Source organism: Adiantum capillus-veneris, chromosome 15 (genome assembly GCF_014529385.1).
Source record: "Adiantum capillus-veneris isolate H3 chromosome 15, ASM1452938v2, whole genome shotgun sequence".
NCBI classification, from domain to species: domain Eukaryota; kingdom Viridiplantae; phylum Streptophyta; class Polypodiopsida; order Polypodiales; family Pteridaceae; genus Adiantum; species Adiantum capillus-veneris.
Genome location: NC_140945.1, coordinates 26,256,429 through 26,328,517, shown reverse-complemented (window position 1 = coordinate 26,328,517; position 72,089 = coordinate 26,256,429). Strand labels below are relative to the sequence as shown.

Below are 72,089 nucleotides of genomic sequence, written 5' to 3'. Positions count from 1 at the left end.
GGTGCTTGACCTGCTTGAGGTGCTTGACTTGCCGCTTGATTAAGGTGATTGAGGTGCCTTGACATGCTTGCCTGAGATGCTTGTGGGAATACCCCCTAGTCCAAGTGCTTTGTCATGCTTGATGACTAAGGTGCTTAAGCTCCTAAAGTCAAAAGCATCCCTACAAGAGGGGGGGCGAGCCCTTTTCCTAGGGATTAGAGAGAGAACACACACTCACACTCACAAGGGAAGCCCCATCTTGAAGAGGCAGCAAGGACACATGTCAGGTCCCTACCCATGTTACCTTCATGTGTTTCTTGAAGCCTATTGGCTAGGCTTCAAAGGGGTCCAATGATAAATTACTTGAATTATCTAATTGTTTTTGCATTTATCAAGTCCTCTCTCTCAAAGGGGAAAGGGGGACACTTGTCCCAAGGCTATCCCTGTTGCTTGTAATGGCTTCTGCTTGTGATTGGCTAGGCCTGGAGGGGTCCAATGAGCTTCAAGCATGAGCTACAAGGGGGGGTCGACCCAAGCAAGCTAGGGGGGTGCTTAGGGGGTATACTCACCCACACACACTCACAAGCACTCTCATTGTGTGCTATGCAAAGTGGAAGAGCTCCCTCTCCAAGCAAGTAAAGGTTGAGAGCCTACACCAACACTCTTGGCTATGGAGTGCAAATCCAACCAAGAGCCATGCTTCAATGCTTAAGCTTTCCATCTCCTTCTTCTTCATTACTATGCTATTATGTATGCTAGCAACAAGAGTATTATAAGTGAGGAACTAATTCTTTCTCCTACGAAATGTTTCTTCTTCCTCTTCCCTACCCTCATTCCCCGAGCTATATGGTAACAACTCTTTACTGAAACTTGGAAGCTTTAAAAAAGGAGAAGACACTAGGTATCCTTTTAACTAGGTAAAGGTGGCTTCATGCTCTATTTTCCAGACGATCCTCATTCCTTTCTTTAAAATCTCAGTCAAGGGTGCTACAATAAGAGCATAACCCTTGACAAATATCTTGTACCAACCGGTAATCCCTAGAAATCCCCTAACTTTGTTGATGATAGAAGGTTGAGGCCATTCCACAATGTCCATGATTTTCTCGGGGTTGACTGAAACACCTTTAGAAGATATAATGAATCCAAGATAGCTAACTTGGGAGAACAGAAAATACATCTACTTTCCTTAGCATAAAGTTGATGCTGGTGTAACTGCTCTAGAACTTTACGAAGATGCTCTTCATGCTCTACCTCATCCTTGGAGTATATCAGAATATTGTTAAAGAAAACCAATACAAAATTGTCAAGGTAAGGTATAGAAATATCATGCATCAATCGATTGAAGCTTGTAGGAGCATTTGTAAGACTGAAAGACATCACTGTGAACTCATAATGTCCATACCTAATATTGAAAGTTGTCATTGGGATGTCTGATTCTTTGATTCTTATCTGATAGTATCCTAAACAAAGATCAATCTTTGTCAAGATCTTAGCGTCGTGGAGTCTATCCAATAATTTTTCAATTCTCGGAATAGAATACTTGTTCTTAATGGTCACTTGATTAAGTCTGTAGTAGTCTATGCAAAGGTGCAAAGAACCATCCTTCTTCTTCTGAAAAAGGTGTGGTGCACCCCAAGATGAAGTACTCGGCCTGATAAATCCTTGCTCAATAAGCTGTCTAAGCTGCTCTTTGAGCTCAACAGCCTTAGGAAGTGACGTCTTATAAGGTCTACTTGAAATAGGTTCACAACCAGGGATCGTTGCAATCTCATGATCAACTTCTCGAGGTGGCAAAAGGTTCGTCAAGTCTTTAGGAAATACATTATCCACCTTGTTTAGCTTAACCACGTAGATTTGTTGACCCTTCCTTAAACCCTTCAATAGTCTACTAGCCTTAACTAAATGAGCCTTGGCCTTCCCATTTTTCCCTTGAACTAAAACTTCATTCCGGAGGTTATGAGTAAAAGTAAAATTTCCTTGTGCACAATGAATGTGGGCTTGGTTCTTTTTCAACCAATCCATTCCTAATATCCCATCATAGACCCCTAGAGATAAGGTACAAAATTTAGTAGAAGTAGAGTAACCCCCTAGCTCAAAATCTACCTGGCCTGCTGAGTGTTGAGATAGAACTTCTTTGCCGTTTGCTAACTCTACAATTCATCTCTTTTGCAGGGTACTGGTTTAATTTCAACTTCCTCATGCATCTAGGAGAAAGAAATGAGTGTGTACTCCCACAATCTATACTCGCAATCTATTAAAAATTTGACTTTTTGACCTTGGCGAGATCTTCGAGCTTGGATGACTGCATACTGTTGAGTGAAAGCATGGTTTGGTGATACAAAAAAAAGACCTATTTCACTTCTACCCATGAAAAGTGGGGACTGGTAAAATATTTGTAGTTTAGTTCAAAAAAAATTGAACCTTGTATTTTTTAGATTCTTCTGTTGAAGATCTATCCACTGATATATATTATGATATGTAGTTTTTCATGTGACTTGTAGAAATTTAACTCAACCTTTTTCAAAGGTGTTGTCAAGGACAACCCTTTTTGTACCACCAAAGTGTGGTTTTAGCGTGTTGGCGCATCGGGATTATCAATGCCAATATGTAGTACTCCTCTTTCCTCAGCTTCATCCCCTACAACCGGTTGGCTAATTGCAGCATTGGCTCTAGCAAGAGCACCAGGTCCACGTCCTCTGTTTTCTCTTCCTCATCCTCCACGATTATTAGATTGGCCTCTTCCATTTGCAGGTAAAGGAATCACATTAGCACTTGAAGCGCAAACTCTCTTAGGGCACTGGCTCATGTAATGTTCGTACCCCTGACACTCAAAACAATGCACATTAGAGAATTCAATATCTGTCGTTGTAGCTACCACCCGTCGATTTTGATAAGAGAAGTTAGCTGGTCTATTATCCCAACCATTCAATCTAGCCCTTTTTGCCAAATAGTTTCTTCTCCCTTGAGTGGCTTTTTGAATTTTGGTAGCTATAGGTTTTTCTCTCAGCAATGCATCTTGCAAGGTTGACGGTCTAAGGCTTCCAATCGATTGTTCAAGGGTTCTATGAGTTCTTGGTAGAATCAAGCCACTTGCTGTTCTAGAGACATCTTTGGAGCATACCTCTTCAAGGTAACAAACTTAGAGAAGTATTCCTTGATTGTCAAAGATAACTGGCGAAGAGAGAAGAACGCATTCATCTTGATAGCTCTATGGGCTGGCGGCAAATATCGTTTGATAAGTGTAGTTATAATATCTTCCCATGATTGGGAAGACCCTACAATACCCGTATCCCTGCAATGTTGTCTCCACTAGATTTTAGCATCTCCAATGAGACAAAACATTGTGAGCATCGTCTGGTTGTCAGGTTGAGTCCCTGTAGCTTCAAAATAATCATCCATCACCTCGATCCATACTTCTACATCACATTCAACAGTGGACTCTCTCCTTTGAAATTAGGAGGTTGGGCTTGTTTAAGGAGAAGCTTTTGCTCTTGTGCAGCAGTATACAAGGCGACAAGCGGTACCTACACGATATTACACATATCGGTGGACTAACGAAGACTTAATATAATGACATTCAATTTAAACCTTGATAACTGAAGACACGGCTCTAGACACAATGATTTACTCAACGTCAAGTAAATGCAATCTTTATTCATGATGAAGTATTTACAAGAGTTAGCCTTGTTGAGAGGCTAAATGGGCATCACTTTTTTCTAATACAGTAATTACAAAGCTTGGCTAAACCTAGAGAATCTGTTGAGCGGGATTTCCAAGAACATTATGATACAAACGGTAGGTGTTTGTAGTCATATTCTTACAATCAACTATCTCATCGGTGTAATAACTCTTATACACATCTTTAATTGGCTCATAAATTACAAGGTCCATATTCGGAGGAAAATAGGTTGGAATAGAGATGGCCTTGATTCTAGAGCTCGGATTCACTTTCACTACTTTGTCAAAGACCCATTGGTTCAATGGTATCTCAATGCCGTCTGCAAAAGGAATGGTAACATCCCAAGCTGCACCGAGAAAATAATAGAGTTGGATTACTCTCAACTCCTTGGTGCAACGACGCTTCTTCAGATCAGTGGATAAGCATCCCAGCTTCATCACATTAATGTAGAAGATACCGCCTCTACAGTCCCATGCAAGTTCCCATCCTCTCTGAATTCTTGTTAAATGAAGAGTAAAAGTTTTCATTAAAAAACTCCATCATATTGCGACGGAAGGTGAAATTCAAAGAATGACAAGCCTTCATATACATTATCTCAAAAGTCTAGAACTTGCGATACTTGATTACGAGATTACGTGATACTTGATACTTGATTACGAGATTACGTGATACTTGATACTTGATTACGTGACATGCGTGACAAGCCTTCATATACATTATCTCAAAAGTCTTTCCCCTTTTGCAAGAGTCATGTCACGCATGCTCCCCCCCTGCCCACCCACCCTTCACGCCACTACATATCCTGTCCTCCACACCTTCTTTGCACTAAACCCAGCTCCTCCACACCTTCTCTCCGCTTGGCAATCTGAAGAGCTCCATGTAGAATTTTCCCCCTCCACACTTGCTCAAGTGTTGTTGACAGCAACCATTGTACAACGCTCCATCTAGAATCCCTCTCCACACCTCCTTATCTACCTTGCAATATCCCTTTCCACATAGCTTCGGTCCTTGTGCATCCACACACACACACACACACACACACACACACACACACACACACACACACACACACACACACACACACACACACAGAGAGAGAGAGAGAGAGAGAGAGAGAGAGAGCATGGACAATATGGATTTTGGAGGCAAAAGTGAAGAGCATGTCACCACCATTCGCCTTTCCTCCCCCCCCCCCCCCCCCCCCCCCCCCCCCCCCCCCCCCCCGCGCCATCACTATGGCAAGCCGATGCACAAAAAGAGTGGATTGTTCTCGGCTACCTCTTGAGCTCCTGACTTGCAACTTCATGAGCTGAAATCTTTGCACGCAAAACAAGGCCGTACATAGTCTCCATCTATTGCCCAGTCATTGCGCAACCCTCACTACGTTGGTTGGGAGCTTAAGAGTGTCTTTGAGCAAAAGAGGTCTCCATGGCACTCAACCAAGTCATCATCCTGAGCGAGATCACATCAAGGTGTTTCACGAGGTCACCATGCTTGGCACACAAAGGGGTGGGCATGTAGAACCTAGGGTTGCATGCAAAGGGAGTTGGAGAAGGATCTCACAAGGTGCAATAGAGGGCCAAGCTCAAAGGCTGAGCTAAGTCCACTCGAAAGCTATTGAGCAAGCCATGACTAACTAGGGAGGCCAATTGGAAGCGAAGGCCAATTCCAGCATGGAGCCGAAGGTAGGCTATGAGAGCACTACAAGAGATAGTGCAGAAGAAGCTACATATAGAATGGGCCGAGGAGGTGAAGTTTGTTGGGAGCTACGTAAGAAAAGGGGCCAACTCAATGGGAATATTCTCTATCACTAGCGTTGAGAAGTAGCCCGCATGTAGTCCATGTTGTGGCTATGTTGACAATGAGCAAGACAAATCACAGGGTACACACACAGACCATGGCTACAGAAGCACAACAAAAAGAAAATCATCTATCTGTCTTCGAGGTCGTATTGATGCATCAAACCTAGGCAAAAAAATCTATGTCTTGCTCGTCCCTCATATGCATGGAATCTCTCTCTCTCTCTCTCTCTCTCTCTCTCTCTCTCTCTCTCTCTCTCTCTCCACGTGCCACCTTCCCCCCTTTTTCCCTTGAAACCGCTAAGAGCACCTTCTCAGATACGGATAAAAAAATGAACCCAAAATGGTGACTACATACTAGTCAAGTTGAAACATTGAAACTTGAGCTAGCTAGAACACTCATTACAAGATCAAACAACCCAAACCCAAAACCTCATTACCTAGAGATGCTTAATGAGATTGACCTCATTACTTGTGATTGCAAACAGACTTTTTTGAGCTAAGCCAATCCACTACAAGGCTCACGTGCAGAAAAATCCATGAGCAGTCTTTTTAAAAAATGAGAAGCCTTGCTTCGCTTGTGTCCCTACCAGGTGTGCATCGCACAAGAGCTTGGAGTCAGCCTAGCTAGCTCCAACCCTCTGTATCTCCTTCACTGCCAGTGCCCACTGCTTTTTGATCCTCGTGCCGCCATCGTTGTGCCTTTGCATTTGCAACATCTTGAAAAGAGTTGATGTCTTCGCGCTATTCCTTGAAATGTGTAGGACATACTAGCCTTGATAACTCTTTTACAACCACGGGCAACAAGTTGTCAAGGGAAATAAGGCTCGAGCTAGAGTTCGAGCGAGCCATGTAGGAAACACTAAATAATGCCATCAAAGTTGACGGATACGTCCGTCAAATTTGAAATCAAACGTTAGGTTTGATTTTCGAAACTAACGATGAAAAGCTGTGACGTGTGTCGCTGCTGTGCGACCGTGAGCTTGCCATAAACTGTGGCATGATATAGAACGTCTAAGTTCGCCATGTGACCTCGCCATAAACTGACGGTAGTGGCAGTGAAGAAGAGTTTTGCAAGCAATGATCTTGTATTCTGCACGAAAAGTGTTCACGTGTGAATGTCGACATTACCCCGAGTCCAACGCCATTGTTGATGCTGTGTAAGATGCAACTGACTGACCTGTGTAAAGGAACAGACTGATAAAAATCTCCAAGCACCAGCAGCAGCTCGAGAGTCAGATTTAGAAACAGGGAAGTTTCTCTCTCTCTCTCTCTCTCTCTCTCTCTCTCTCTCTCCATGCATCATGGGTAGAGAGAACACATCTCTGTCATTAGCACACTTTTGATTCTTCTACCTATGTCATGAGCTTGGCTTTGCTTCCTCTTCCATCAACCAGAAACGTGGACTGTTTCTGGTGCGCGCCCTCCATGAGCTGCGGCATGGACTGAGCGTCACCTTGAGGAGCCATGAATTGTTGCCTCTCTATCATGAAACTTAGCAGCCAAAAACCTGGGCTATTTTTTATGCATGCACCAAAGTAACCTGTTATGCTCCAGTTGTTTTGTGAACCTTGCCTTTTAATGCCTCTTCTGTGAACCTCTCACATTCAATGTCAAATGCGCACGCCCCATGTGCTTGCTACACATGCTCAAAGAGCCTAGAAAATCTTATCCAAGAGCTCTAGAGGCTTTGCTACCTACTATGATCGTGCACTATCAGTCGGTGTTGCTAAGTTTTATGTAAACATCTTGTTGCAAAATCCCTTCATAATAAGGAGTCCTCATGTCACCTCTCTCTCTCTCTCTCTCTCTCTCTCTCTCTCTCTATGTGTCTCTAGCTCATCAAAGGCTTGAAGACCCACAAGCTACAATCTCTATGCCTAAAGTCTCTAGCTCATGAGAGGCTCGAGCTCAATGACATAGAAACTCAATTTTCAAGCCTCCTAAGCTAGACATTAATTTTAGCAAAATTCTTTCTAGCTACAAACCATTTGCAAAATTCTCTAGCACATGAGGCGGCTCAAGGTTAAGCTCAGGAGCTTCTTGAGATGAAGATGCTTGCAATACTCTTTCTAGTTGAGCGTTCAGTCTATAGCTCTTGAGGCTCGAACTTAAGCCTCATGACCTCGATGCTTAGTTTTCAAGCCTCATGAGCACTCTAGTATGACTCATTCTAGATGAGCATTGAGTCTTTAGGTCCGGGGCTCAAACTTAAGTTCGAGCCTCATGATTTGGACACTCAATTTTCAATCCTCATGAGCTCTCTAGTAGAGTTCTTTCTACCTAGAGACTACCTGGACGAGTTTGTATCTCGCAAGGCTTGAATTAAGTCTAGTTTACCTCATGTGGCTTGAGATTAAGCTCAAGAGCTTCTTGAGACAAAGACACTTGCATTACTCTTTCTAGTTGAGCATTCAGTCTATAGCTCCTGAGGCTCGAACTTAAGTTCAAGCCTCATGACCTAGAGTACACCTAGTTTTCAAGCCTCGTGAGCACTCTGGTATGACTTGTTCTAGTTGAGCATTGTATCTCTAGATCCAAGGCTCGAACTTAAGTTCGACCCTCACAACTTGGCACTTAGTTTTCAATCCTCAAGAGCACTCTAGTAGAAATCGTTCTACCTAGAAACTATCTAGGTGAGTTTGTATCCCACAAGGCTTGAATGGAGTCTGTACCTCATGTGGCCCGAGCTTATGTTTGAGTCTTATGACCTAAAGACTCTATTTCTAAGCATCATGAATGATCTAGTATGACTCTTCCAAGCTGGAACCCATCTACAAGAATCATATCTCAATCTCTAGCTCATGAGGCTTGAACTTAATTTTGAACCCTATGATTAGGAGATTTGCTTTAAAAGCCTCATGAACACTCTAGTCGGCAGATTGTTTCTAGCTATGAATCATCTACAAGAGTGTTGATCGTGGTCTCATGATCTAGAGATTTTTGCAAAACTCTTTCAAGTTGAAAGCCATCTTCAAAAGTCTCTAGGTCATGAGGCTCTTGACCCTCATGACTTAGAGACTCAATTATTAATCCTCACGAGAGGAATCTTTCTATTTAGAAACTATTTGCAAGACTATCTATAGCACAAGCGTGAGAACCTCATTAGCTAGAGACTCTTGGAGAAGTCTTTCTACTTGAAATCCATCTTCTAAAGCCTCTACATTATAAGGCTCTTGAATCTTGAGCCTCATGACCTAGAGACTTGATATTCAAGCCTCATGACACTCTGGTAGGCTCATGAGCCTCATGACCTAGAGACTCAATATTCAAGCTCATGAGAACTCTAGTAGGACTCATGAGCATTCTAGTAGAACTCTTTCTAGCTTGGAATCATTTGCAAAAGTCTCTTCTTATACTTCATTGACGAGTGAACTTAAGCACTACAAGAGGTTGTGTGCTCTTGTGACACTGTTAGCGATGGAAATACACTGGGTTTTTATAACCCCCGGCGTCGCTAAAACCGTCGCTACGAGCGTCGCTACGAGAGCGTCGCTATGAGCGTCGCTATAGGCGTCGCTATATAGCGACGCTTATAGCGACGCATATAGCGACGCCCATAGCGACGGTTATAGCGACGTTTACACAGAAGACTATAGCGACGCTCATAGCGACGCTACAGAGCCATAAATAGCGACGCTTATAGCGACGCCCGAGAGAATTTTTTTTTGGTGGCAGGGCATTCAAAGGGCATTGAATGCCCTGCCACCCATCAACCATATTGTACTTGATTCACTTTTTAAAAAAAGTGCAAGGGTAGATAATAGACCCAAAATAGTCACACACAAGACGCATTGTTTGCAAAATTGACAATTGTACACATCATAGGCAAAATGAATTGATTGGCAAATGTAATAATGACAATTGTACAACATCATAGGCATAAAGAATTGATTGGCAAAAGGAACTGCGGTGACAAATGTAATAATATACATGGTTCAAAAAGACGTATAAAATCCGTCTCATGATACATAAGCTATGAGAAACCCTAAACTAATGCTATCTAGCTACGGCTAAACTGACGTCGTCTAGTCAGACGTCTCATCGCGTCCAAGCGGCGTATCTGTCGGATTCTGCAAAAAAAGACAATAAGACAGCTTTCAGTAAGTATAAACATATAACGACATTTATAAAACAATACAAAAAATAAAAAAGAGTAAACCCTAATACTAACCATGCCACCGCGAGAACTGAGAATGTCCATCAGGGCGTTTAAGCCCTTCCTGCCTGCGTACTCGCACTCGTACGGTGTGGGATCACGTCCTGTCATCGACCACTGTCAAAACATACAAAGATTTCATTATGTTAGAACTAAAAAACTCATAAACCCTAAACTATCGAACATAAAGGGCAATGTGAAAACACTTACAAAATCGGCCTCAAATGATGCCCATCCACCGCTCCCCAAGTGGTGCGAGCTCCCTGCCTCTACTCGCGCTCTGGCTGCATCCTTTTGTTGCTTCCACTTGTCGGGATTCTCGCGCGCTGCTTTCTTCGCATTCTTCCAATCTTCTTTGGCCAGCCAATTTGGCCTGTTCCACCCATTCTTGATTGCATTTTGCACTTCGGAACGCTTGTGTTTGCAGTATTCGCGCATTCGAATCTTCATCAGGTCTTCATTGAAGCGCTGATCCCGTGTTGGAACGGGAAACTCATCATGAAGTATGCTGATGACTCTGTTTTTTAAATCACTTGGTACTTCACTCCATTTTTTTAGTATGTAGTGTCTAAACAGCTGAGAGCAAAGACCACGCATGCGCGAGATCACCTTCTTGTCGTCATCATCCATGATGATGCCGCCGTTGATGTCGACGGAGTAAGGCAAGCCCTCTGGCCGGTGACGCGTGAACCTGGGTGTCCCGACAGGGGTCTCTAGCGGCGTGTCGATGGGGGTACGGACGTCACATGTCTCCACCGGCGTCTGGGCCCCGAAGCGAGGAGTGTCGAGTGGGGTGGCTCCTGGCGGAGTAGGTAGAGGTGTGTAGCTTCTAGGAACAGTCAGCCGTGCAAAACCTGGCGTAGATGGCGATGCTGTGGCTGGTGTGGGGGCGGGCAAAGAAGGGGAGGGTAAAGAGCCTCGTCGAACACGAGGCGGTGTGGAGGCATCGGTGGCAGAATCCCCACAACAACCGCCACCGCCACCACTAGAGCGCCGGTGTCTAGACGAGTGTGAAGCTCGTCTCGTCGACGCCGAAGCTTCGGAGCGCGCTGAATGCTCCGAAAGAGAGGGAGATGCGGATGGAGTAGGAACGCGCGATGATGCGCCAGATCGATGACGCTCCACGTACCACTGTCTCTGCTGCGGTGACAAAGAAGAAAGAAACTCCTCATCATCCATACCTGCATTAAACACACGAATATTTAAACTTAATATTGAATGAATAGAGTAGACAATGACGCAAAGACCATTAAATACAATGACGTAATGACGCATATAAATACAATGACGCAATGAATTGAGTGATAGAAGAGGCAAGTCGAAAACTCAGAATTTTCGATCAAAAGATGTGAGAGCAAGTAGAAAAGAGCGTTATACACCATGGAAGGTACTTAGAGAGCCAGAGCTTTTACAACACGGAGCAAAATTGTTCAAATACAATATTTGTGGCTTTAAGAGATCTCTCTCTCATCCTCGCATAACTCAGCATAACTTCCTATATCTATATAGAGCTCTCCGTTTAAACACATATCCTCTGTTTCATTTTGTAGCTCCTCTGCATGCACCCCATATAGAGTAGTAGCATCTTGATGCTCGTCTGGCACCACCGCAGCGGCTTCTGATTGAGCATCTTCTCTGATCTCCTCCATTGATGTCGTTGTGATTGGCACATGGTAGCCTTCATACGTCCTTGCACTACGAGGGGCTACCTCTATGACGTACCACCAGTTTGATGTAGACTTTGTAGGATGAAATATTACCTGCCAGAGCCACATAACTTACATGAGAGCTTTCAAGCACATAACTTGTAAAAGGGGGATGTTAACTATTTACATACTTACTTGTTCACAATGCTCGGGTAGTACGAAAGTGTCTCTTAGGTCAGTCCATTTCTTAGTAGAATCCACCTCAAGAAAACTAGACTCTCCTCTACGCACAGTAGCGTTGCGACCCTCCATGATTATCTTCAACCATTGCACGTCGAACAAGTCGACAAAAAATCCTCTGTAATCGATCCTCAAAATCTCTTGCAGCGTGCCGAAGTAAGTGAGTTCCGCCACCACAGGATCTGCATTAGAGGAACGTCGTCGACTAGACTGTTCAAATTTTGCCATGATTCCACAATCTTGAATAAAACGCTTTTTGTCGATTCGTTCCACCCTAAAATGTCGACCTTTACACCATGCTGCTGTGTATGACTTATACTACAACGAACAAAGATTATGAGTGGCCGTTCAAACGTTTATAAATAAAGTCACTTGCTAGTCGTACATTACAAACTTACCTTGGTCGCGCAACCCCGAGAGTACTCCCACTCTTCTTCAGCCACTTCGTCACCGCATTGTTGTGCGCTTTTCAATTGGTTGTGCAACCATCTTAAGCTCATGAAGGTTGGTAGGCTCTCCAGAACCGCTGGATAGTGCATCGGTGGTCATCTTCCCCGTGTCCACTCGATTCGTGCCCTTTGTCGCTCTTGCTTTGCATCCTCATATTGTGAAATCCACTTTTGCATCACTGGATTGTGAAGCATGCAAAATCGGTTGATTTTAGCCTCTAGATCTTCCGTCATCTTCTTCTCAACACCGAGATTGCACATGACAATCCCAGATATGCGCTCATCATCTATGGTTCGCCATAGCGTGTCCCGGGATTTATCAAATCCGTCTAGCCACTCTCCAATGTACACTAGGGACTCTGATACCAACCAACCTTCTGCCATGCTACCCTCCGGACGTGCCTTTTGACGCACATATCCCTTAAGCGTTTTCATGAAACGCTCTAAGAAGAACATCCATCTGGAATGAACTGTGCCAGCTATTTCCACCTCATCAACTATGTGAACAAGAAGATGCACCTGAATGGTTAGCATTGTAGTAGGAAAATGTTTCTCAAACATGCACACAAGCTCCGCAGCATTTAGTTTGGCGAATGGTATGGAGTCTATGTTGATCTCCTTTTGTGAGATCCATTGCACCAGCTTTGCAAGTTTGTAGATTGTGTTACGGATGTCGAGAGACAAACATCCCTCAATGGCAACCGGTAAAATAAACTGTAAAGTATGTGCAGCAATGATATTAAAGTCCACATTTTATGCAATGATATTAAAGTCCACTATGAACGTACCTGACACATTTTATGCCAATCGTGTGACTTCAAACCGGTAAGCTTTCCTTCTTTAGTAAAACACATTCGGAGCGAGTGCATTACGCCAGTGGGGGTCCGCAAAGATCGAATGGTCTCTTTTACTTTGCGTTCTTGGGCTCCTGTGAAAATCCATGGTGCTTTATGGAGTTTTATCAATCCATCAGACGCTGTTTGCGGCCAATATTGCTCCATACGATCCACATTTCTAAGGTCAACTCTGGCTCCCAAACTATCTTTCTTGCCGGTCAAATGGTCCCATAGTAGATTACCCACATTCTTGAATATGTGCATTGGATCGAGCAAGTGATTGATCATGAGTCGGGGCCAGTATGGTAACTCGTACCATAGAGATAGTCTCTTCATCCCTGGAGGCAATCCGTCATCGCACATCTCCTTCTGCTCTAACCATGCTTGTGCAGACATCCTTGGTGGCTCTCTTCCCAAAAAGCCATCGCGTAACACATGATTCTCTAGAAGATATGCTTGATGACCTTCGTAGATTTGCTTCTTCAGTGAGGGTGCCCTACGTGCATTCAGTCTAGGTCCACATGTGACACATGCTCTGTATCCGCTTGTTTGAAGCCCTGCATGTATACACATGATAATAGATCAACTATGGGAAAAAACAAGATTTACAGTGTCTGAGTGAGGAGTGTCAATAGATCACCTGAGCATTCTGTTAGCCCGGGATAGTCATGCATGGTCCACATTAGAATGCCTCTGATCAAAGCATTCCGTCGTCCTGTGTGTCGGCTCATATCCACCACCTCTATGCCAATCCACAATTGTTGTAGCTCTTCCAATAGTGGACGAAGATACACATCCATATTCCCCACTTTATATCGCCCTGGCACAATCAAGCTTAGCCATAGGTGCCCCTTCTTCGTAGTCAACCACGGGGGAATGTTGTAGTTGACGATGACAACGGGCCATACACTGTAAGATGTTGATCTTTGACCAAATGGATTTACGCCATCCATAGCCAGGCCTAAGCGCAAATTTCGAGCTTCCCTGGCAAAATCCGACCATGTTCCATCTATATGTTTCCACGCTACGCAATCTGCAGGAATTCGTAGCACACCATCCGAAGATTTATTCTCCTCATGCCATGATGCTAGGGCGGCCATGGACTTACATTCGAAGAAATGCTTGATGCGAGGAAGCAGAGGGAAATGTCGCAAAACCTTTTGTGGAATTTTTGTCCCGTGGAGATCTACTCGATATCTTTCGGAATCACATTTCGGACACTTCTCCATGTCTATGTATTCCCCTCTGAAAAGAATGCAGTCATTAGGACAAGCGTGGATAGAATTGTAATCCATCCCCAAGTTTCGCAAAATCTTTCTTGCTTCATCTCGGGAATCTGGCATCACATTGTCAGCTGGTAGTATGTGCTCTTTCAGCAATCTACACAACATAAAAATATGATACAGTCGTGTAAAAATCTATCAGATCATTATACATTTAGAGTTCTATTAAAGTAAACTAATTGTAATAGATCACCTGAAAAGCGTTGTGACGCTAGTGTCACTCCATCCAAACTTTGCCTGCATGTTGAGAAGAACCAGGAGTGCTTTCAATCTAGACATACGTGCTCCATTATACAATGGCGTATCGGCTTCACTTTTCATATCATCATAGATAAGCCTTTCTGAATCCATGATCGTCTCGATCATTTCATCAATCTCGGCCTCAAACATTGCCTCGTTGGGAATGTGCTCTGCATGATCATCCCCCGAGCTGTCAGAGGCTACATCTTGTGGCCTCACATATGCTGCTTGACCAAAGCGCCTGCGAACACGTCTATTGGGTTGCAAGATTGCTGCTTGTTGGCCAGCGTCAGAGTCCGACGAGTTATAATTGGCAACAACTCGATCTATAATAGATGGATCGAACTCGCCAAATTCGCGAACGTGCTGCAAAGAAACACGTCTTGTCCGTCGCACAGCATGCTTGCATTGATTACAAGGACATAAGACCCTCGTTGAGAGATAGGTGTTTCGGTTGGACGGTCCCACATCCTCGTCGCTACTCATAATGAGGATAAAAAACTTATAACCTGGACAACAAATTTAATATTCTATTGGCATTCTTCGTCTTATCTCTCTCTCTCTCTCTCTCTCTCTCTCTCTCTCTCTCTCTCTCTCTCTCTCTCTCTCTCTCTCTTACCTCACATTCTCTAGTCATGTCCAATCCCCGCACACCTCGGTCTAGAGGTGCACGGAGATCAGAACCACCGGGTTATAATCTCGTCTTTATTGGTCAATACCTATATTTGTGGGTACAAGAAATCTACACACCCACGTCTACATGATGCTGCATGTAGTGGACAAAACCCCTTTGCCTCTTCTCTAGCTGTAGCACTTCACAGCATCTTAACATCTTTTCACAGTAGATCTTTTCACTGTTCGTCTAACTCTAAACCCTAAACCGTAAGTAATTCTTGCGTGGACTCGATCTAACGTAAATAAGCGTAAATCTAACTAAAAATAAAGCTAAATCTAATTTAACGTAAGTCTAATGACTAGAGGTTGTCTAGATGGTTATTGTGTCGGGGATGTAGTGACTCTTGCCGCCCTGAAGATCCACCTTCTTCCCTATCTTCTGAAGACATTTCACCAGTACTTTTGGATCGACGGAGCCCACCATGAGTGAAGGCAGCAATACCCTATATTCCATTGAGGGCTTTCTTCACCCGCTTCATGCAGGCATCTCAGTCTATGGAGACCTAAATCTAATCTAATATAACGTAAATCTAAATCTAGCTTAAATAAACGTAAATCTAGTTAAAAATAAACCTAAATCTAATTTAATGTAAGTCTACATATAACCTAATCTTTAACGTCTTTTAAGATAGTTTCCTACGACGTTATAACTCTCTTCTTCTTGTGTGTGTGCGCGTGTGTGGATGTGTGTGCCAATAAAAAGAGATGAATGGTATAACCTTTCTATCACCCATGCCAAGTATGATAGATTGATTATGCCATTTCCCTCTTGAATAATAGGTCTTGAGTTCAACTCCTCGTCGGCTAGATCTTTAGGTCTTTTAATTTTAATTAGTTTCCTACGACGTTAAATTAGTTTCTCTCTCTTTCTCTCTCAATGTGTGTGCGTTTTTTTGGATCGTATGCATGTTTTCTCTCTCTTTTCCTCTCTCAATGTGTGCGTTTTTTGTTTATGCATGTTCTCTCTCTCTTTTCCTCTCTCAATGCGTGCGTTTTTTGTTTATGCATGCTCTCTCTCTCTTTTTCTCTCTCAATGTGTGTGTGCATTCTTTGTTTATGTATGTGTGTGTGCGTTTTTGTTTTTGTTTGTACTCTCTCTCTCTCTCTCTCTCTCTCTCTCTCTCTCTCTCAAAAACACTATGTGTGTGTGTGAGAGAGAGAGAGAGGGAGAGAGAAAGAGGGGAAGGGAACATGAGAATGAGGAGAGGGAAGGAGCATACCTGGCTCTCCTTCCTCTCCTCGTGTGTGTGTGTGTGTGTGTGTGTGTGTGGAGAAGAAAGAGAGAGAGAGAGAGAGAGAGAGAGAGAGAGAGAGTGAGGGAGAGCGTTACCTGCTCCTTGCTTGAGGGCGCCGAAAAACTCAGATCTGAGATCTGAGTTTTTGGGCGCGCTCGGTTATTTTTTTACCCCAGCCGGCGTCGCTATGAGCGTCGCTATAAGCGTCGCAAATTTCTTTGTAAATTTGCGACGCTCATAGCGACGCTCGTAGTGACGCCGGGATTTTTTTTTTTGAGCGTCGCTGTGTGAGCGTCGCTAATATGAATAGCCTCTTGTAGTGAAGTTCAAGTCTCGTGAGCTAGAGACCATTGCAAAACTCTTTCTAATTGATAGCAATCTTCATAAGTCCTTACGAGTGATCTAGTAGTAGGACTCTTTCTAGCTAGAAACCACTATTCAAAGTCTCTACCTCACCAGGCTAAAATTTATGTGATCCTCATCACCTAGAGACTCGTGAATTTAGCTCCAAGCTTGGTAATTTTTTCTTCATCTCGGTTTGTGGGTTGACAAGTTTGGTATAGGACAGTATAGTGAAGTTAAAAAATGCAATCTATGTATTGGCAAGTTTGATATTTGATGTTATTTGCAGATACATTTTTCATGTCTCCTCCAAAGTTTTGTTATCTCTCTTTGAAGGGACTCAATTTATTTTATGAGGATCACTAAGCACTCGCACTTGGATGGAGACTTTTTGGAATCACAGTATGTGAGACATGCTTTAAAATTCAATTTTTTTTTCTAGGAATAGAAGGTGATACTAGAATACAAGACATATTATTTGAAATTGACAATTCAAGAAATTAGCCAAAAAATAGGAATAACTCATATTAGGGCTACATATGTACTAGGTAGCCCCTTGATTATGAATTTTCTACATAATTAAAGGTACTTGTTAATATCTTTTTGTTCTTGATTTGTTATCTTGGTGTTTCTAAACACCATCCTCATTTGAGATCCCCTCAACATGAAAATTGCTTTAGTAGGGTATGTAAACAAGTCCACTTTTGTTATCCCAGTCTTTAAAAATGGCAATCTTTGACGATGCTTTTGACTCCATTGGCCTCTCTTTAGAATGTCTTGAATTTGCAAACAATATATTTTTTTGAATGGTGCAATTTGACGAAAGTGCTATTCATTAAAGCATTGTTCATACATATCAACAATGGTAAGTCATGGTTTCAATTTTTTCATTGAATATACAGAAAGCAATCTAGCTAAGTGTTGAGGCTACGGCAATGTGTTAAGGCTAAATTTATGATACCAACCTCTAGTCACATAGAATTGTCATGAACTATGTTTGAGCCTCATGCCCACATGCTAGTTTAGGTGATGTAATGGAATTTGCCTATTCAATTTGAGAGTAGCGGAATTTAATGAGAGTACTTTCAAGAAATGATTTTGTGAGCATAGCGGGTTGACATAATTGAAGATAGCAACATAATCATAGCAATTAGTTAACTTGGCATAGACAATACTTTTGCAAGAGAGAGAATTTAGAGAACATGACAACAATTGAGGACCGGATTTATGTGGAGCCGGTCCCCCCTCCAATAGGCATTTGTATTATGATTTCTCCCATAAAGAGAGACTTGTTACAATACATTCTTTGTGTTCCTTGTGACCTAGGTGAAGCAATGAAGATGGAAAGCTTCATGCATCACCATCATAGCATAACCTAAACTTGAAGAAAGCTTTAACTATACCAAGCCTCAGTCCCAAGACCTCAAACACCTTCGAAGGTGGAGAGAGCTAGCAGGGAATGAGGGTAGGGAAGAGGAAGAAGAAAAATTTCGTAGGAGAAAGAATTAGTTCCTCACTTATCATACTCTTGTTGCTAGCATACATAATAGCATAGTAATGAAGAAGAAGGAGAAGAGGGTGACCTCTTCCTAGCCCTTTTCTTCCTTTGTTTCCTCTCTTGCCTTTCAGAGTGATGAGGAGAAGAACTATAGGTTGCTCTTTTCCTCTTGGGAGGAGTAGACGATCGTTTAGACCGCCATCTTCGTGGAGCCACATCTTCAGAAGAACTTAGACTGTCATTGCTTTCTTTCTCTTTGGATTCCTCCTCTCGAATGGGAGAGAGTCTTCTTTTGGGGGTCTCTTCAAGAGGCCTCCTAAGCTCTCTCTCCTCTGGGAGAGGAAGGGAAATTCCATAAGCACGAAGTTGTTGAGTAACTTCGGCTTGCAAAACAAGGTTGCCCATAGCTTGTTGCAACCTAGTGACGAGATAATTCACAAACATGGGAGCATCATCATTAGCACCTTCATGTGCAAAATCAAAGCTATCAATGTTCATTCTACTCTCTTGATTATTGTCAGCCATGTTAACAAAATTTATGTTTATACTTAGTGTATGCTTTGGCAATACAAAACCTTAGTTGCCACTCCTCTTAGCCTTTGAAAATCGGCTCTTAAGTATCTACACCCACGGCTCAAAGTGGTTAATTATAGAGAGTAGAGGAGTAGGTCTAACATAGCACAGTTGCCAAGGGTTAGCTCCTTTCGGACTTCTTATGGCTCAATAATGGTAAAGCCGTAGGCAAGTCTAGAAAGACTCCATTGTTAAGTCCAAAGCTCCCGAGGTGTGCACCATCCCCCACATAGTGGGCTCAACAAAACCGATAATAGATCCCAATTCCACTTACCCTATTATAATTAACAACATTATCCATTTATAGGCTACTTAAGGACCTCTCTTCTTAAGCAAGAAAAGAGAAACCAAATGTTGTGATACCAATGTAATGGAATTTTCCTATTCAATTTGAGAGTAGCGGAATTTAATGAGAGTACTTTCAAGAAATGATTTTGTGAGCATAGCGGGTTGACATAATTGAAGATAGCAACATAATCATAGCAATTAGTTAACTTGGCATAGACAATACTTTTGCAAGAGAGAGAATTTAGAGAACATGACAACAGTTGAGGACCGGATTTATGTGGAGCCGGTCCCCCCTCCAATAGGCATTTGTATTATGATTTCTCCCATAAAGAGAGACTTGTTACAATACATTCTTTGTGTTCCTTGTGACCTAGGTGAAGCAATGAAGATGGAAAGCTAGTTTGACTTTCAAACTATGTGCCCGATCAACCTGCACTCTACCTACTCGTCCCCCAATTCTGACCCATACAAAGCTGGTGTAAATCAACCCTTGACCTGCTCCAAATAAACCCTTATCTATGACCGTCTTGATGCAAAATTTGATGTGTGGTAGTGATGTGTGTGAACACACTTAGGACCGTCGAGGTATTTTTTCCCTCTTTAGGAGGTTTTTTTCCCTCGTGCATTGTATATACGCCCATCATTCTAGGGCTATCCATCTTTCCATTGCACACTAATTAATACATTCCTAAGTGTGAACACACTTAGGACCGTCGAGGTATTTTTTCCCTCTTTAGGAGGTTTTTTTCCCTCGTGCATTGTATATACACCCATCATTCTAGGGCTATCCATCTTTCCATTGCACACTAATTAATACATTCTCGGTTGTGTGCCTTGAGCTTCCTTTGTCTTCTCCAAGTTGTGTGTGTTTTCCTGCAACCCTAATTCCAACAATTGGTATCAGAGCAGGTTGCGTCCTCCCGGGCTTAGTCGCCAGCATCTCCAACACACGCCTGCTCACTTTCTCCGATTTTTGTGAGCTTTGATGAGCGCTCGATCGCAGGTCGGCTAAAAGTTCGGGTGTGCTCGAAGAGCTTAGTCTGCTCAAATTTTTGATTCGGGCTCATTTCGGCCTTTGTTTCCACTACATGCAGTATTGCACATGCTATTTCGTCATTTTGTGCAAAATTTTTATCAGTGCCATTTTTTGCATAGCAGGTTCTTTATAGTCTTCTTTGGTTTGTGCTATATAGCACGTGTTGTTCTCGCTTCATTTCTCCTCTTTTCGGGTGGCTTTCACATTAGGTGCAGGCATTCGTCATGGTCGACAACAACACAGATGTGTTCAAGATGTTTGTTGCTGAGGACAGATTGGATGGGCACAATTACCCTATGTGGGCTTACATGATGAAACATGTTCTTGTGTCAAAGGGCATCTGGAATATTGTGCAGGGCATTGATGTACGCCTTGGTTTAGGATGTAGGCGATGTTGAGGATGTTGCAGGTCTTGCTTCAAGGAATGCTGCTATTAGAGTTGTTTTGACTATGGTACAATAAGCTTGTTGGGATGTAAAGGATGCGCAAGCTCATGCATTTATTCCGTTGTCTGTGTAGCGCACCATTACTCCTCACATTGGTTTAGCAAAATCTGCCAAAAAGGCTTGGGATATTCTGATTGGTCTTTATGCAAGTCGCAATGAGGCTAAAATTGCATTGCTGCGTAAAGAGCTGGAATCAAAGATTATTCATGAGGAAGATGATATGGAAACTTTCCTTGCTGGTGTCAAGATATCAATGAGCAACTTATTTCTGCAGGTGAAGTCATTTTAGACAGTTCCCTTGTGCTGACTGTTCATGATGCCTTACCAGATTCTTATCAAACGTCTATTAGTACTTGGAGATTTATGACCCAAGGAAATCCTGAAGTTGTCAAGCTTGATGCATTATGCACATTGCTCTTGCAAGAGTCACTTTCCAAACAAAAAACAGGACTAGACAACGTGAAGTTGAACAAGCCTTTATTGTCGCTCAAAGAAAAGGTGGTAACAGTAATGCAGCCACTTCTCATGGTTCTTCTACGAGTGGAAAATCACCTGTTCCTAATGCTTCTACTGGTAGCAATTTGTATGGAAATTTTGGTGATAAGGGCAAAAGGAATATGAATTGCCATTTTTTAAAAAGCTAATCATCACTTGATCAAGCAGTGTCTTAAGTTGAAGGCCAAAGAGGCAAAGAAGAAATAGGGTGGTTCCACTGTAAATGTTGGTTCCACTACAAATGTAGCTATTTTTGAGTCTTCTTTGAAAGGAGATTGTGATGTTGATGTTGATGCAGAATGGGATTTTAGCGCAGAGTGTACCTATAATCTTGATGTCCATGATGCATGCAAGTTAGTTGCTACAGATTCACATGTGTGGTGTTTTGACTGTGGTGCTTTAAAGCACATTACCTCATGTCGTGAGTTGGAAAGATTGTGCTTACTATTCCTGCAAATGGCAGTTCTTTCACTCTTGTTGATGCACTTTATGTACCTCAAATCAAGAAGAATCTTTTGTATGTATCTACACTTGCTAGACTTGGTCTTGTAGTCAAATTTGTGGATGACAAATGTACAATACGTGATCTCAATTTTGGTGATGAAATTGTTGCATCTGGCATGTTATGCCTGTTGGGGTATAGGCGCCTGTGCCTTGCCCGGCCGCCCAGAGTCTGGGCGTCCACTGACTTGTATACCTTATACATAGCATAAGTGTATAAGGGGCTGCTCACTCATTGAGTCTCCCCACACATATCTGTGTGTCGTGTGTCTCCTTCTCTCTCTCACTCTCCATCTGTGGTGCTCCCCGATCCCCTTCAATTGGTATCAGAGTGACAGGTGTGAGAGCGTAGATGGACGGCTTCGCGATGAACTCGTCGGCTATGGCGGAGAGGTCATAGATCTGAGCAAAGAAATAAAGGAGGCTTGTGGACAGCTATACAAAGGCTTGTAGGAGAGCTCTCAGGAGCTTCCTAGTGCCCACAGATCAGTTCATAGTTCCTCTACAAATCAGCCCACTGTGTACAACATCTTCCCTCTTCTCGGCAAGCTTTGCAACGGCTACATCGGCGACACATTGGAGCTTGGAGCTTCCATAGACATGGAAGCATTGCAAGATTGATACATTCAGCTCACGCATCGAGGTGGGAAGTGAATTTGAGCCTTTCTGTGAGCTCAAAGAAGCATAGAAGAAAGTCGTTCAGTTTTTGGCAGTTTGACAGCAGTCTACTGTTTTGCTCATAACTTGAGCTACAAAGCGCCGATTTGGTTCAAAACGGAGCTGGCTTCAAGCTCTACGACTTTGTAGAAGGAATCATTTTTTGATTCAGAGTGCAGGTGGGTCTAAAATTAAAAACACACAGATTGTTTTTCAGGACAGTTTTGGGCTCTTTTGTTTTCTTTGCTGTAGATAGCTTACCCGTGCACACTGAAGGTAGCAGGCACATATGAGGTGTTACAAGATCGGGTTTGACTCCCAGGTACAGGTTGAGTCTAGTACTCCCACAAGTGTTGCCAGTTGCAGTTGAGTGGTTCTTCTACAGTGTTGTGGCTTGCATACATGGTCTTTGAGCGGGTAATGCTCTATGTATGCTTATGTGGTGAGCAGTAGATCTTGTGAGCAAGTGCAGAGGTTGGTTGTGGATGACATGTATGGTCACCTGTGGTACTCTTTGTGAGCATTTTTTGGACACAGGTTTGCCGAGCTTATGCATGTATGTTGAGTGTAGTTTGATGCGCATTGATTGCTCATTGTATTGAGCTTGCAGGACAATGGTTATTTTGTGTTGATAGCCATTGTGCGTCGAAACTCTGGCAAAATTTTCCCAGGAGTTTTATGCGCATCATTTATGCGATTTAGGTAGAGATTGCGGGTTGCACTCAACATTTGCGTGCGGTGTTCTCTGCAGGTGGGAAATTTGTGCGTGTGTATGCATCGATACAGCACAATGTGGGCTTGGTGATTAGCTCACGGTTTGACAGGCGTACAATTATCTTGGCACACTCACAAGAGTGAATATTGTGATGTATGCTTGTGTGGCTACGAGCTAGGTAGCCGGATTCGAGCACTAATGGATTGAGGTTTTTCAGCAAGTTTCAGCTACAGGTTTACAAGTTTACAGGCAGGTTTGAGGGCTTATTTGTGTGCTGAATTTTCAGCCATTGTTTCCTCTTTGTAGGTGTCCATGTATGGCTCAGTTGTAGGCTGATCTGGGACACGTTTGTGACTTGTTTATGCAGCTATTGAAGAGCCGAATTTTGGGGCTGATTTGTAGCCATATTTTACAGCCATACAGGAGCTTGGTTTACTCTATAGGAGCCTCATACACTTGGCATTTGGGGCTTGCATCATTGCCATTTGTGGAGCACAGTGTGGTTACACTACTGCGAGAGATTTTATGCGTGGATTCGCATGAGCATTGTAGGTGCTGGTGAGCTCTTTCTCGGAGAGCATTTTCTCATTGCAGGTTGCTTCTTTTGGATTAGTTGAGTGCATTTCATTGCTACCGTACCTAGAGTAGAGTTACAGCTCTTGATTATTTTTGACATTCACTTATAGTAGTCAATATGTGTGAGACTTTCAAGTCTAGGACAATGACTCATGAGAGACGGCGTTCTCGTTCATGTCAACACTTGAGATGTTGGCATTGTGGTCACACATGGCACATTAGACGGCGATGCTTTCGTCGTATGAGACAACACAGGAGACAGGCTAGTCTCAAGGATGCAGTAGATGCTATAGGCTCCGTTGACATGACAGTTGCAGGATCAGATACAATGTCTGAGTACCCTAGTGACAGTGAGGTCACATTTGCTTCCTGTATTACTTCTGATTTTTTGACGTTTGAGGATAGTGCACTTCTTTTGCAGTGACTGGTTCAGTAGCTATTCTAGCAGAGTGCATGGTAGTGTGCGATTGGCAGATGGGTCACTGCATGAGATTGCCGGTTCAGGAGATGTGAGATTGTCATTACCGAGCGGTGCATTGTACGTGCTCAGAGATGTGCGTCATGTGCCAGATTTGACGATGAGTTTGATTTCCGTTGGTCAGCTCAGGGATAGTTGATGTCGGGTATCGTTGCTTGAGCAATCATCTGCGTTGCATTTGGATTCGCTAGTGATTGCGCGAGGTGCTAGAGTTGGCACATGGTACCCATTGTACGTAGTATTGGTGCGAGATGGTCGAGTCTGAATCTTGTTACAACCATGCAGAGAGTGAGAGACCTGGACAGTCTCTTTTGCTCATGGGTTGCAGGGTGCTTTGCATGGAGTGCAGAGTAGTGAGCTCGTTGTGCACACAGTTGGGGCACGACTTGAGCAGTCACATAGAGAGGTGACAGAGTCAGACATAAATGCTTTGCTAGTGACTGAGCAAAGCAAAGAGTCAGTTGTGCGAGATACTCCTATGCAGGATAGACAGGTAGAGCGGTCTTGCTCTAGTGAGTCACGACAGGAGGACGTTGTGCAAGAGTCTATGCATAAGGAGTTAGAGCATGAGAGCTCTAGTGAGTCACAGCAGATTGAGTGGTCATGTTTGCAGTGGATGATTACAGAGGAGGCTAAGATGTCAGCGATTATGCAGTCATTCCTTTCTATGATCGAGTGAGCATGGGGATATAGTTGTGCAGGATATGTCTTCCAGCAGACACCTAGAGCAGCTGGTTTGCTCTGAGGTTGCACGACAGGTTGATGCGTCTTTTGCGGACAGTCAAGAGATGCATGTGACTGACACACCTTGTTAGTCAGAGATGCATATTGCCAGGGATATATATGTTGATGCATGCTCCGTAGAGCTAGCAGGGCCCGCTAGCATTGCATCGGCATTCGGTGGTCTCATGTATGAGATGCTGATCTTGAGACCGGATATCGCAACTGCAGTGGGAGCATTTGCAGTTGGGGTTGTCAGTCGTTTGTTGACTGATGATGTCATAGTGCACGAGGAAGATATGCAGGTATTGCGTACATACTTGCAGTACGTGTGCGGTACGTCTGGTGGTGTATGGACTTACACGGGAGCAGGACAACCAGATGCACATGATCATAGCCCGCCAGTGGGCATCGGTTGATAGCGATTTTCTCCCGCCTTTTGTAGTCTTTAGACAAGGTTCCCTTGCTTAAAGGCACAGTCGCCTTTAAGTGGGAGGTTGTTGGGGTATATGCGCCTGTGCCTTGCCCGGCCACCCAGAGTCTAGGCGCCCACTGACTTGTATACCTTATACATAGCATAAGTGTATAGGGGGCTGCTCACTCATTGAGTCTCCCCACCCATATCTATGTGTCGTGTGTCTCCTTCTCTCTCTCACTCTCCGTCTGTGGTGCTCTCCGATCCCCTTCAATGTCGTGGGCTATATAAGCTCACTTTGTATGACAAGTGTGGGTAGAATTTTGCAAATGTAGTTGTGGATTCAAAGGCTATTTCAGATGCAAAACTTTGGCATGCACGTTTTGGTCATCTGAATTTTATCAGTTTGCTACATTTGCAAAAACCTGATATGGTTGCTTCTTTGCTACCTCTTGAATCACCTGTCAAACATGTTTGTGAAGGCTGTATTTTGGGTAAGATGCAGCGTTTGAAGTTTCCAAAGGATGGTTCAATTAGGACGACATGCAGGTTGCAGCTTGTGCATAGTGATGTTTTGTGGGCCCACGCAAACTCCATCCTTGGGCAATTACCTTTACTTCATGACTTTCATTGATGATTACTCCAGACATGCATGGGTGTATTCACTTAAAGAGAAGTCCGAAGTTTCTATGTGCTTCAAACTATTTTTGGCTATGGCTGAAAATGTATCGAAATGTACTATGGGCACCGCCCATTCCGATCAAGGGGGGGAGTATATGTCTCATGAATTTAATGCATTTCTGGCTAGTCTTGGGATAAAACACCAATGTACAGTGCCTTATACACCTTAGCAAAATGGTGTTGCTGAGAGAAAAAATAGGTCACTTACGGAAATGGCACGATGTATGGTCAAAAGTCAAGCTTTGCCGCATTCTTTTTGGCTTGAGGCCATCATGTGTGCCACTTATGTACTTAACAGGTTTCCTACAAAAGCTTTGCAATCTATGACCCCATATGAAGCATGGCATGATAGAAAGCCTTCTATTGAGCACATACGTGTTTTTGCCTGTTTGGCATATGCTTTGGTGCCACAAACACAACGTAGAGAATTGGATGATAAGGAAAGCAAAAGTTACATGTTGTATCATTCGCAAACAAAGCGTATTCTGGTTTCACGGGATGTAGTGTTTATGGAAGATTCTGTTTAGCCCTTGCTGTCATGTACTAGAGACAATAATGTAAGCTCACATGACATTTATGACACTTTGTTGCCTCTTTGCAGTGGTGGAAGTTCCCTTTGTGGTCTAATCATGTCCTCATGGCATGGCACTTCCCTGTACTCTATGTGCCAGCTCTTGTTCACCGCATCACTCCAAGGGGGATTTGTTACCATATACATGTGGTAGTGATGTGTGTGAACACACTTAGGACCGCTAGAGCATTTTTTCCCTCTTTAGGAGGTTTTCCCCCCCGTGCATTGTATATACGCCCATCATTCTAGCGCTATCTATCTTTCCATTCGGTTGTGTGCCTTGAGCTTCCTTCGTCTTCTCCAAGCTGTGTGTGTTTCCTGTAACCCTAATTCCAACAGGAGTTTGAAGTTGTAACCGATGCCAACAAGCTTTCCTTAGGAGGAGTCCTTACTCAAGAAGGAAGACCGGTAGCTTATACCTCTCGTAAACTCAGAGATCATGAGAAGAATTATCCTACTCACGATTTGGAACTCTTAACAGTCATCCATGCGCTAAGCTATGGAGACACTATCTTCTTGGACGCAAATTTTATCTAGTGACGGATCACAAGAGTTTAAAGTGGATCTTTACCCAACCCAATCCCAACATGAGACAGAGAAGATGGATAGAACTTCTTCAGGAATATGACTTTGATATAAAGTATAGGCCTGGAAACGACAATGTAATTGCGGATGGACTTTGCCGCAAATCTTTTCTTGGTGCTATCTCTATTCCAAATAATCCTATTTGGGAAAGAATTAAGGAGGCATCCTTGAAAGATTTGGATTATCAACACTTATCTTCTCAATTTCAACAAGGTAAGATGCCTGAAGCTAAATATTATTCTCTTCAAGGAGGATCTCTTTAGTATCGGCAACGAATTTGTGTACCCAAAGACTCAACACTGAAAAAGGCTATTTTATTGAAGGCTCATGATAGCCCTACTTCAAGTAATCCTGGGTATGCAAAAACTCTTAATGGTGCCAAAAGGAGTTACTTTTGGCCATGCATGAAGGGAGATATTCTTTGCTATGTGAGACGGTGCCTTTCTTGTCAACGGATTAAAGCAGACTGGATCAAATTTCCATGATAACTCCAATCCCTCGATATACCCCAGATGAAATGGGAGTGTATTAGTATGGATTTCATCACCACTTTACCTTCAGCAGGAGGATATGATTCAACCCTAGTGGTTGTTGACATGCTCACTAAGGTAGAACATCTGATACCTGTAAAGAAAACCTTTATCGTTTCGATATTAGCAAAATTTTCATCAAGGACTTTAGATTGCATGGGTTGACAAAGCATATTGTCAGCGATAGGGATACTAAGTTTACCTTAAAGTTTTGGACCTCTCTATTCCAGTCAATCGGATCTTAGTTGTGTTTTAGTACGGCGTATCATCCTCAAACAGATGGGAAAACTGAGAGAGTAAATCAAGTGATCGAGGATATCCTCAGAGCCTATTGCTCTCAAGAACCAAAGAAATGGATTTTGTATCTTTCTTTGGTAGAATATGCTTATAACTCTTTCGACCATAGAAGTATAGGGATGTCACCATTTAAAGCGCTTTATGGTCAAGAATGCCTAGTACTACTAAAATTTGAAGATCCTACCATCAAAGTGGAAGCCTCAAGGCAAATGCTAGAAGATATGGAAGCTCAAACCAAGGCCATTTGCAAGGTTATTCAAGCAGCTCAGGACATACAAAAGCACTATGCAGACAAGAAGCGGTCATAACGGATTTTCAAGCAAGGAGATAAGTTTTTGCTTAGGGTTGGACCTAAGAAGAGCAACCTTTCTTTGTGAAAATATAAGAAGCTAAGTCCACGATATTGTGGACCCTATGAAATTGTCAAGGTAGTCAGCGATCAAGCTTATAAGCTAAAGCTACCTTCCAATCTCAAGGTTCACGATGTATTCCATGTTAGCATGCTTAAACCTTATGTTTCAACCCCGATTAGATTTTGGACAACGAGCAAATTGTTTTACTGATGCAAAGCATCCTCAAACTTCAGCTTGATTATATCTTGGAGACTAGATAAAGAAAGCTAAGAAACAGGTCAATCACTGAGCATTTGGTCAAGTGGAAAGACTATCTTGAAGCATACGCTACTTGAGAAGATGAGGCCACTCTTCGCAACGACTATCCTAACGTATTCTTGAGATGAGGACATCTCAAATGCTTCACGTTGGGGAGGATGTAAAGTCTCTACCTACCCTAGAAGGGGGGTTCCTATGCAAAATTTTGAGCCCAGACTTTCTTTTGTAAAAAGATGCTATTTTTGGAAAGTTTTTCTACCCTGATCATGCTAAAGTGTTGAGAATATTGTAAAGTTTTTAATTCTGATCCAATTCAAGTTTTGTGAAAATTTTCCAAAAAATAGAAAGTTTTTGACCCTTAGATTGACCTAGAGTTTCACGGTTCGTCGAATTGTACCCCGTCCCAGATTTCCAAAAAAATAGGGTTCGAACGTCGAGGACTGCTATTTATGGCAAGAAGTCGAGTGTGATATGCCTGCGAGTCTATCTCGTGATAGAAACTTTTAGAACGAAATTCTGACTTGTCTAGATTTAGTCTATTATAAATTGATTCTAAGGTATGGGTATGAGCATGGGTATGCATGTGCATGTGCATGAGCAAGCATGACCATGGATGTGTCATGGATCCTCATGTTGTGTTGGCATGGACATGGTCACGAAGCAAAGGCATGATCTTGCCAAGTGTCAAGTGAAGGGAGCATGACATGACACTCAAGTGGTGAGGTTGTGAGGGCAAGTGACACCTCACTCCTAGCCCTCTTTGGCAAGCATGGACCTAGAGAGAGAGAGAGAGAGAGGATTTATGTGGGAGGGAGTTTGAGGGTGAGTAGAGGTGGCAAGGCAAGTGCCCACACCCCCACCTAGCTTCGTCATCACTCAACTCCATTGTGGGCAAGTTACCTCTCTTGAGTTAGCATGAGAGGTGTGGCACACTAGTGCATGGCTCCATGCACTCCTCCAATCAATTATAGTAGAAGAATTCCATGGAAGGGGGGCGTGCCGAAGCTATCAAAGTGAAGGTGACGTCAAGGAGACTAGCACACAAGGAGACCGCAACGTTTTGGTAATGTATTTTTATTGCTTACATATTTATTAAGCATCCATATTCTTTGTTCTCTTGGAGAGCTATGTGATCGCTTATCTCTTGCTAGCTGGTTACATCATTACTTTATTCATAATCCATAAACTTTCCTACCTGTGTGATCCTTGATGGTCTCTCTCCATTGGATCGTCACCCTCTTGTCGTATTAAGGTATGCTGATACACTTCTTAATCTCTCAATTAGGGTTATTCTCTTTTCCATGTGCCTACGAGGGGATGGGAATGGAGAGAGCTTGTCATAATAATCAATATCTAATTCTGCTAAATGATTTTCTCATGTTAAACTGATCATTTAATATGGGGAAGTGCCTGGGAAGAAAAATCTAGAATATTGGTTGAGCTAGCATACCGGCCACATTAGGGATCCAAAGGAGGGAAAATAGGGATCCAAAGGGGAGGCCATCTGCAAAAGAGCAATGTGCAACAATGGGCTTAAAAGACACTAATGTTCAGCCCATTAAGACTTCCAAAATGCTAAGGTTCCAAAATTCAAAGGTTGTGTCCAAAGGTCAAAAGCCTAGGGAAATTGGATGCTTTGTGTGTCCCCCAAAATTCTTTCTCAAGGCCTACAAAGGAGTGGGCGAGCCCAAGAATTAGGGGATGAGAGAGAAACTCTCTCACACACACACAAGCGTCCTTTGTACACAAGGGGAAAGAGGGACACATGTCAGCTCCCTAGCCCAGATACCCACAAGGTGTACTCAAATCCTATTGGATGGCCTTGGAGGTGGACCAATGAGAATTAGGCTAGAGTAATTCTAGTTTAATTACCTTAAAAACACTTAATAAAAGAACTAATAGGAATTGAGCTCTCTAGAAGACTATTGGACAATCTCCGAGGGGGTCCAATGAGCATTCAGCAGCCCAATGGCTTGCCTGATTCCTATTGGCCAGGAGACAAAGGGGTCCAATGAGAGTTTAGTTGCATTAATTAATTAGCAAAAGCTCTCACAAAAGGGGAAAGGGAGACACATGTCAGAAGGCTATCACTTATGCTGCTTAATTTCCATTGGCTAGGCCTAGGGAGGTCCAATAGGGCTGTAGCATGAGCAATTAGCAAGGGGGGTCGACCAAGAGAGAGAGGGGGACTGATTTTCTCAAGGCATTATTCAATTACACACTCACACAATCAATGTGTGAAGCAAGAAGACTCTCTCTCTCTCTCTCTCTCTCTCTCTCTCTCTCTCTCTCTCTCTCTCTCTCTCTCTCTCTCTCTCTCCTTCTCAAGCTTTAATGGAAAGCTTACCACCTACTCCAAGCTTGTGAGAAGGGAGGTCTACACCAACAACACTTGGATTTGTGATGCAAATCCAACCAAGAGCCAAGCTTCAATGAATGCTCATCTCCTCTACCATGCTAATTACTAATCTAAGCTATGCTAATATGAGTGATTATGTGAGGAGATGTATATCTTTCTCGTAAGACTACTCCTTCTTCCTCTCAATATACTCTCATACCCCGCTAGCTCTCACCATCTTCGAAGGTATGTGAGGTCTTGGGTCTGAGACCGTGAGGGAATTGATGTTGTGTTTGATAAGTGTTGTGCTTAGTGCTTGAAGTTTCCATCTTCATGCACTAGCTAGTATTGAAGAAACACAAAGAATTTTATTGTAAAATGTCTCTCTTGATGGGAGAAACCATAATACAAAGCCTTTTGGAGGGGGGACCGACCGGCTCCATGCAAATCCGGTCCTCAACTGTTGTCAATTGATTAATTTCTCTCTTTTGAAGTATTGTTCATGCTATCTAACTAGGTGTTATGCTTTTTGTTGCTCTCTCCACCCAAGCACTCTTGTTATTCTAATCAGGAATCTATTCCAATGAAATGCTCACTATGTTCATGCTATTTTCCGCTACACACAAGTTACTAGGCCAATAAATGTTACATTGGTATCAGAGCACAAGGTTTCTCTTTTCTTGCTCAAGAAGGGAGGTCCTCAAGCTAGCTATAAATGGCTGGTATTATTAATTGCATGTGAGTAAGTAGAATAGGGATTTTTCAGCCTTACAGTGCGCCCGCCTTTGTGTAGTTAACGGGGCATCATCGTCGAGAGCTATGGTCTTAATAGTGGAGTCCTACGGGGATTGCCTACAGTTTAACCACTATTGAGCTATTAGAAGCTTGACAGGAGCTGGTGTTGTTTTGATGTTGAATGACCCTCTCTTCTATTCCTTGCAATTAATTGTATTCGAGCCACGGGTACAATAGCTTGAGTGCTTTTTCTAGAGGGATAGAGAGGAGTAGCAACTAGGGCTTGAGGTGCCAAAGTACACCTAAAAAGTTTACACCTAAAAGTTGTTAGAATGGTTGACAATAGTAAAGAGAGTGAAATAAATGTTGATAACTTTGATTTTTCTAATGAGCAGGCTACTAATGATGCCCCAATGCTTGTTAACTATCTTGTTTCTAGGCTTCAACAAGCCATGTGCAATCCATCCCTCCAAAGTGAAGTGCAACGGCATCTTCGTGCTCATGGGATTCTCCAAGCTCCCCACCATGATGAGAGAGCACCTAGGAAGCCTCCTTGCGAGACTTCCAAAAGAGGCCTCCCTCCAATTCGGGATGAAGAAGAGGATCCATATGAAGGGCTCAGAAATTTTTCTCCTTGATGACGCATCTCCTTCTCAAAGGAGAATTCAAGATCCCCCACCGAAGGAACGAGAAATAAATGAGTCTCCTGCCACCTCAACGGAGATGGCTCCACGAAGATGGCGGGCTAAACGTTCTCCATCACCTCCAAAACGGAGAAAACCATCACATACTTCTCCACACCCTACTTCAAAGAGGGATGACAAAAGGCAAGAGAAGAAAAAGGCGAGAAATAGGACACCCTCTTCTCCATCTTCTTCATCCTCTTCCTCTTATGAAAGTGATGGTGAAGACAAAGAAGATCAAGGCAAGAAAAAGGCGAGAAAGAGGTCACCCTCTTCTCCATCTTCCTCAAATTCTTCACCTTCTGAAGAAAGTGATGGTGCAACCTTTGAACCATCAAAAGAAGAGGCCATAGGAAATCCTATGCCGCGTGGAAGAAGTCATCCAAGCTCAAGAAGTTCAAACAGGGAGGGAAGAGCATCTCTTTCCTTACCTATGATGGCACCTTTGGTGCTATGAACAAAGTCTTGGCCTTTATCCAACAATTTGATGCAACATTTGGAGATGAGGGCTTCACGGAGTCCTCTAAGCTACGACATGTAGCTATGCACTTTCAAAATTCCGCCAGGCAATGGTGGTCTAGCCTACGAGCCAACGGTGAAGCTCCACGAACATGGAAAGCTTTAAGAGCTTCCATTATGAAGCAATTTTTGGCCACCGATGCCAAAGACAAAGTACTCACCAAATGGCGAAGCTTGAAGCTCTCTCCCTACGAATCCATTCACAAATATGTACAGGACTTACAACTCAAAGCCATTGTCTTTAAGAAGTTGGATTTTGGAGAGCAAAAGCAACAATTTTGTGTGGGCTTAACTGAAGAAATGGCGGAGTATGTCAACTCCCAAAGGCCACGCACCATATCGGCGGTTATACAGCATACTATGGTGGCTTCTCAAATCAATTTCCAAACGGGGGACTAAAAGAAATTTTAAGCCCATGGAAAACAAGGGTTCCAATGAGCCTAAGGGAAAGAACAATGTCCAAAAGTTTCCTAAGGGCAACTCCAACAAAGCTAAAGAGAAGGGAGTTTACAAAGGCAAAAACAAACTCTCTGCTCAAGAGCTTGAGCGTTATCGCAAGGATAACCGCTATTTCAAGTGCGGAGAGCAAGGGCATGCGTACCGCACTTGTCCCCAAAAGATCACCCGTCATGAGCCTCCTAGAGCTACCTTGGTCGAAATCCAAGAGGAGGAAACTCACCACAAAGGATCTCCTCTCTGCCACACTTGGGGAAAGGTAAGAGAACATGATGCTTTTATTCTCTTTGACCCTGGTTCTACTCACAATTTCATATCCACAGAATTGGGCACCAAGCTAGGCATACAAGCTTACGAGATGGGAGATGTCCTACCCGCAGACGGTGCTTTCAAGGGGCAAGAAGCTTCAGTCACTCCCTTAATTGAGAAATTGAGGCTCCATGTCCAAAGCTATGTGGACAAAAAGGACTTCTTTATCTCTCCTCTCAAGCATGAGGATGTAATCCTAGGGGCACCATGGTTTGATCGCATGGCTACCAATGTTAAATTCCCTGAAAGGAGAATCTCCTTTAGGTTCAGGGAAAAAGATATGTACATAGATGCCAAGTAAATGGGTAACACCATACCCATTGTACATACTCAAGCTTTCAAGAAGTCAATAAAGAGCTCTATTTCCGTGTACATGATTTTTGTTAAAGACTCTCAAAATGAACCTAATGTTTTAGTAAAAGAAAATATACACAATCAAAAGGAATTAGAGTTATCCAATTTTCTCAAGGGGTTTCAAGATGTCTTTATTGACGACATCCCTTGTGAGCTACCTCCTAAACAAGGCAATGATGACCATAAAATTGAACTTCTTCCAGGAAGTTCACCGCCTAACAAACCTCCTTATAGAGTTTCTCAAGCTCAACAAGAGGAGATTATGCGGCAAGTGCACGAGTTAGTTGAGAAGGGAATGGTTAGGCCTAGCTCATCTCCATTTTGTTCTCATGTTCTTCTAGTGCAAAAGAAAGATGGCACATCTTGTATGTGTGTCGACTATAGAGCAATAAATAGGATCACTATCAAAAATAGGTTTCCCGTTCCACAAGTAGAAGAACTATTTGATAAGATACAAGGGTCCACCTACTTTAGTAGGATTGACCTAAAAGTGGCTATCATCAAATAAGGATAGTTGATCAAGACATTGTAAAGACCGCATTTCACACTACGTTTGGTCTTTACGAATACATTTCATGCCTTTTGGCTTGACTAATGCACCAACCACATTCAACCGCTTGATGGAGAAGCTATTCAGGCCTCACCGAACCTTTATTGGAGTGTTCTTTGATGATATCGTCATCTAGTCTAATTCATTAGACGAACACAAGCAACACCTCCAAGTAATATTTCAAGTTCTAAGAGAGAAAAAAATTTATGTTAATCGAAAGAAAAGTGAATTTTTCTTACAAGAGATCCAATATTTAGGTCACATTATCTCTCAAGATGGCATCCAGATGGATCCATCAAAGTTAGAGGTAATAAAAGGATGGCCTAAACCAAGGAATCTTCATGAACTAAGAAGCTTTATATGTGTGCATACTATAGACGCTTCATAGAAAAGTTCTCACTAATAGCAGGACCATTAAATGACCTAATAAAGAAAAACGTTAGGTACACATGGTCTGCCAAGGAGAACAATGCTTTCAAAAAGCTTAAAGAAAAGCTTATCTCTCAACCTGTGCTTACACTTCCGGATCTCTCAAAGCCATTTGAGGTCCAATGTGATGCTTGTGGTGATTGCCTTGGAGCTGTTTTGCTCCAAGAAGGACACGCCATAGGCTATGAAAGTTGAAGGCTCGACCCTGTTGAGCAAGCTCTAGGCATATATGAAAAGGAACTCCTCGCAGTTCTACATGCCTTAGACACATGGAAGCACTATTTATTGGGGATTCCTTTCATTCTGCGAATGGATCACCAAAGTCTTAAGTACTTCATGACGCAGACCAAGCTCCCGGACAAACAAATGTGGTGGGCAAACTTTCTTTCGCAATTTCATTTTCATATTGCTCACATTGCTGGCAAGAATAATCAAGTAGCCCATGCACTCTCAAGACGGACGAGAGTGAATGCGGTTTCTATAGCAACTCACAATGATCTATCTTCTATGATATATAAGTATGCTATTGATCCCGATTTTAGAGATGTGATTTCAGCCCTTGCACTAGGGAAGAAAGAGGAACCATTTACTTTACAAGATGGTTATCTTCTCTATAGCAATAGACTATGCATTACTAGCTCACTATGTGAAAAAGTAATGTATGAATCTCATGCTCCTCCTTATGCAGGGCATAAAGGGATTCAGCCTACCCTAAAGGGGATTGAAACATATTTCTATTGGCCTACCATGAAAGCAAACATACAAGAGTATGTTTCTAAATGTGTGGTATGACAAAAGACGAAGTTTGATAGAGGGTAGCAACCTGGATTGCTTCAACCTTTGCCAATCCCTAACTCACCATGGGAGAGCATATCCATGGATTTTATCTTTGGATTGCCTAAGTCTATCCATGGGAATATGGGAATATGGACAATAGTAGACAGGTTCAGTAAACAAGCTCATTTTATACCTGTCAAAAAGACTATCAAAGCCCATCAAATGGCAACCCTCTTCATTTCACAAATCTTCAAGTACCATGGCTTGCCAATGTCCATAGTGTCGGATAGAGATCCTCGAATGACCAGTAATTTTTGGAAGGGTCTCTTTGAGAATTTAGGAACAAGGCTAAACTTCTCTTCGGCCTATCACTCGCAAACGGATGGCCAAAGTGAAATAGCTAACCTAACAATTCTCGATCTACTAAAAGCCTATGTAACGGAAGTAGATCAAAGATCTCAATGGGAGAAGTACTTACCCTTAGTGGAGTATGCCTACAATAACACTGCACATACTTTCACGAAAAAAACACCTTTCGAGGTAATTGAGGGAAGATAAAAAAAAGTCCCCTGCTACACAGGAAGATCTTCGTTGCAAATCAGTATAGCCGAGACCTACAAGAATCTTTCCAAAAGATTAAGGATGCTATCTCTATCTCACAGCAAAGGCAAAAGGCTGTTGTTGCTGACAAGCACATAAGAGCCCAAGCCTTTAAAGAAAATGATTGGGTCTTATTAAAATTTTCTAAGGCTCAATTAAGGCACACGACAGGCAAGAATCCTATGGGACACCAAAAGTACTATGCTAAGTTAGCAAAAAGGTACTATGGTCCCTTCCAGATTCTTAGGCCAATCAATGAGATGGCCTATCAACTCAAAATGCCCAGCCATTGGCTCATACATAATTCTTTTCATGTGAGCCTATTAAAGCCTTACAAAGGAGAGCCACCTCAAGAACCTACTATTGAAGATCCACCGGAGATCGAGGACCAAGAAGAGGTGCTGCAGCCGGAGTCCATTTTCCGACATGAAGACAAGGTACTAAGAGGCGGTAAGACTATCTGACGATATCTTATTAAGTTTAAGAATTATCCTTTTGAAGATGCTAGATGGATGCAAGGCATACAACTAAAGGATAACCTAAACCTTGTCAATGCTTACAATGCTTCCCAAGAGTAAGCAAATGTACAAATGTTAAAAATAAACAAAGTTTTTTTTTTGTCTTATAAGACTCTTTTTCTTTATTGTGCACAAAAATGAAATAGTATGCATGCGCAGATCAAGTTTGCGGAGACGACGTCTCCCAAACACCAATTAGAGCTTGTCACTCTACTTAAGAAGATTGATAGGACTAATGTGCAGACATGCTTGCGGAAGCTTAGGCTCTCAAGCACCAAATGGACTAGTCATCCATTCTGGAACGATGTCGTAGGGTAAAATATGGATCCTCTACCCGCTAGGAAAAGGACTAATGAATATGCTTTATCTTCTCTACCCCATAGTCGAGGACGACTATGATTTCAAGAGAGAGGTAATGTCATAATAATCAATATCTAATTCTCCTAAATGATTTTCTCATGTTAAACTGATCATTGAATATGGGGAAGTGCCAGGGGAGAAAAAGCTAGAATATTGGTTAAGCTAGCAAACCAGCCACAATAGGGATCCAAAGGAGGGAAAATAAAGATCCAAAGGGGGGGTCATCTGCAAAAGAGCAATGTGCAACAATGGGCTTAAAAGACCCTAATGTTCAGCCCATTAAGACTTCCAAAATGCTAAGGTTCCAAAATTCAAAGGTTGTGTCCAAAGGTCAAAAGCCTAGGGAAATTGGATGCTTTGTGTGTGTCCCAAAAGTCTTTCTCAAGGTCTACAAAGGAGGGGGCGAGCCCAAGAAGTAGGGGATGAGAGAGAAACTCTCACACACACACAAGCTTCTTTTGTACACAAGGGAAAAGAGGGACACATGTCAGCTCCCTAGCCCAGATGCCCACAATGTACTCAAATCCTATTGGATGGCCTTGGAGGTGGACCAATGAGAACTAGGCTAGAGTAAGTCTAGTTTAATTAACTTAAAAACACTTAATAAAAGAACCAATAGGAATTGAGCTCTCTAGAAGACTATTGGACAATCTCCCAAGGGGTCCAATGAGCATTCAACAGCCCAATGGCTTGCCTGATTCCTATTGGCCAAGAGACAAAGGGGTCCAATGAGAGTTTAGTTGCATTAATTAATTAGCAAAAGCTCTCACAAAAGGGGAAAGGGGGACACATGTCAGAAGGCTATCACTTATGCTGCTTAATTTCCATTGGCTAGGCCTGGGGAGGTCCAATAGGGCTGTAGCATGAGCAATTAGCAAGGGGGGTCGACCAAGAGAGAGAGGGGGACTGATTTTTTCAAGGCATGATTCAATTACACACTCACCCAATCAATGTGTGAAGCAAGAAGACTCTCTCTCTCGCCTTCTCAAGCTTTAATGGAAAGCTTACCACCTACTCCAAGCTTGTGAGAAGGGAGGCCTACACCAACAACTCTTGGCTTTGTGATGCAAATCCAACCAAGAGCCAAGCTTCAATGCATGCTCATCTCCTCTACCATGCTAATTACTAAGCTAAGCTATGCTAATATGAGTGATTATGTGAGGAGATGTATATCTTTCTCGTAAGACTACTCCTTCTTCCTCTCAATATACTCTCATACCCCGCTAGCTCTCACCATCTTCGAAGGTGTGTGAGGTCTCGGGTCTGAGACCGTGAGGGAATTGATGTTGTGTTTGATAAGTGTCATGCTTAGTGCTTGAAGTTTCCATCTTCATTGCACTAGCTAGCATTGAAGGAACACAAAGAATTGTATTGTAAAATGTTTGTCTTGATGGGAGAAACCATAATACAAAGCCTTTTGGAGGGGGGACCGGCTCCATGCAAATCCGGTCCTCAACTGTTGTTAATTGCTTAATTTTTCTCTCTTTTGAAGTATTGTTCACGCTATCTAACTAGGTGTTATGGTTTTTGTTGCTCTTTCCACCCAAGCACCCTTGTTATTCTCATTAGAAATCTATTCTAATGAAATGCTCACTATGTTCAATCGACACACCCAAATACAGACAATGAAGCTCTTTCTATGTTACCCTATCTTCAAGTAAATCTTGGAGAAAACCCTTGTGGTTAAGGACTTTATGTAGGTGACATACATGCATACCCAAGACGGCCTAGAGCGTCTTATTGAAATAGCTTAAATGCTTCAAAGCTTCCCATCCTTGCCTATGGATTCTTGCGGAAATGGTCGAGATGCTTGGGAGCTTCATGGCCTCGCCCTTGTCCTCTTCACAATACTAGAGCATTTCACCTAGAACAAGGAAAGAGCTATTTAAATGGATATTAATCTAGCAAAGTAAAGCTGGTCTTAGAGTGGATAAACCAGTCATTGACCACCTTTTTTCTCTTAATTTTACTTATGAGAAAGTTCTAGCAACTAGATTAAGCCACATGGCATGGGAGTGGGAGAATCGAGAAGAAATATTCGGAGGTGGTTCCATGAATATATTTCCCAAGCTCCTAAACTAAACTGGGTAGATTATTATTCCCTTTCGAGACAATGTTCCCCAGGAGCTTGGAAAATCTTGTGCCACCAATTATTAAAGAATGCAATGGGGTTTTAATACTCAAAGGTTTATTTTATGATTTTGCCCGAAATTCCTTCCCAATTTTGTCCACTTTCTAGCGCCCACCCAACAACAATCCATCTCTACTTTGCCATGGCCAATCTCCATTTTTTTATAGATTCGTCGAGATCTTCTGTTATGCGCTTAGGTGTGTTAAAAAATAGGGTAAATTACCAAAATGCCCCTCTAATATGTGGAAATCCCCAAAATACCCCTCATTTCAAAAATTCCCAAAATATCCTTTATCTATTTTGGTTGGATTGTCCAAGAATTTCTAATCATTATTCCTTTTTGACAATTGAGATCCGTTTATGAGTGCTTAGCATATAATTGTACACAAATTACCTCTCCAAAAAAGGCAATTATGTCTAAACCTATTGAAGCAATTCATATCCAAGCCTAGATAACCAGCTCAACTTTTAGTTTTAGCATAATCTTGTATTGATACAGTAGGGTAAAAGCCCCAATTACGGGACAAGCCCCAAAATAAGGCCACGAACTTGAGCCCAATCTATTATTACGAGGCTAAACTAGAGGCAAGACGACCTCGCTTGGGTAGCTGGACAGATCGCAATGACATGTTATGCTTTCATTGGCTACTACGAGAGTTCGAGCCCGTCTTTTTCTCTGTCCGCTTTCTCACCCAAGGTGCTTCTTGCTATAGGGGAACTTTTTTTTGTACTACGATTTTGTAATCTCCTTCGCGATACTTGAAATCTCAGCCAGGTCTGTTAGTGCTTCTTCTGTAAGTACTGCATCTCCTCAGCTACATGTTGCGCCGTTCTGCGCTCAAAAATTTACAGCATAGATGCAGAATTCAATTGGACAATTTTAACATGGGGCTTTTACCATGTGCGTGGACAATTTCAGAAAAAGGGTGAAATTGGAGAATATGTAGAAGACGTGTTTTAAAAATGCGAGGGAATCGACCGGGTGGCGGGAGGGAAGACGAGAGTCTATAGAGCTTTTTAGCAGCTACGCTACGTGTTCCCTTTCTCCCCCTCCTCACTATATGGCACGGCTCTGGACCAGAGGGGATCTAGGGCCCAAATTTGGGGGCGCGAGGCGGCTTTAATCTTCGCCGTCGGATCACGTAGTGAACTAGGGGTGAACTAGGGTGGGTGAACTGGGGGTGCACTAAGGGTGAACTAGGGGCGCTAAACTAGAGTATGATCATGTGCCATGCCAACATGGACAGCGACGCGCGCTAACGTGGTGGTAGGGCATTCGTGTGGCAACGGAGACGTCCCAAGTTCGACCCACACCTCGCGAGACGGGTGAACTAGGAGTGAACTCGAGGCACCATTTTTGCCCCGAGTTCACCCCTAGTTCACCCCCAGTTCACTGCGTGATCCGACGGTCGAGATCAAAGCCGCCTCGTGCCCCCAAATTTGGGCCCTAGATCCCCTCGGCCAGAGCCGTGCCATATAGTGACGAGGCTCTCTCCCTTTCTCAGGAGTGAGGAACTCTAGTTGTGCGAAGGTGGTGGGTGGCCGCCAACTTCTCCATCTCCTATATATACTGGTCGTCTGTGCAGTTCCCGCTCAAGCTGCCGCCGCAGGGACACGAAGGGAGACCATCGTACATAGAACGAGCACTGGATGGTTGGGGCTTTTACCCTGTGCGTGGACAATTTCAGAAAAAGGGTGAAATTGGAGAATGTGTAGAAGACGTGTTTTAAAAATGCGAGGGAATTGACCGGGTGGCGGGAGGGAAGACGAGAGTCTACAAAGCTTTTTAGCAGCTGCGCCACGTGTTCCCTCTCTCCCCCTCGTCACTATATGGCACGGCTCTGGGTCAGAGGGGATCTAGGGCCCAAATTTGGGGGCGCGAGGCGGCTTTAATCTTCACCGTCGGATCACGTAGTGAACTAGGGGTGAACTAGGGTGGGTGAATTGGGGGTGAACTAACGGTGAACTAGGGGCGGGTAAGCTTGATGTGGGTGAACTAAGGGTGAACTAGGGGCGCTAAACTAGAGTATGATCATGTGCCATGCCAACATGGACAGCGACGCGTGCTAACATGGTGGTAGGACATTCGTGTGGCAACCGAGACGTCCTAGGCTCGACCCACACCTCGCGAGACGGTTGAACTAGGAGTGAACTCAAGATGCCATTTTTGCCTCGAGTTCACCCCTAGTTCACCCCCAATTCACTGCGTGATCCGATGGCCGAGATCAAAGCCGCCTCGCGCCCTCAAATTTGGGCCCTAGATCCCCCCCGGCCAGAGCCGTGCCATATAGTGACGAAGCTCTCCCCCTTTCTCAGGAGTGGGTGAGCCTCAGGACTAAGTGGCACGGGTATGGGAGGGTGGGATCTACGGCCGGGGGATTGTGGGCCGTAGATCTGGAATGCGGGTACGCTAGATTACTTTTGTAAAAAGTAAACTAGGGTACCCACGTGGGTTTTGAACCCATGACCTCACCCATGAGAGACGTACACCCTAACCACTACGCCATGTGCGCGTTGTGAAACGTGGGGACCCTAGTTTACTTATAACATGTATGTACAAGGGCAACAACCGAAAGTAATTTAGGGTACCTTAGTTTACTTTTTATAATTAAAAAGTAAACTAGGGTACCCTAGATTACTTTCGACGTCGCCACTGGGATCTACGGCCCACAATCCCCCGGCCATAGATCCCACCCTCCCATGCCCGTGCCACTTAGGGTAAAACACCCAACTTAAGGCCACCTAAGAAAGGCGATGAATTGCGACCAGTCTGATGCACTGTTTTCAGCTTGGGAGGGTGCAATCAAAAGCTGAGCACAAGGGCTATTAGCTGTAGAAGCGATGTCGCGAACACTGAAGGCTGCAGGACGCACGAGATGGAACAAAATTCCACGTGTAACAAAAAACGCCATGAATAGGGAGACGCCATGGGGCGTAAGTTGAGCCAATGAGCCACCAAGGCTTGAACTCGAGATCCAACGGCATGCATTTAATCGTCGCTTGCCCTAACCAACCCAGCACCCGCTTGATTGTGTCTCAAACTTGGAGCAAAACGGCTTTATTTTAGGCAGTCCACGGGTCCCATCAAAGGGGGCCGGTTTTTTATTGGCCCCTTTACCCTAGTCCTGAGGGTGAGTGAGGAACTCTAGTTGTGCGAAGGTGGTGGGCGGCGGCCGACTTCTAATCTCCTATATATACTGGTCGTCCGTGCAGTTCCCGCTCATGCTGCCGCAGGGACACGAAGGGAGACCATCGTACATAGAACGAGCACTGGATGGTCCCCCCCCCCCCCCCCCCCCCCCCCTCAACACTAAAGGGCACGGGAGCAAAGAGATGGGATCTACGGCTGAGGGTGCGCGCACGAATCTCAAGGAGATTTGAGGGCTCAAAAAAATGGGGCGTGGGGTGCTACTTGCACGATTCGAACCCGGGTGGGCGTCGGGCAAGGCGCATGGCTTATCCAACCCCCCATGCGCATATGTTGACCATGGTGGGCAACAAACGCATGATAAGTCAACATGGACAGGTGTGCCCATGTTCAAGTTTACTTTTCGGCGTCTTAGTTTACTTCTGGTGCATCCTACGGCCGTGCGCGCCTCTGCTTTTGTGCCCAAGCTTCTCAGCCATAGATCCCACCTCTGGGGCTTCATTTAATGCCCCGTGCCCTTCAGTGGTGAGGGGGGGGGGCGCTTCAGCTCAATCGTTTGTGGCAAGGCCCGATGGAGTTTGGAGGGTGTAAACGTTGCGAGTTAGACGATGCCTGCTGTGAGCGCGATGCAAGAGGTTGAGGCTGCCAGGCACAATTGCTATTGCGATGAGTTGCAGAATGGACGTAAGGGGGATGGGGGCGAGAGAATCTGGGGCAGGAATTTGTAAACTATTTGCTATTGCGATGAGTTGCAGAATGGACGTAAGGGGGATGGGGGCGAGAGAATCTGGGGCAGGAATTTGTAAACCATCAGCAGCGTCCTCCTTCTCCCACTGCATTTTCCCCTTCCCCCTCTTGTCTTAAATTGCAAGAGGCGCGTACCTGTACAACAGCCTCAGATTGGCGGGAAGGAAAGCAAAGCCAAGATTGTAGCAGAGTCACCCTTGCAGCAACAATGCTATCGAGTGGATAACTGAAAATGAGGTTTTTGAGATGGAGCTGGACAAACGTAAGGCTTCTCCATACAGGGGTCTTGCAAAAAAAAATGTGCAGCTTTATGAAGGTCCTTCTGTCAGTCTTGATCATGGAAATGGCGATGGCAGCCTGTCAAAAGATGTAAAAGAGAGGGATGGCATGGTACATGAAAGTTTTGTTGATCTCCCTTCAAGTGAAGTGAATGGCTTTATCTTCAGAGTAGTGAAGAGGTTGAATTTTTCGTTGCTGCAGATTCTGTTTTCTCTGGTGAGATCTCGTCATTTGTCCGTGTTTAGAAAAGGAAGCCACCAGTTGTGCTGATTGCTTTGCTTGCCTGATTCACGGTGCCAACTTCTTAATATTCTGAGTGGAACCCAAACAAAAGCTAAAGCTTTGCCATGCTTAGTGCTTACAAAACTCGAGGAGGGTAGTCAAATTGGGAGTTTTCTTCATTCTTTCCAATGCTCATGATGTCCATAGAAGTAAATGTACTCAATATAAAACAATATAAAACTAAACCCTTGAGGTGAATTAGTTCAGAAAATTCATAAATGCTGGTATTTGGAAACCTATGCCATGGGATAAACATCATGACTTACTACAGGCGCTCGAGATGAGCGAGGGGTAGAGAGCGTGATTTTTTCATCTGGTTTGATGGCATTAATACATCGAGAGGCGGGAGAGAGACGACAGCTCTGCAAAATCCCTCTCTTTTCCCAATGGCTCTGGCGTCCGTATGGCTGAAAAACAGTCAATTTACAGCGCATACACAGTGCTGAAAACGCACCTGTACGGTGAGGTTATAACCCTCACCGGTGCCTGCTTTGGAGTAGCAGCTAGCTACCCCTGTTCTTGCTCAAGGAGGCTCTTGCCTCAGCACAAAAGCATAAACCCACACAATTGTACATCAGTCAAATGAAGAGCCCTCTTGTGGGGCATCAATAACTGCACGTAAGGGAGAGAGAGAGCGGGAAAGAAAGCACTCCATAGCTCTTAACCTGTTGAAAGGTTCTCAATGAAGCATCTCCCAGCATAAATCGAGCGTCCCCTCTGTTGCCCTTGACCTGTAATGCATCTGTGAATAAATAGATGCAAAAAGGGGAAGATTTCTATGGCTGCCAAAACCTGCGTATCGCTGAAAACGCAGCAAAACAGTCTTGTAAACACGCATCTGATGCCTTCCAATGCTAAAAATGAGTTCCTTGGTCCAAGGTAAAGTCATGGGAAACTAAAAAATGGAGAGAAATGGTTGAAAATAAGAGTTAACAGCCTCCAAAACTCTCCAAAAAGTCAGTTACGAGTTCTGTTCTCCCAAACCTGGTAAATTGACCAAAAAGTGCCACTTGGCACTCATACACGTAATTTCCCTGCATTGGGCTTCCTGCTTAAAAATCTCTCAACTGGTGCATCAGTTGACTTTGCAGCAAAGTAATAAAATGTTCCCTTGGTCATACCGAAGGTAATGACGCGAACACATTTCAGGGCCCAAAATAGCAATTCCCTAATTTTTAGGAGATGCTTCCGTTGGGCTTCCATTGGTCATTTGACCATCTATCCTCATTGGGACCGTATCCAAAAGTGCAATGTGGCCCAACTGTCAGATACTTTCTGTTGGTGATCCCACCTTGACTTTATGCCTTTATTGAGTTCACTTCCTAGTATCCACCAACTTGCTAAGTGTGACGGGGGACCTACATGATCTTGAACTGAGCCTAGACATCCTTTTACTTTACGAGTTCCAGTGCCGACCAACTTCCCGTCTGCGGGTGAAACTACCGTTCACATTGGCCATACAATGTCCGACCATTTGCAACTTCAAAAAGAGGGTCTCAAAAATTAAACAAAAATCATTGGAAAGAAACCAACAACTAAGGTTAGCAGTTGCCACGTCCTCGTGACACGAAGAAGCACTACAGGCTATGTCTTTACCGTTGGAGGCACAATGGTATGTTGGGCTTCTAAATTGCAGAAGGTTGTATTGCTCTCCACCACAGAAGAAGAATATGTAGCTCTCACAGAGGCTAGCAAAGAAATCCTGTGGCTGAGGAGGTTCTTGGAGGAGCTTGGGCACAAGCAAGACAATTGTATATTGTGTAGTGATAGCCAAAGCGCTATCCATCTAACAAATAATTCAGCCTTTCACTCAAGGACAAAGAACATTAAAGTAATGTATCACTTCATACGCACGGTTTTGGAAGAGGGAGAGCTAAAGCTTGGAAAAGTGCATACAAATCGAAATTCTGCAAACATTATAATAAAGGTGGTCAACAAAGAGAAGTTGAGGGAATAAATATTTTTTTTTTCTTATTTTTCTTTTTTGTTTGGGTTCTTCCCCTTGTCCCCCCCCCCCCCCCCCCCCCCCCCTTTTTTTTCTAACTTTTATTTAATTTTATTTTATTCTGGTTTTTTTTGTTTCCCCTCCCCCTTTTTTGGGTGTTTTGGTTGCTCTCGCCTCCCGTTCCCCCCGCCTGTTGCGTTTTTCCCCCCCCTCCCCCCCCCCTCCCCGCCCCGCCTGTTTTGGTTCCCCCTCTTCGCCTCCCCCTCCCCTCCCCTTTTTGCCATCTCCCGCCCTCTTCCTTTCCTTCCCTTCCTTGTGATGGCAGCTGCAGGCTCAGATGGTGGCCTCTCAGATACCCCTCTTTGCTTCTCCAGAGATATGGAGAGCAGCATTGGGGAGCACCTCTCGATTCTTCAGGACAGAGGCTTCATCTGCAGGGTGGTGGGTAGTTCTCCTCCCAGGTAGAGGGAGAAGATACGAGAGTGGCTCACAGCGGCCCTCAGCCCCTCAGAGAGCATCTACAGGATCATCTTGCTTGGCAAAGGGTGTTTTATCACTGTTTTTTTTCTACAGCAGAGGCAACGCATTCAGTGGTTGCCAGAACTCCTCTCCAAATCCGGTATTTTATGTTTTATGACGTACCCTGGTACTCGGACTTCGACCCCTCCTCTTTTGACGAGTTGCACCAGATTCTGCGCTTCCTGGTACGACTTGCTTTTTCCAAAGCTGCCTGCACAGCTCAGGGTGCCAGCAGTTCTTCACCAGTTTGGATCAGTTTTTGGCACCTCTTTCCTTGACTCTTTCGACATTGATGTTGTAGCACCTTGTGTGAAGGTTGCTACGACTGCTTCCCAGGTGTTCCCAGAGTCCTTTCAGTATGAGTGGGAGGGAGTTATCAGGACTTAGATGATCTTGGTCACGGGTAGACCGAAGCAGTGCTGCTATTATCATCTCATGGGCCATTTAGTTCAAGACTGTCCCAGCTGAAGACCTAGACAGGGCCAGAGGCAGAGATAGACAGAGAGACAACAGACAACACCTCAGCACGGTCAGCAGACAGCACAGGGCAGAGGTGTCAGAGGTACTGATAGACAAAGACAGCCCACTATGGTTTATAGGAGGAGAGCTCCTCAGGACAGTGAGGAGCCACTTGCTGCACAGTCGCCAGTCCCCTCACAGGATTTTACATGAGAATAGCAGCAGTGCCCTTACTAGAGAGGGCAGTTGAGCCTCCAGACTCTTAGCTTCCAGACACAGCTCTTCAAGACACACCAAAGGACAGAGTTTACAGAGAGATAGGGGAGCCAGACAAGTCTCAAAGCTCTGATTTCATAGTGTTTGAGACAGCAGTGGAGGCAGAGACCAGCCGGCAGTGGAGTTGGTGCCCCCACCACCTCCACCTATCCCAGCCTCTTGGCTCCCTCTAGATTTCCTTCTACATGGACCGTGGAGGACATCAGCAACCCACCTGAGACCTGGATCCTCCGAGATCGATATCCTGCTTATTGAGTCTAGAGGTCCAGTTTTTCTAGGCAGAGACACTGCTACTCACATGTATCCCTTCAGCACAGATGGCCTATTCTCAGAGTGGACTAGTCAGACTGCTCAGGAGGTGATTGACTTTTCCTCAGAGGAGCAGCTGTACAGTTTGGGTTTTCCAGATGAGGAGATAGAGACCTTGGTCATGGAGACTATTGATCAGATGGGGAGACTCATTTGGACAGGCAAGGCTTGGTACCTGCGTTTTTGTTTTGCCATGGACCAGACTTTTTCTCCACCTTCCTCGTTTGTGCTATGGACTTTGAGAGATACAGCTGCTATTTTGGGAGCACAGGAGGATGTTTTGAGGAGATGGACACGAGATGATTGAGGCTTCCATGAGAGGATTTTCAGTTCCGTGGTATTGACTTATCCAGGAGTACAGATACGATATAGATACTTCCTGTTTTCGGATCTGGATACCAACTGGTTTGGTATAGGCCTTTCGGCTTATGGTCTTTGCGTCCACCACGGTGGAAGTCACCTTACCACCCACCTCCACTTGTACCCAGCCTCTGTTGTATCTTTAGACATCTGTACTAGAGCTTTTTCCCCTCTACGTTTCATGTATTATCAGCTACTGAGGGGTTTTTTCTTCCCTGTTTTGTATCAGCCATGGGCCACTGGCCGTTCTTTGTATATTTTCATATGTAATGGAAAGGGAATCAGCCCGCTTCTTTGCGCGCGCGAGAGAGAGAGAGAGAGAGAGAGAGAGAGAGAGAGAGAGGAAATGAAATGTTATATTAACATCTTCAAAAGGCCAAAATGACCTATGAGACCAATCTGTTACAAAATGGTGAATCTAATACCATGTCCGGGTACAAAAGAACTAGAACAAAGATACTACTACTAGAATCCATCCTCATCTACACTTTGGATGTCGAGAGAGTATGGCTCGAATCCTCTGCTGTAGTCTCCGTCGATGTTGTGTCTCCATCCATCTGTGCTGCCAGATCTCCCATGATGGTCTACTGAGGGTCCCCATACTTGAACTCCGTAGAGCATAGTTGAAGTCACTAGAGTGTCAAAAAGGCAGAGATTTGTTCGCGGTTCCTGAAACTGAATCTGCGAACACATCCTCTCCAATCCTCCCAAGGCTACATAGGCTCTCGTCAGTCTAGTCTCTGATGCTCTCCTCAATGAAAACACCGGTCCACTGAAGATTACCCCAAGATAGGTGTATGCATCTGTGTACTCCACAGTCTCTTGGCCATATGTAAATGTGGGTGCTGACTTCCTGACCCACTGTGATGTGGTGTTGAAAACCATAACCTTGGTTTTTCCAAGGTTGATAGATAATTCACTGTCACGAACAAATGTGTGCAAAGTATCTAAATGACGCTGCATTCCCTCTGGAGAGTCAGAAATCAATACAATATCATGAGCATATAGTAACAAGGGAATCCATGTCCCTGCTAGCTGAGCCCCTCTGTCTCCCTGTCGCTCTACATAGTCTGAAAACTCATCCACATACATCCCAAAAAGAGTCGGAGATAGGGGCATCCCTGCTTCACTCCAATAGTGGAGTGGACCATTGTAGACATTCCCTTAGTAGTGCGTACCCGCCCCATCATTGTCTTGTATAAAGCCAAAATACCCCATATCAGCTCTATAGGCACCCCCATGTTATGTAGTCTGCGTATAAGTCTGGCTCTCGGCACTGTGTCAAAAAGCTTTGCGGAAATCCACAAAGCTACAATAGATTCTCTCACCATGATGTCTACCCTCCTAAATAATAGCTCTGAGTGTCAGAATCTGGTCAAGAGTGGAGAAACCTCTCCTGAATCTTGCCTGCCCTGGTGCTCGTATGCCTTCTCGCTCTGCCCATCTACTTAGCTCCTGCTCAAGAACGGATGCATACAACCTAGCCAATGTGTGACCAACCATGGTGGTGCGATAATTCCTGGGAATCATGGGATCTCCTGACTTGAAAATAGGCACAATAGTAGTCATACTCCAAGTCTCTGGGAAGCCTTCATACATGGCTCAATTAAACAGCATAGCAAGAAGCTCTGCAAGCATATCTCTGGCATGGATGAAGTGCTCCGCTACTAGACCATCATGATCATGTACTTTCCCTGTCTTTATCCTGTCAATGGCTTTCCTTACCCTCTCAGAAGTAAAGAAATTACATGCCTCATGTCCCGACAAAGGTGGCTGCCCTGATGTTGTGTAGAGAGATGTGGCATATTCCCCCCATATCGCTGTGGAGGTGACGGTTGGTGGTGGTGAATGCTCACGGAAGAGCCTCCATGCTTCGCTTGAGTCTTGACTCATAAATAGCAAATACAGATCCCGCTCTAGCTGAGACAGATAAGCCCTTTTCTTTCGTTGCACTAGGCGGCGAAAGATAATCCGTGACTGTCTATGTGTGGTAATACCCATGAGCACTTCCCTATGTAGTTTGATCCTCGTCTCTCTACACTCCTCATCATACCAAGTGTTTTGGGGCATGCTTCCAGATCGTCTTTGTGTAGGCTGTTGTGGGGGTATGCCTCTGATGTTGCATCATGGAGCGCCTCTGTCAATATCTGAGTGAGTTCATCTAGTGGCCGTCCCGGCTCCTGAGTGCATAGCTGCCTGTATATCTCATCCATATACACAGAATCTGTCTCCCTCACGAAGGTATACCGAGTGTGACCTGACCTCTCCTAATGGGGCTGCGTTTCACTCTTACGTGACAAGATAGCATGATCAACTGCTACTCCAACTGGCTTATTGCCCACCATGAAATCTTGAAAGAATGGAATGAGACCTGGCTGGGCCATAACATAATCCACTGTACTAGCACCATGCCGATGTGGAAAGCATGTGAAACCTCCAGCTGTAGAAAATCTCTGTATGCCATTCAAAATGGCCAATCCATGTGCAGTTCCCATATCTATCAAGTATTTGCCATACTCGTGTACTCATCCTGTGATAGTCTGGATATGCCCATCTCTGTAACGTTCAGCTCCGTAAGCATCTCCTCGGAAGTATCATAGAATACTGTCTGGTGATGGGTAGTCCTAGCATTGAAGTCCCCTAGTATGATAATGTCGCCATCGCTGGAAAACTCCCATATGTCATTATCCAAAATAGCAAACGGGGACTGTACTCTAGGTGGTGCATATACTGACGTACTAGGAGGAAAATAACAAATAACAATGTAGAGGTATCTGCCTGTCTCTACCCTTAGCCTCACCCAGATGTACCTAACCTGCTCATCCTTGTGTGCTCTATATATCAATGGCTGCAACTCCTCCTTGAATAAAACCGCCACTCCCCTTGAGCCTTGTCCTCGATGCTCTGATCTGATCTCCTGTCTGTAAGCTGTCTTCCATCTATATCCGCTCACCTGTGGCATGGACTGCCCAGGGGCTTGATGTGTCTCAGAATAGAAAATGATGTCTCTCCCAGTGAAACTATCCTCAAAGGCACCTACATAAAGACGGAGTAACCCATTACAATTCCAGGCTGCCATCTTTAGTGTGGTCTTATAGGTCTCGTACCGTCATGCGGTGCGTCGCTCCAATATCACCACCCTTCCATCACGGTAAAAAGCAATCTTCCCTTTGTCCCTTGCCGCTCTAATTTCCGGTATTACCTCTTGCATATGAGGAATCTGCGAGAGGATGAGGTTATTTTCAAGAAAGATGCCCGTCTTCTTTAGAGTCGGTCTCTTCTTCAAGAAGTCCTTCTTTGCTTCCATGGAGGGGAAACGGAGGATGAGTGCCCTTTCCTTCGAGGTTTCCCCCTTGCTCCCACTTTTCTTATTGCCCACTCTCCAAGTTGGTTGCTCGGCTATACATATAACATTATTCTTAAGACTAGCAACATGTAGAGTGTAAAGAGTTCCATGTTTGAAACCCTTTGCCACAATCAAAGAATCCTTTGACAACTTCCAAAAAACATCTCCAAAAGAGGTATGATTCCAAAAGAGGTATAATAACCCTGATCATCAAGTTGCCCAATGCTAATCAAACTTTTTGCCAACTTTGAAACATGTCTCACATTCTTCAAAGTGAAGTGACAACCATTAGCAAACCGCAATTGCACATCACTAGTGCCGACTATGTTACACGCATAATTGTTTCCAAGACGGACTACACCTTTCCTTGAAGCATCATAAGTAGAAAACCATTCTCTACATGTAATAACATGAAATGATGCACCAGAATCAATGATCCAGTTTTGAAAGGTAGTAGTGGAACTTGCAACTAAAACATCATAGTCAAGAGATGATAAGAACAACACATCTCCATGTGATTCCATTGTGTTTGCTTCTTCAATTTTCATAGACGAAGCTTTCTGTTCATCTTTGTCTCGAACTTTCTTACCTTTAGCTTTTCTTTGCTCTCTCTTCCATCTAAAACAATCCTTTTGTATATGACCTGACTTATTGCAATGGTAACACTTTATGTCATGACGAGAACGAGATTTGCTTCTTGATTTTCCTCTATCTACAGATTCCTTTCTTGACTGCGATCTACCGTAAACTTTAAGAGCAATAGAACCTTTTCCACTGTCATTGTTCTTCCTGTTCATCTCTTCAGTCAAAAAAGAACTAGCAACCTTCTCCATGGTTAGTTCATTCATTGTAAGATTGTTCCTAACTGCCATACGAAAAGTATCCCAACTTTCTGGCAAAGTCGTCAACAAAAACATAGCTTTTAGGCTATCATTAAGAGGAGCCTTTTGTGCAATCAATTGGCTAAAAATTGCATTGAATTCGTTTAAGTGATCTGACACTGAACTCCCTTCTTTCATGTAACAATCAACAAGTTTCTTTAGCCAATAGACTTGGTGATGTAGCACTAGTCTGATCATAAAGATTGCACAAACGTTGCCATAACGCATAAGCACCTCCTTTAACATCTTCCACATTGTAGTACACAACCTTAGACAATGATAATTGAATGGTAGACTTAGCTATCTCATCTAGCTCTTCCCATCTTCCGCATCCATGTTCTCGGGTTTGACACCTTGAAACTTTATGGGTTTAACCTGCTTCTTTTGAACCAAGAAATTCATGATTAGCTTCTTCCAATAAGGAAAATTGTTTCCATCAAACTTTTCAATGTTAAGCAAAGCGCTATCCGAAGAAGAAGCCATAATGCAACTAAATGGCAAGAATAATGTTGACATAAATTCAGTAGGGTTTCAACTGTAAATTGAGTAAAATCTCAACCAACAAACCCAATAGAAGCACAAGAGAATGAATGGCAAGATAAAGAGATGTTCAAGAAATCATAGCCGTGAAATACACGGGAAAATGTTGGCAAAATTTCTCTTGTAAGAAGAACAGAATCTCAAATTCCAAATGTCATAAATTACCAGAATAAGCAATATCTGCTAGCATCTCGACAAGAAGAGTCATAAGCTAGTATCTCAACAAGAAGAGTCAAGAATCAACGCATCTCTCAATGCATACATATCATGAACGCATATGTCGAGCACCTATGCCCCCTATCATACTTGTCCTATGGCGAGGCCACGATAGGAGGAGCTCTTTCAACCCGGCCCCCAATGTTCGGCTTCAAAAAACCTCACGCACGACCCTCACAAAAGACTAAGCAATGACAACTATAGTCTCAACCTAGGTAACCCGGCCCCCAATGTTCGGCTTCAAAAAACCTCACGCACGACCCTCACAAAAGGCTAAGCAATGGCAACTATAGTCAGTCTCAAAAAATGACTATCTTCCGAACCAAGTCTCAGAAATGGCCGGAACTGTCATATTAGCCAAGATGGCCCCACAAATGCGTACATAGGGAGTATCCCCACAAGACCGTGCATCAAAGTAATCTACAATGCGCAACGGCAAGATGCACTATCAACCATAGATGAGCTCAATAAACATAATCCGAATGCATTTGTTTCCTTCAAAAGCCACGCATAAACTTCTGTTATGTATACTCAAAATCCCTGAGCAAATGAACCTCGCATCGAACTAACGAAGTATGCAATGCGGATCCCACTTCCAACAACTCTTCACAATAAAAGCATCCGCAACTTCCCGAACACCCTGTAGCCGGTCAGCCAATATCTTCCAAATCGTCCAAAATTTGCAGAAACTTCCTTCTGCAAAGTTGTAGATCTCGAAAAAACGGTTAGGTCTGACGGGAATGGACCTGAAATGGGATGTTTTTACAGGTCAAAACAGATCTGTAAAAATCTGTTGTTGTCTACCCTAGACCTACAAGCAGGCTTCCAAACATGTGGCGAAATCGGTGCGGAATTTGGCAAAACTTTCAATTGGAAAGTTGTAGACCACAGAGTTTCCGATAAGGTTCAAGGGAATCATGCTGAAAATCGACCTTTTTCTCAGTCAAATTTTTGTTGTAAAACAGTGCTGAAGATTTCGCAGCTTCACTGCAATCTCCGCCGCAGCGCTACAATGATGCAATGCCTTCTCTCCAACTCTGATACCAGTTGTAGATGAGTGCAGAGCGTGGAAGGGATGCATCATGCAAGGGTTGAGAGAGAGAGAGAGAGAGAGAGAGAGAGAGAGAGAGAGAGAGAGAGAGAGAGAGTTTTTGTGGATTATTGTTCTATATTATCAGTAAGAAAGAATGAGGTTAGGATTAGTGGAGCGGCTAGCTTGTGATGGTATTGGCCTAATCATTAATGGCCTTTATCGCCAACACCTTCCTCTCCTTGAGACGTGCAGAACGTCGAGGCTGTCCAGGTTTTGCCGAGTTTGGTAACTTCGTGACTCCAGAGGAAGAAACCGTAGAGTAGAGCCAACCAGGTACTAACTTCTCCTTGCGAGGTGGGACGGCCTCCACTGGAGAACCATCATCTGCATCAGAATCCAAATCTTACATGGCATGATCGGGTGAAGTAACTGGCTGCTATGTAGAGGGTATAGGAACAGGGGTAGGAGTGGGATCTAGTGTGGGAGGTGGAGGAGGAGGAGGTAGGGAAGGTGTAGGCTTAAATGCTGCCTCCTTTGCAGATGTGCTGAAAGACTCCAAGAAAGTCACATCACGGTGAACTGTGGTGGCCTTGGCGTCAGGATCATAAAGCTGGTATCCATCAGACTCCGGTGAATAGCCTAGGAAGATGAGTTTCTTCGACTTGAAGTCTAACTTCTGTCGCTTCTCCTTTGGCACATGGACAAAAGGCCGGACACCCAAAAACTCGAAAGTGTCAGACCGAGAACTTACGTCCGTAGTAAGCTTGATAGGGAGTCATGTCTTGCAAAGCATGCGTAGAGAACGGTTTTGGATGTAAACCGACGTGTTACACGCCTCTGCCCAGTAAAAATCCGAGGTAAAGAAGCATGTGCCAGCATGGCACGAGCCATCTCCATCATAGTCTAAATCTTCTGCTCAACAACTCCCTTCTGGGAAGGAGTGTAAGGAGTAGTTAGCTGGCATTGGATGCCCTTTGACTTGCACCACTGTGCAAAGTTCTTTGAAGTGAACTCACCCCCTGTGTCGGAGCGAAAACATTTGACGTGCAAATCCTTCTTCTTTTTGACCACCATCTTTCAATTTCGAATGAAACTGAAAGCCTTCGGCTTGAGCTTTAAGAACGAAGCCCAAGTGTACTTGCTACAATCATCCACAAGCACAAGCATGTACTGTGAGCCAGAAAATGAAGGAGTGCTCATCAGGCCACATAGATCAATGTAAATAAGTGCGAGTGGTGCCGATGGATGCCTGCTTAGGAAAGGCAGCCCTGTGCTGCTTGCCCAACTGGCAAGCCTTGAACACGCTTGGTGAAGAGCGTATCGTGGGTAAACCCTCCACAAGAGAGGTCCTAGTAGCTTGCTGGAGCTGCTGATAACTTAAGTGTCCAAATCGTGCATGCCATCGAGAAGAAGACTCCGAGGTTCGAGACAGAAGAGCAGTGAGGCGGTATAGGGATCCATCGCGCTCACCGTGTGCAAGAACAGTACCTGTCGTAGAATCAGCAACAATCACCTTGCTTCTCCCAAAGTGTATCTCAGCTCCCTGAGAGTCCAAACTCGACACGGAGAGGAGGTTGAAGGCCATGTCCGGAACGTAGAGCGCCTATACTGAACTAAAATTCGGATCTACGGTAGAACGGAAGAGGGTAATCTGGCTTGCACACACTGGAATCTCATGGTTGTCACCCATAGTGACGGTCTGCCCATGAGTCTCCCGGAGAGAGCTAAACCAAGACTGCTGGGGAGTCATGTGAGTGGTAGCTCCACTGTCAACAACCCAAGTACCTGACTGCAATGTAGCAAGGGCGTGGTCCCGCCGTCTCGTGAGAGGGTACAACTGTAGTCGAGGCTGTCTGTTTCTCCTTGTTGGCCTCTTCTCGCTTCTTCTTTTTGCATTCTGATTTTTTGTGCCCTTTCTTGTGGTAGTAGTAACATTTTATGTCCTTGTTCTTCTTCTTCTTCTTCTTACCTTTGCCTTTCTTGTTACCTTCTTCAGCGATCAAAGCTCCTTCAGCATCAACAACACCTCCAACTCTGAATGCGGAGTGCCCCTCGATCTGTTTAAGGGAAGGGAGAATCTCGTCCCATGCGGGAAAAGAGGTACGCCCGGATGTGAGCAAACTCTGAAAGTTGGGATCAAAGCCTGCGGGAAGCTTGAATAGTAAGAGGCCAGCCATGCGTGCCAAGGTGATGTCGCCTCCGGCAGAGACAAGGTCGTACCAAAGTTCTTCATACAGCGGGTTAAACCATCGAGTGAGTTGAAATCCTTGAGTTGGACGTTGTACAACTCCCGTTCAAGTGTGATATGTCTGGAAAACGATGTCTCAAACTGGTCAAGAATCCGTCTCCACAATGGATGTGCATGCTCCTCTTTGGAAACTTCCTTCGTGATGCGGTCTGAGAGGTTCATCATAAGAAAGGTGAAGACTCATATGTCCTGATCCACCGACTCGTCAATTTGATCCTGAGTGGCAGTGGGAAGGGTGGGCTGGCCGAATTGGTAAAATCATTCAATCATTCCCAGAGTGGATGGTAGGCAATGATTGTGCGGACTCGTGTCCTCCACACAACATAGTTGTGTAAATCCAACTTCTTCTCCTCAATAAACTGTCTGAGGGCATAATTTTTTTTTCCGAGAAAAAACTCCTTCTATTAGTTAATAAAACTGCCCATAGGGCTACAACCACCTCTACTAGAGAGGGCTACATCAACCATAAGGGGAGACTCTCCCAATGAAACAACAACATATGTACAATGAGGGCTAAATCAGGAGATGGGAGGAGGGAAAAGCCACACAGGTGGACGATAGTGCCATCTGGCCTGTACCATGGTGAAGAAAGGCCCAGGGCGCTAGAGAACGAACGCCTCTCTGCGCTACTGCATGCGGTCGGAGCTGCCATGAAGTCTCTCGAATTGTCCCCTGAGATCAGCTCCCGCCAAAAATCTCGAACAATCTCCGCTGGTGGCACAAGGCGAGCCTCGAAGATGCGGAAGCAACGGGCCCGCCAAATGAACTAGAGTGTCAGGCTACAGATGAGCTCCCAACATACCTCTCTCTCTCACTGCACTACTCCTGTGGGGTAAGCTCTGTAGGCAGGTTGGAGTGTAGGTCGACCCCCCTGTATCGCTATCATGCTGTTGGTGAAAGATAGCTCAAACCGTAGTGCAGGGCCCGTGAGGGTGGACCAAGCAGCTACCTCCCAAGTGTACTGTCGCATTGTGGAAAGAGCTGGTATCAGTCGGAGGACTCGAAGCCAAACCTGTTGTGCCATAGGGCAATCCTGGCGATCTCCCTCGATGCCATACAGTTCGGTACTAGTATCTCACTTTGAAACGGAGGGGATGTCACGTGCACATCTAACCCTATATGTATCGGACAAGCTACTTCATGACAAGGATTCAGTTCAGTTCAGTTAGCCTAGCTTAGGAAGTGTTCTGGCACTTTTGTGAGTCTGTTCGTAGACCGTGCATGTCCAGACACTTAGAGTAGATGCATATCCTTTGGTTTCACACAACATGATCATCAAATTACCATCAGATTCCATCAAGAGCATTTTACAGTGCAGAAAACCTATTTTAGCCATTTTTCACTTATTATTATTAAGTGACTGTTGTTGGAAAACTGGGTAGGGCAAATTGGCTATGATTTTATATAAGAAAACCTAGCGCTAGCACTTTTTGGCAAAAGAGGCAGCAGGAACGAAGTGTTCTACAGACACCTTCTCAGTAAGACCTCCCCGGCAGTCAACCTAGCGTTTTCAGTCAACAGACCAAAGACTAGCCTACCGTTTTTCATGAAGGACAGCCCTGGCGTTTGCAGACAGCAGATCAAGCCTGGCATTAGCAGATTCCCTCAGCAGATCACTAGCGTTTTTGCATCAGACATAGATTCAGCCCTAGTGTTTTTGGATCAGCAGAACAACATAGCATTTTGCAGATTCTCCGCGATAGAACCAGCATAGGTATCAACGTTTTCAGTTTTTAGCAATCAGACTCCGCAGTAGAACCCCCGACCTTGTAGATCTCACCTTCCCGCAGTAGATCCTTGCTGCACGGTCAGATCAGCCAAGGTTTGCAGATTGAGCCCGGAAAACGCAGATTTCAGCATCTGCGTTTTCAGCGCGTCGTTGTCGCATTGTCGTCATCGCCGTCGTCACCAACATTGAGTCAGAATTCAGCAGATACAAGATTTGCAGATTTCAGCAGGCCTTGTCGTTGTCCTCATCGTCATCGACATCGTCGGCAAGTCCATTGCATTGTAGTGATTTGTGCAATCAATAGTAGACCGGTCTCGCCATAGAGAGTGGGGCCTTCGGAGGAGGGTTTGACAACATTCTGGTGTCGTATTCTTCTCTCTCTATCTCCCAGTCTCAGCACCTTCACAGTGTTTATCCACTTTGTTTGTGATCATTTGCACTCTCTCACTAAAGGAACGGAAGGCTCTCCCTTCCGTAAGTAAAAGGAACCTTGAGCACAGTTTGAAGCACTCATCTTGAGCAAAGTTCAATATTCACATCCGCTGCACCTTACAACGTGGTTGGCCACTATAACTCTGCCTGCCAAAGAGAGTCGTGCCGAACTCCAATGTAACAACTTCCTCCTGATGGACAGGAGGAGGGGAGCAATCTGCTGCTCAGGAGACAAGCCTTGGCGAGCCTGATAGCACAAGTAGCGAAACTGCAGTCCCTGGGGGGAATCCATCTAAAACCCTCACGTGGCAACCAATCAGGCATGTGAGCACTGCCAACCTAGAAAGCCACTGTCTTCCTCCAATTGATTAGTACGCCTGATGCACAACAAAACGTCTGTAGAGCCAGCTCACAACTGTGCAGGTTGGCCTCTTGGCCCTCGAAGTACAAAGCTGAGTCGTATGCAAAGTCAACATCCAGTGGCTCATCGCCTTGAATAGGGAGCGCTGAGCCACTCAAACCAGCGTACTGTGAACCCAAGAATCTGCTCATCGCCTCAACATAGAACAGAAAGAGGAAGGGGGCTAGAGGACAGCCCTGCCTGACCGAGCGTGTGAGCATGAAACGGTCTCCTCTACCTCTTGCCAAAAGCACCTGACTGTGTGCACGTCTGTAAAGAGCTGACACACCTCTGATCCAAGCATCTGAGAAACCCATCCTGCGTAGAGTGCCCTTCAAGAAGTCCCCGTCAACTCTGTTGTAGGCCTTCTCCAAATCGAGAAGAAGTATCACTAGATCCTCACCTCGAAGGCGCGCGAGGGCAAATGCCTCCAAAAAGTGAAGATGTTGTCGAGGATACTGCGCTTCTTGACAAAACCTATCTGGGTCCCATGTATAATGCTCTCTAAAATTGGCTGAATCAACAAACTCAGAGCCTTGGCTAGAATTTTTGTAAGCTGAGTTGAGGATGGTGATGGGCCGCCACTGCCAAAGAGGCAGTTCAAGCCTCTGGCGCATCTCCTTAGTCAAAAGACAAGGCATCTATGCCCAGACCTGTTCTCTTCATGCATCCCGACGCTCTGATTGAGGCTCTGCTGACAGCAAGTCACGGTAAAAGTCAATAGCAACTGCACGCATATCCTCTGGCTCTGAAGAAACTGACCCGTCAGATCTCCTGAACTAGCTGACTTTGGTGTGCGCATGGCGGGGTCCCACTGTCTCAAAGAACGCCCAGTCACTCTGTCACCCACTTGGGTCCACTGAGACGCCTGTCCAGGGAAAGCAAACTCATGGCGCCTCTTCTCTATGCTGGCAAGAAAGCAACGCCCCATTGGAGACGTTGCTCCTCCTCCCTCACTGCAGACAAGCGAGCCGTAGACTCCTGGAGAAAGAAGCGACTAAGCTGAGCAAGTCCGAAGGCCACTCTGTCAGCAGGGGAGTCCTGCGTGTCTAAGTCCTTTGTCCAAAGAGCCACCAATGCTCTCTGAGCTCTGAGTCCATCAAGATCTTCTCAGGAATGCATAGCATCGTGCTCCCCCTCCTTTGTCTATCTATCACAGTGAGTATCACTGGTGCATGGTCCGAAAGAGATGTCCCAGCCAAAATGCAAACTGACCCACCCAAGTCACAAATGTGGTCACTAGCGTAGAAGCGATTTATTCGAGATGGATTCATTCCTCCCACTCTACGGTCCGAGCGAGAGAAGGCCAGGCTGTTTGGGGGCCTCACAAAGCCGGAGTGCTGCCAACATCTGAAACCCTCAAAGTCATACATAGCCTCTTCCAAGTTGCCAACTCAGCCCCGTGCACAGTAGCATGGCTACCTCCAATCCTGTCAGAGGGGTCGTCCAACATGTTGAAGTCACCCCCAATGCACCATTGCTCTTGAGTTTGCATGCGGCAGAGACTCTACAATGTGAGACCAAAACTCTGCACGTGTACTTGCCACATTGGGCGCATAGATGTTCAGGAAGCCCAAGAGGCAGCCCTAAACATGCATAGTAATCCACTGAGACCTGCCAGGCACAATAATACCTCTGCCCACAATGGCTTGCTGCCAAGCGTTCGCAATAGTCACACATACTCCTCCCTGATACCACCAAGTCCAAATGCAGCTGACCAAAATGTCTCATATCGATCACACAAAAGCTGACCACATTGTCTAATCTGGCTTTCACATTGCTCTTGTAACATAAGAAGATTAATCTCTCTGTCCTCAACTCTGTGTACCCTGTGCCTGAGTACCCTGTGACTCTGTCTGCTGGTGCTGGTCAGCCTTAGGAGGTTGGGGCTGAGTCTGAGGTGAGGATCGGGGTCTCCTCCGTGGACAGGCCTTTGCAAGATGGCCCATCTGTTGACAAATGAAGCATTGATTCGGGAGGCCCGAATACGCAACGCTCTGGCGGAGCCAACCACCACTCACTCGAGGTAGTAGAATGACCTTGGGGAGGGTGTGGCTGTCCTAGACCAGAACACGAATTGTGGGTATATGCCATTTGCCTTGGCAGCTACTACAGAGGCTACCGTCGTGCGAGGTGTCTCCAGGATGGTCCCAATCTCTAAGCCAATCCTGGATAGGAGCAAAAGGTACTCCCTCCTCAGGCTGGGGAAGCAGACTGAGATTGGAAGGTCTGCCTCCTCGATAAGAACGTCGGTAGCTGGGTCGAAACCATGGCGTCACTATCGAAAATGAGCTCGAATTGATCGGATGGCCAGGGGGCTCATCGCAATGACCTTGGATGCCATCTCGGGAGTCTCGAACTCTATCTGGTAGTAACCACGTCTGAGAAGCTGAAGATCGAGGATCTTGCCACCTCTGCTAAAAGGCGGGCCTGGAGGAGATCACGCACCTCTCCTCTGCTGGGTCTGGTGTCGAGAATCTTGCAGATAACAGAGGTGGCTTGGAGGCGCATCACCCCTATCTCTAAGCTCGCTTGCTCTGTAGGCGAAAGAGCAAGTCGGATGGTGGGTTCTGCGGGGTCGGGCGAGGGGCCTTCCGTCAAGTCCCTCTTTTGGCGGGGCAGAATCCATCTGTGTTTGCTGCTACACAGAAGTGCGGAAGGAATGAAGGCGAGACCAAGCCCTGCTGGAGAGAGCACGCCAAAGTGAGTGAGTACAGCTGGGCGAACCCCTCAAGCAAAACTTTTGGTGGGGAGGGGAGGGCTGGTGACGGGCGAGGATGGAGGGAAAGCTCGCGAGGGCTGCGGCAGCTAGCTGGGCAACGCGCAGGTGAGGAGGAGGGGGACAACGATGGCGAGCGGGTAGCGAGCATTGAGCATTTTTGCAGGCAAACAAGCTTAGAGTCTCCTTGTGCTCTAACTCTTTGTATGGTGTGAGGGCATAGTTGTTGGATGTTGCATTGGCAGAGGACGACGTAGTCGCATAAGTGGAAGTCACCGTGGTCGTAGTAGACATAGGGGGTGTCTTTTTTGATTGTTGGGGAGGATGGAAGGAAAGCTCGCGAGGGTTGCAGCAGCTAGCTGGGCAGCGCGCAGGTGAGGCGGGGAGGGGGGGACAGCGATGGCGAGCGGGTAGCGAGCAGCGAGCATTTTTGCAGGCAAACAAGCTTAGAGTCTCCTTGTGCTCTAACTCTTTGTATCATGTGAGGGCATAGTTGTTGGATGTTGCGTTGGCAGATGACGACGTAGTCGCAGAAGTGGAAGTCACCGTGGTCGTAGTAGATGTAGGGATTGTTGTCCCTCCTGCTTTGGAGTCGATATGTCACGTGCTCAGAGAATGTCCCAAGGGTCAATGGATAAGATCTCAAGTCGCCGAAGAAGGTACTGACTCAATGCTGTAGCAGTCCAAGATAACCGCTTAAACAACCACTGGATGGTGTCCTGACGAGCAATGGAGTAATCGACCACACAATAGGCAAAAAATTAGCCTGCTGTCTACCCAAAAAACACCTGCAAAGGGGCTGAAGACGCTGCTGTAACAGGGAATTCAGCGGGCTTGTATGTCACCAATCGGTATGGGAGCGTCCCAGAGGTTGAGGTTATGGGATCCTCGTACTTCTCAGCCGTCGGATGGCTGAAAACAGAGAAAAAACAGCAAGCAAGTGGTCAATTTCTTGCGGATACCTGATGAAAGTGTAGATCTGCTGGTTCCAGGCGGTGGAAGAAGGGCCAAGTAGGTCCCGTAGGGTGCAGAGGCTTAGTGTTTGCTGAAAACGCAGCAGCAAACCAAAAACGCAAGGCTCCAGAAAAACATAGATCTGGCCTCAAAACGCTAGGTAGATCTGGTGCAGGTCTGGGGCGTTTTTTCTACAAGGAGGGGGCACCAATAGGAGGAGAGCAGATCGCTATTGCTGTGCCAAAAAAAACACTGATGTGGCTCCAAATCGTAAGAGGCTCCAAAATCGCTACCTGGCTGAAAACGCAAGGCACAAAATTGCACTTTTACGCGATGAAATTCTGCAGAAGACCTAGCGTTAGGCTGATCTGTGGTGATGGAAAGCTGCAACTTTCCGGCGATGGAATTGTCGCCAAACACGAGCAAGAGCCTCTTATCACCGGTCTTGGACGTCTGATACCATGTGAGAGTGAGCAGCGGAGAGGGTATGAGACCACGCGTGCCGAAAACGCGAGACGAGAGAGAGAGAGAGAGAGAGAGAGAGAGAGAGAGAGAGAGAGAGAGATGATGATGATGATGATGTATTTACGTCCTCGGGGGGCCAAAATGACCCATGGGACCCAAAATCTCATATATGAGACTCCCCCCTTCCCATGTGAAGGAGGGGGTGTGTCATGATTGTGTGGTGATCTTGTTTGTGAGTGTGGTGTGATGTTCTAGCACTTTGGCAAGATAGATGCCTAGTGCTACTAGAGAGGGATGTGTTCTTGAGAGAAGCTCCTCAAATGTAGTAAAGTTGAGGAAAGTCGACCCGAATGTGCGCATATGCTGGACATTCAAGGGTTACATACATGTGCCTCATTTTCCAATGAATTCAAGTTGCATTGAGTGCATCTCCTCATGTTTTCATCAATATTCAGCCATCCTCCCGTTTTACTTTTGAGCATGTGTGATCTTGTCCGCATCAAGGTGATGGCCCGTCTCGCACGGTAGGACATGGGTGTTCTGATATATATTTGGAGAGAGAGAGAGAGAGAGAGAGAGAGAGAGAGAGAGAGAGAGAGAGAGAGAGAACGCTAGAAGCACAGATGCTCTACAAGTAATGCTCTCAATACACACTGTCTGAATAAAAAAGCCCAAGCACTCCTTTTATAGGATGTTGGGTTGAGGTAGGGCAATAATGTGTAACTAGGTCAAAAATATAAAAGCCCATAAAATCGCTGAAATATGTGTGCACCCAGCTAGACTCAAAAAATGACCGTGCAGACACGTGCTAAAGTGCCCACCCGTGCAACCTACGTGATGGACAATGGGTGGTCAGCCCGGGACAATCACTAGCTATACAAAATGGTGAAGCAACGGTGGTGTAACTCTTATAGAAACAGGGAACGGGGTGACGCGGGCCTTAATGGCGAGGACGAGACGGGGGACACCGGGATGTGGGATGAGACGCGAATTTGGGACGCCGAGACATTCATCACAAGGGGCGGGGGCGGGATGCGTCCCAGGTTGCGCGTCTCCGGTGACAGATCCGTATGGGATGTGGGCAGGGGGCGTATGGACAGCGGGCGGGAATTTTTAAATTTGAATTTCAAATTCAAAACGGCCATTTAGTCCCTAGGGGACGTTTCACTTGGAAGTTGGGCGCGGGGGGCTTTCTATTTAAGAGGACCCAAGGTCCCAAAGGCCAAGACTAAGTGGCGCAAGGGGCAAGCCTCATTCATGATACTACACATCCATTGCACAAGGGCCCAAGACTCTCTCCTTCCCCTCTCTCTTTCCCATGGCCATCGGGCCCAAGGCCTCAAGGCTCATAGTCACCATAGCCTCATACTACATACCGAAGTGTTGAGCCTTGCCCTCCCCTCTCGAGTCTCTCCTTCCCTCTCTCTTTCTCTCATCTCTCCTCCTCTCCAAGTCGAAACTTTGGAGCCTTGATTCCTTGAAGCCTACCCCTCTCTCCTTCTCTCCGAGTGGCGAGATTTCTCTAATATCTATCATCTATGGCATCTCAAGATGGATCCGAAGCTTCTCTAAGCCCTCCTCCTTCTCCTCCCTCTAGCCCCGCCGCGGCTTCTCAACCCCCTTCCTCAGCCAACTTCACATGGACATGGTGGAATGAGGTGATCGCTCCCAAGTCCAGTGTTGGAGGTGGAAGCAAGCCATGGAAGTGCCGCCGTTGTGGCTATGAACGCAACGGTTCCGTGAGGAAGGTGCGCTCACAGTTCCTTCACGAAAAAGGGCATCAAGTTCAATTTTGCTCGCAAACCGTCTCGGATGAGGAGAAGCAAAAGCTCCTACACCTTGAGAAGACTCTAGAGAATATCAAAGAGGCCAAGAAGAATCGCAACAAGCGTCGCACGGTGAATCCGAGGGAGATGGCCATGACGGCTTTCATCCGAGCATCAGCATCCCCTTCTTCGGCATCATTTTGTGCATCAATCGGCACCGGCGGCGATCGCCCACCTCCACCCTCTGCAAACCCTTCATCGTAGTCTTTCCCTCATTCTCGTCCACCCAAGCGGCAAGCAACTCTTGGAGAGAGTTGGAAACCGGCCTTGAAAGAGGAGGTAGATGTGGCCGTGGCAAGATTTTTCTACCACGACCATATTGCTTTCAATGGGGCACGGTAAACTCTATAGACTATAACTTATAAGGCTTAAGCTTTAATCTTTAGTTTGTACAATGTACATCACTAATGTACACTTTTTTTTTGACAATAGGTCTCCATATTTTAAAGAAAAGGCACAGAAGATGATTGTGGAGGCGGCATGTGCATCCACAAGGGCTTCATGGAAGAAGATTGGGGTATCCCTCATTGTGGATGGGTGGTGTAATACCTGTCGTCGCTCCATTCATGGTGTGTTGGCATATTCTCGGGGGGAGATGTATTTCATTGACTCCCATGATGCATCGAAGACCGGGAAGAGTGCGCAAGTACTTGCATCAGAGTGGGCGCTTGCATTGAGAAGGTGGGAAAGCATGATGTCATTGCCGTCGTCACCGATGGAGAAAATAGCAATCGTGTCGCCAGAGTCATCATCGAATCCCATTATCCAAAAACCACGGTCACATATTGCATGGTTCATTGCCTCAACAATCTTCTCAAAGATATAGGCGCCTTGGAATGGATTTCCCTCGTCATTGAGCATGCAAATCTTGATTCAAGCCTTGTGCATGTGCCATGTACTATGTATAATGTCGGTACGAGGAGATCCAAGAATTGTGTGTGTCTTACTATTCTCCTCCTCTTGCGGCGGCTTATGTAGTGGATCCACAATTTCAACAAGGGGACCAATGGACGGACAAAGAGGTGATGAATGGTTGGCAAACCATCCTTGCGTGCCTTGTGCCCGACCCAAAGGAAAGTGTCACAAATGGGTGACGTGGCATGGCATGGCATGGCTGGACACAATTACTGTGGGGCAGCAGATACACACACACACCTCGGTTGGCAGCTCTCGGAAAATCTGCAGACATGCTGACGTGGCAGACCGTATGGCCTTACATGATTTCCGACGCAAAACGCGGCAGCAGGTTGACGTGGCAAGGCTGTATGGAAAATCTGCTTTTTGTGCAGCTGAATTCTACGCAAGGCTTTTGGAGAAGCTTGATAAGTTGCTTCATTTTAAGATGTTTTTAAAAGTGAAAGCTTTTGGGGCTCTGCTTTTGGGCATCCCTTGTAAACATTTAAATAGGTGGGCAGGGCCTCACAACTCAGAGCATTTGGACGCAGAGTCTGAGAGTGAGAACCCTCCCACTCCCTTGCCGTGTCGAATTAATTGTGAATTCTGAACAGTTTTGAAGTGAATCTTTGTTGTGTCGCGGTAGAATCTTGACTTGGAGTGTCCAACTTTGTTACAGTAAGGACCGAGATTTGGAGGCAAATCAATGTCCACAGGAAAGGAAAGGGAGAAATTTGTCACATGCGTGTTGCACAAGCAATTCGCTTTGAGATGGGGAGTCCTCTTTGGTGGGAGGAGTTTGGGGCGGGATTGGGCGGTTTATAAGATTTGGCTATTCGCATTCTTAGCCAAGCATGCACTACGAGTTGCTTGGAGCAACTTTGGAGTGTGTATGCTCATGTTGCCTCAAAGAAGAGGAATCATCTTGATGTGCAGAGAGCCAATGATCTCATATATGTCTCATTAAATTCGAAGATGTTTTCCAAGTTAGACCAAAGTGATGATTTTACGGAGTGGGCACTTGGAGAGGATGATCCTATCCCAAAGATAGAGATAAATGCAGAGGGAGAGATTGAGACAACACCACTTGAGGATGATTTTTTGGAGCAAATGGACTTTGCAGAGCTAGTTGTCATTCAGTTGGCACCATGGGCCATCATGTAGACCTCTTGAGTCTTGACGCTTGAGTCTTGACTCTTGAGTCCTTCCCTTTTTGAGTCATATTTTGTACTTCTGTCATTTGACATTGTCCCATATATGCTAAACTCTAGTTATCCACTCTTCACTTGTACATCATTACTTTTTGCCCTTTGACGAGGATGATTGATCACCACATCACGTGCGCGGTGTCACGCACGCCCTTACTACATGTTATATTTTGGTATTATGTAATATGAGTGCAAAACCCACTTTTTCTTTGCAATCTTGTGCTCTTAGTGTTGTCTAGTATATGCCGAGTACTAGATCTGCAAAGAACTAGTGTTTTTTAAAGCGCATCCCTTGTTTTGCCACGTACGCGTCCCTGGGACCTGTCACGTCCTCGAGACCCGGCCCCGTCTCCATATGACTATGGTGACTCTAACAGGCACCACGGGCCAACTTGAAAGAATAGACTGAACAAACTTTTAGGCACTTCAAAACAATTGAACTAAAAGAGAATCTTCACACAAGATATACAGTGGCGTAGTTCCACCCCTAGAGTGCACTGGCCCTAAACTGTGGTGCCCCTTTCGGTATTTCTTTATATTGCTTCAACACGGTAAAACACTTGAAGCTCTGCTCTGCACCTCCCGCCGGTTGAATGCCAAAGAGTGAGCCATTAGTACATATCCAAAAGCAGTCACATGAAAAGATCAAGTCTAAAAGCATCTGGTTTTAAAAGCTAGTGCCCAAAGGGCTGTCTGTATAGCATTTCTATGTCATCAATTGTCAGCACAAAACGCGGGGTTGTCTGTACAGAATGCCACATCGGTTTCTACGCAAAATTTGTGTGTGTGTGTGTGTGTGTGTGTGTGTGTGATCTTTTGCTTTATTTTAAGGCCTTAGGCTGGTTAGGATTTTTAGTCCTATCCCATTTTAATAATTGGCTACTCGACGAGGATTTGTAAGTTGGTGAGGGCTTCGTCTTCTTCTGCTTCTGCTAGGATTTAGGCCGCTTGATTGGGATCTGCAAGTTGGCTAGGGTTAGGCTTAGGGAGTCCTAGCCCTATGGGTCTTCAGTGGCTTTTTTGACACGTGGGCAGCTTGTGACAGTTAGGTTATGCAACAATAAAGATATTTCCGGAAATTTTCAAATGAACCGTCTATAGTAAGAGCACAATCTTAGAAAGCTCCTTATGTCATGGACATTCCAAAGCCTTGGCCAATCTTGTATTGCGGACACCTTGGTCCTCAATTCTAACATCCTCTACCGAGGCAACGTGTCCTATGAGAAAGTGCATCTTTGGAAGGAAAAACTCACTTATCTTGCCATTAATAACCAATTTGTGCTCTCTCAAGTCCTAAAGCACTTTCAGTAAATGCTCTCTATGTTCTACCTCGGATTCAGAGAAAACAATGACGTCATCAAAGAACGTTCCCACAAACTGGCAATACTCTCTAAGTGTCCTATTCATCATCCTGTTGAACGTTGTAGGAGCATTCGTGAGTCCAAAGGGCATCACGAGATACCCATACAATTCAAAGGATGTCTTGAACGCGGTCTTGTATACATCTCCAGGAGCGCTCTTGATCTGATGATAGCCACTTTCAAGGTCAATTCTTCTAAAATAGAACCCTGTAATCTATCGAGTATATCATTGATCCCGGGTAATGGAAATGTGTTCTTGACGGCGATCTTGTTGAGAGCTCTACAATCGATGCACATCCTTCAAGATCTGTTTTTCTTCTCAACCAGCAAAACTTGGGAACAAAAAGGAGATGTATAGTGCTGGATCAATCCTTTCTCCAAAAGTTCTTGTACTTGGCTCATTATCTCTTTGTGTTGAGCTCAAATCACTCTGTAAGGGGGTTTATTTGAAGGAGTATTGCGAGGAAGTAGATCTATGGTGTGATCCTTTGGCCTTTCAAGCAGTAGTTCGCCAAGCAAACCCTTAGAAAACAATTGACTTGAGCTTGAAGAAAACTTTTCCATTCCAACTTGACAAATTGGAATCCTTACTACTAGCCACATTATTGAGAAAGATCAAGTAAACAAAAAGACTCGATTTCATTAATTTAGAAATGGCCGAAGCTGGTACAAGGGGTATTGATTCTCCTTGCAATTTTACATCAATCACTATTTCCCAACCTTGCTATTCCTCATATTCTATGACCACATTGCATGGCATCCCTAAAAGAACATTGCACCCTCCAAAAGTCATGATGTTGAAGTCTTCGTGCCGTATGTAACGTGGCAGTATAGCTGCAGCTTACCAATGACGGGTGTTACGGCAACTTCGTGCCCTTACGCTACACCATTGTATCCATTTGTGGCCCCATGTCTTCAGGCTTAGCCGCAGCTTACCAATGACGGGTGTTACGGCAACTTCGTGCCCTTACGCTACACCATTGTATCCATTTGTGGCCCCATGTCTTCAGGCTTGATCCCTAGTCTTCAGGCTAACATTGCATCTATTTGTGGCCCCATGTCTTTAGGCTTGATCCTTAGTCGAGCTGCCATCTCAGTCGAGATAAAGTTGGCCTTGGCTTCCACTGTCGAAGAATATAAGCGCTTCTTGATCCTGCACCTTGCCCCATGTCGTGCATAGCTTAGTGTTGGTCCTGCCTTGATTTCCCCTTTCTTTGCTCGCCCCTCGGTGGCTTCTGATGATTCTGGTTTGTCCTCATCCTTTTCCTCCTCCTTTGGGCACTTAGCTAAGATGTGCCCCGTCTCTTCACACCCAAAGCATTTGCCTCGCCTATAGTACTTTGCCTTCTGTCTTAGCAGACATCTATGGGGTGGAAGATTTCTTCTTTTGAGTCATGGATTTTAGTCTATGCTCATCTACGTCATTCACAATAAACAATTTCTTTCATGCTTCATCTTAAGGTTGAGCTTTGTATGGGATCATGATTGGACATTTGTCATTTGTATTGCAGAAATTTGGGCGATTGGATATCTTTGTGTCAAATGCAGCAGTGAGTTCTTCAATAGATCCTGTCCTCAGCATGTCAGGATGAGCCTTGGACAAGTTATGGGATATCAATGTAAAGGCGGGCGTTCTTCTCATACAGGCAGGCTCTCAAATGGCACCTCTTGAGGATTTGAGAGGATACTTGCATGGACATGGCTTTATGATTGTGAAGGATGTGTATACATGTGTATAGGTAATGTATACATGCCTATTTTCAGCACTTTTGTCGTTTATTGGATGTTCAGAGGACCTACGCATGTAAAACTTTCTGTCTCATAGGCCAACATTGGCCTTTTGAAGACGCTAATAAAGCTTTCTTTCTTTCTTTAATTCTTGGCATTTGCAGGAGGTAGCTCCACACTTAGCAGAAGGTGGTTCGGTAATCCTTATCTCTTCTATAGCTGGCTACAATCCTCAAGGACATCTTGCAATGTATGCTGTCACTAAGACCGCCTTATTTGGTCTAACCAAGGTTTGCACTTGGATATATATATGTGGGTTTCTATCTTGAGATTCCAACTTTGCCATAAATTTGTTGTGACCATTGTTGTTGGATGCATGCAGGCCCTCGCTGCAGAGCTCACACCCAAGGTCCGAGTCAATTGTGTCGCTCCTGGCTTTGTTGTGCACACACACCTTTCGGACTTTATATTTCAACATGAAGCGACGATAAAGCTCTTTCTTTTTATTGAGGATCTGCGTCAGCTTACATAATATAGGTTTCCGATGTAGCTATTGGTTGGTCGTGTGTGCAGAAAGAGGAAGTGAAATTACACACTTTGCTAGGTAGATTTGGTAAGGCAGATGATATGGATGCAGCTGTAGCCTTCTTAGTTTCGGATGATGTGTCATATATTACCGGGGAAGTTTTGCCAGTCAGCGGCGGTATACCATCTAGATTGTTAATCATTTAGGAATGCATCACTACATGCAGATTTGTTGTAAACTGAGCTTTCAGATAAATTTTTAATTTGATAAGTTATTTGAAAAACCAATTGATATTTTTGCCAGCGAGTCTCAAGAAGTTTAAAGTTCGGTATTTGCTTGGGAACATTGAGGAAAAACGTCGGTCACAAGTCCCCTCCACCTTCGTGCCTGCAAGACATTTTATCAAATATTGCCTTTCTGCTCACAAGAAGATTTAGAAATTTTCTCATGTAGGAAAAGGGAGTGGAGCCTTTTCAGGAAAAGGGAGCCTTTTCAGTGTTTTTCATACAATGCATAACATCATGAGCTTCTGCTCGGGAGGCACCACATACCTAGCTAGGTATGCCGTGCATCCCTCACAGAAAGCTCATGATGTTGAGTTAAGTCATACTCTAGGAATTATTGTGAGAATCTGTCCAAAACTTCTTGTGGCTGTTTCAGCTCATTTGTTTGGAGGCTTGTTGCATAAATTATCCTGAGGTATGTGAAGCGATGTCCTAAACATATGCGATTTTGAATTTGTTCATAAGATTGGCCTATTGCATAAATAATTAATTATTGAATTCTGAAACTATTTTCACTTTTTCACTTAGTAAGCCTGAGAGGTTTTTGGTGAATAAAGGCCTAGGAATTGACCGCTTGGTGATCCCAATTGCACGGCTAGGGGCCTGACTCTTGCTTTTGTAATGACCTCACATTCTTTTAATGTTATTGCCGAAAAGCAGCTACGCAGAAGGGCGACAATGAGTTGAAAGGTTTAGACTCTAGAGTACTTGTCCGTTGTTTTGCACAGAGCTGGAAGCCGGTGCCAAGAGGCTGTGGGGTCAGTTTGAGCAGCTGATGGAGCCCGTGTGTGCTGGATCTAGAGAAACAGTTGGCCAACTCCTTCTGCTGGTGCCAAGTGGTTACGGTCTCTTGCTTGTGGCAGCTGAATGAAGTGCAAGCTGTAGGCCTAGCTGAGCATCCGCTGTTCTCACGCAGGTTTCATCATTGACCTCGACCATAAGAGTGAGAACCAGGAAACGTTGGCCAAAGAGAATGGCGCTGAGCGTTCTGAGTACTTTGTCAAAAGTTTGCTCACCAGCATTCATGCTGTTCATCTCCATGAAAGCAAGCCTGCAGACAAGGAGAAACACAAAATCAAGCATTCAGACCCAGCCTTCCCTGGGCTTTCTGCCCGTGATCACAGAGTGAGTCAAAGATTGGCAAAAGGAGCTTGAGCATGAGGCTAAGTTGAAAGAAGAGGAACAACACAAAATCAATGGTGGTGGTAGACCTGATAGCAAAAGAGAAGAGAAGGCCACAGCCGACACGATGTTAGAAGTCGCAGAAGAGAGGATGATGGTGATCACAGGAGACATGATTGACACGATGATGATGGAGATCATAGAGGACATGATCGACACGATGATGGAGATGGTGGTAGACATGATCTCGGCATGAGAGAACAAAAGGAGCTTGAGCATGAGGCTAAGTTGAATGAAGAGGAACAACACAAAAGCAGTGGTGATGGTAGACATGATAGCAGAAGAGAATGCCACAATCAACACGATGGCAAAAGTCACAGAGGAGATGATGATGGAGACCGTAGGAGACATGATTGTCACGATGATGGAGATCGAGGTAGACATGATCGACATGAGAAAAGTTATGAAAGAAGAAGAGACCATGACAGAGAGGATGTAGCCATATGGATGTTGATTGAAGGACTCACAGAGAGTATGATGATTGCAGGGGATAGGTTCAATAGTTATACTAGTTATGTTGGTAGTGACAATGATGATGCACGTTGAAACAAGAGCAGGAGGGATTGACATGGTAGAAACCCTAGCTCTTCAAAAGAACATCAACCATAGGATACCAAGCTAGGGTTTCACGTGTCATGGACCATGTTTGCTTTGTGTAGTTTGTGAGCTTTCATGATTGGAAGGAAGGGATTGTGGATGTGTCGCAAATTTGCCACATGTATGATTGCTAATGTGAAAGAGGTATGGGTTAAGGTTCTTTTTATGAATTAGGTGTGGACCAAAATATTCTACCAATGAG

General features: G+C 44.8%; 1 protein-coding gene across 3 annotated transcripts; it reads left to right on the top strand.

Moving 5' to 3' along the window:
* The first annotated feature begins 42,675 nt into the window (after positions 1-42,675).
* LOC147440413 (short-chain dehydrogenase/reductase SDRA-like) lies at positions 42,676-70,102 on the top strand. 3 transcript variants are annotated; one of them, XM_086483522.1, is made up of 5 exons: positions 42,676-43,384; positions 69,082-69,309; positions 69,463-69,588; positions 69,681-69,707; positions 69,872-70,102. In XM_086483522.1, exons 3-5 carry the CDS (start codon positions 69,547-69,549, stop codon positions 70,028-70,030), a joined length of 228 nt encoding a protein of 75 aa, XP_086339648.1. In that variant the 5' UTR covers positions 42,676-43,384; positions 69,082-69,309; positions 69,463-69,546; the 3' UTR covers positions 70,031-70,102. The 3 variants fall into 3 exon arrangements, with proteins under 3 accessions (XP_086339648.1, XP_086339647.1, XP_086339646.1); XM_086483521.1 differs by lacking the exons at positions 69,463-69,588; positions 69,681-69,707; positions 69,872-70,102 and having other exon boundaries at positions 42,676-43,279; positions 69,082-69,304; XM_086483520.1 differs by lacking the exons at positions 69,463-69,588; positions 69,681-69,707; positions 69,872-70,102 and having other exon boundaries at positions 69,082-69,304.
* Positions 70,103-72,089: the final 1,987 nt, after the last annotated feature.

Bases quoted from the DNA above. Each gene is read 5' to 3' on its own strand.
- LOC147440413 (XM_086483520.1), top strand. From the start codon at position 43,136: ATGGAGCTGGACAAACGTAAGGCTTCTCCATACAGGGGTCTTGCAAAA. The intron at 43,385-69,081 runs GTGAGATCTCGT...TTTGTATTGCAG, and splicing joins TGCAGATTCTGTTTTCTCTG to AAATTTGGGCGATTGGATAT.